The following is a 72089-nucleotide window of genomic DNA, read 5'->3' on the forward strand; positions in this document are numbered from 1 at the left end:
ATACTATGGAAATAAAAACAAAAGCAGTAGATGGTATCAGAATCTCAAAATAAAAGACATGACAGTATATTTATCATTTTCCACGAGATAACTTTTTCATTCTTTTCTTTATCATTTCTTGTAACTTTAACACGGTTTAGGACATTCTCAAAACATTCTGCCTATCTCTTTTAACTCTTTTCTTATCACTAATTATAGCACTATTTCTATCTTTAACTGAGACAAGTCCAGATTAACTATTCCCTCTCAGTTTTAACATGCCAATACAATATTTTCCTGTTTTGCGGTCTGGCTGAATATTCTAGATCTTCAGTAATTTTATCCATGGACTCCGCTTCCCACCTCCTTAATTCATATTTCACACTTTCTTCACTTTCTTTACATCCCTCTTATTTTCATGTGACCTATCACTCAGATAATTCTTACACAAGCCCCTCCTCCTCTCTGTTAAACATAAAGAATTTTCACTCATTCCGAGCTGCATCCCCAACTTTTTTTTCCTAAGACACCATCAGCAACTTCATAAATTTTTTCCCTAAAATTATTCTATTCATCATCTAGATTGTCAAATTTTAAACTCTCCAATTTAGTATTCAACTGTTCCTGGAAAGTTTATCTCAAATTCTCATCCTGGAGTCAACAATGTCTTGGCTTCCTGGAAGGAATCTTCCTTAATTTTAGCTTTAGGTTAACCCCAGCAACTACTAGACGGTGATCTTTACTTTTAAAATCAACAACAGGAATCCTATATACCCTGGTATCGTACCTATATACCTATTAGTATATATAGTTGTATCGATCCTGGTAGTCTTCTGTTTCCGATAAGACAATCAGTAAGGTCAGCCGTCTTACCATCATGTGAGTACCTGATGTCTATTTGTTCTAGCTAAAAAAAACATTGAGGAAGAAAGTAGATAATATTCTCATTTATTCAGAATATACACGTGCATTAAACTCATAAATATATATTAAAAGAAAGATAATATTACAAGTATATATATATATATATATATATATATATATATATATATATATATATATATATATATATATATATATATATATATATATATATATATATATATATATATATATATATATATATATATATATATATATATATATATATATATATGGAAGAGAAAGTATTTAAAATTCATGAGAAGACAAAAGTCTGCAAATAAATATTGCACACAAACAAGAACTAACAGAAACGCCATAAATTAAGTCATCCTACCTCACAACCTTTGCAATGTGAAATCAAAGAAACATAACAAACAATAATGCATATATTTTTCTTTGTAGAAACCAACCTTTTCCCTATCCTACTCTTACAAAATGTAGGCTATTATAAAGAGTATTTTGTTAGATGCAACATCCATTTGACTGGACAGCAGTGGTGTCAATTCATGGAAATTAGAATGGGGAACAACAATATATTTTTCATAAGTCTAAGGGGGAGTGAACTTTTTTAAATGAGGTTACGCCACTAAGCCCTTTTTCAATTGTAATACCACTTCTTTTTTTCCAAATTAGGGGGGGGGGGGACAAAATTCCTGAGGTGCAAAGGACAGATCCCCCCGAACGACGAAACTGCAGGACAGTGCAAAAAAAGAAATAATATATTATAGTTATCAATAGCTAAGATCAATACCAATAGAGTTTATTTGATATGAATATGGAAATTATTATATTTCAGTACAGTTCTGTTACGCAAATTAATTCCGGTAAGTCCCCCTTTCCCTTGCAATCCTTATCTTTAATACAACTCAAGAAATTTGATTTATGCGACCGAAATTACGTCCAAAACCTTAAGGATCGATCTTTCTTTAGCAAAACCTTATTTTATTTTCTATTATTTGTTGTAAAACATAAGATTTTAGTGATAACATTTTGTGAAAAAGCGTGGGACTAGGCCAAATTAATTCACTGGTGGTACTGAGTCCGTTAAGAGCAAATTCAACTGGCATTATGCTACGAAACACAAATTATGCAGGAGAGAAACAACCATTGACAAAGAGCTTCTTGTTGTTGTATTTTTCTTGGGACAAAACCAGTAGCGTCAATTAAAACAAATTTACAAGAATGGGGAAATTTGTATCTAAATCTATGGGGGAGGGCAAACTTGTTAAATTTTTATCAATGAAGGTACCCAAAAAAATTTCGCACCCGAAAAGGAGTTTTCAAGTCTAGAGGGAGGGGACAAAAATCCCCCCCCCCATCTTGCATACGTAATTTTAGCACAAGAAGCATCTCAAAAAGCATTTAAATCTCGGGGGGGGGGGAATTTGTCAATTTTTCAACCAAAGAAGAAATTTTACACCCGAAAAGGTATTTTCAAAATCTAGGGGGAGGGGGCCAAAAATGCTCCTAATCTTGCCTATATAATTTGAGCACAAAAAGCATAACAAAAAGTAAAACTTAATGCAAATCATTCTGCTATTAAGTAGTAACATAAAAGCGGAAACATATAAATTTGTGAATTTTATCACACTTCTATTTGAATTTCTTTTGACTGAAAAAAAAAAAAAATCTCTTCTACTTCCTAAGCAAAACTGGGAACTAAGGTCAAAAATTTTTGCAGCCGAATATCGACCAGTAGCAAACCTATATACATTAATATCCACCAAAAAATACTTGGATCACTTATTCCAAACCAAAGGAATGGAAGAACTTGGAAGTCTTTGACGATTTAACAAGGAAATATAGGGAGATAGGAAACACAGGGAATAAGGAAATATAGGGAATTAGGGAACATAAAGAATATAAAGTCTAAGAGCTGCTAGCATTATTGACAGTGCAAGGCGTAGTGACTTTACTAAAATAGTGGATGATTTCAAAGAAACTGCATAATCGATATAAACTAATCAGGACTGTTATAAGGTTAAAGCAGGGATTTCTAAGCAAGTAATAATTAATCAGTGTCTTTTAAGGTTTTTTTTAGTCAGAATCTGGTTTGAATATATTTGGTATATTAAAAATCCAAATTATATTAGCTTAGGAAAAGTTTTGGCGTGAAAAGTAGGCTAGCTGATTTTTCCCTGGTAGACCTACTCGTGACATAATTTTGCTCTCTTGGTTTCCCCCCAGTGACGTATATTCACAAAAATGTACAGGGAAGGGGAAGAGGATAAAATTCATCATTCAAAATTTTGTGAAGGGCAATTTTGCTGCATTTTTTAATGAAAATAACAAAAAAGCCATTTTTCAATGAAAATACCAAAGAAAGGTATTTTTCAAAGCCAGAGGGGGAAAAGCCAGAAAAACATACCCTCTGCCTTCCCAATTGACGCATCTTTCCCCTCGTGCAAATTAAAATATATGGAGAGACAAGTAAGCAGCCGTCTTATATAGGGTAAATAAAGGAATGAAATGGGAAATTTTAGTTTTTTGAAACTCGCCTTTTTTTACTTTTCTTTTGAATTTCCTTTTCGACACTAGCATAACTTCTGACTTGTTTACCCTTCCTGTATTCTCTATTCTAAACCAAAAAGAAACATTTAAGGCGAGGTTATGAAAAAACTTGAATTTGGCTTCAATCGCCAGATTTGCAGTTACTGGAGCGGCTGATGTTGATACAATGAACATGAACTTAATTATTTATGTGGGAGGACGAACATTTGGTTAATTTCTGTTCTGGACCGGAGTTGAAAGATTAGCTTATGTAGCCAGTAAAATTATGCTTGAAAAAAATATAAAAGTTTACTGTTTATTCGCTCTAATTCGTCTGATTGACATTCCTATTACTGGAGATGGCAATACGCAATCAATCTTAATTGACTCAAGACCAGTGAAAGGGGAATCAAGATCCTACTTATCAATATCAATATATCAATTTTCAATAAACGTCTTTAAATAAATGGGTGAATTTCTATCTTCAACCAAAGCTGAAAAGCTAATGTATATGGCTGGTAAAATGATTTGTAAATCAATAAATACTTCATATTTATGCAAGTCAAAATGGTATCATTGCCATTCTTATTACAGGAGATGGCAACACACAATCGATCTTAATTGACTCAAATTCATTCAAACGGGTATCAAGACCGTGTTTCATGGTGGATTTTCCAGAAACTAAATCGCCTTTTGGGGGATCCAAGTTAGGTTCTCGTCCTAAAATGAAAATACAAAGATAATTTAATCAATGGAACAAAAATATGAAATAAAGAGGAATCAGAAGATAAAAGTAATGTAGCTCAAAGGGCTTACCCATACTTTTTTGGGGAAAGGGGGTAAGTTTTAGGGGGTAGAGGTACAACAAAACATAAGAAAACACATACAAAACTTGCTTATACACATTTTCATTACTTTTTTACGAGATGAACAACAATTTCGATGGGGAATCGAACCCAGTAGCATCCCCCTGAATACAGCTTTTGGTGGCTCCCCTCGACGTTGGTCAAAATTTTAGAAAAGCCATTCTCATTAAAAATATTCAAGAAGTTTAAAAAGTATGCCACCGGGTATTCCATTCCTCTCATAGCCTTGGGGTAAGGATTGTAAATAATAAAAAAAAAAATATTGTTTACATGAAGGACATTTCATTTTGAAAAGGCAGAATGTTTGATCCTGGATGTGTCCAAGAAAACCAACGCTGTTAAGGTTAAACTAGATTAAAAACACTATAAACTTCCAAGTTCGTTTTCAACCTTCCCCTTATTTCGTTTTCTTTCATATGTAATATTTTGGACATTCTCCAAGAAGAGTTCTTTCAAGTATATTTTCTAGATAATATTTTCTATTATTTAGTTCTTTCGAGCATATTATTTAAATTACTTGTACAATAAAAATCCTAGTTCAAGAAACATTCTAAAACTTGATTTCAAATCGAACTAAATTCATACAATAGTTACACTAAATAAAATGAGAGACGACGCTCAGAAAACCTTAGAAAATTTAAATTAGAACTGATAATTCAATTCTCAAAAAAAAGAAGAAATATTTTGCGGCAGTAAAGCGGCCATATTCGCCAAACTCCTGTTTATTGCAATTTTGTTCGTTTATTTATTCAGCTATATCAATATTTGTGATCTTAATGTTTAGTTTGACTATTCTTTATTTTTTGATGGTGATTCTTGGTCATTTTAAGTTGAATTATTATAGGACTTTACATCTAATCGTTTAGAGTTTATTGTGGCTTTTTAGTTTTCTTTATGGTAATTCTTGGTCATTTTAAGTTGAATCATTATAGGACTTTACTTCTACTAGCTTTGAGTTTATTGTGGCTTTTGCTTTTCTTTATGGTAATTCTTGTTGATTTTAAATTGAATTATTATTATTTATTTTATTTTTAACCCACTGTACAATAAATGTAAAATAGTGGAGTAATACAAATAAAAAAAAAAAAAAAAAAAAAAAAATAAAAAAAAAAAGAACAACGACAATCTAACCACAAATATAATCACTAATAAAAAAAAACGGATAAGACAGTGATGTGGGCCCAACCGAAAACTAGCATCCTGACTGATCTTTACTTGCACCGTTTCAAGCAAGGATAGAATTGCTGTTGCACCATAATAACCAACAAGGCGCCTAGTGCGCACAGCAAGTGGCAAATACAATAGGAACTTACAGTATCTAAAATAATTAACCTTCATTTGTTTCAGATCATGATTAGTAAAAAGCGGATACAGCCAAGAAGCGGATAAAATTGCATGGTCACAGAAACTACAGTAAAGTTTAGCAAGACCATGCCTATTAAAACGTTCACGGTTTGCAACTATTTTCGCATAACCAGCTTTAAGCTTATCCTTCGAATCACAAATAAATTTACGTAAGATGCTTCCTACGGATTCACATATGGAAATACCCAACCATTTGATAACAGGGAAACTAGGTACCATAAAGGTGTTACAAGCAAGGGGAGTTGCAGGGGGATTAACAGCGTTGAAGAGTAGATATTCACATTTCGAAGTATTTAATAATAGGCCTATTTCACTAAGCATAGATCCAACCATGCTAACATTGCGTTCAAGCCTCCTTTTGGAACAACTAATCAGGAGGAGGTCATCAGCATATGCTAAATAAGACACTTCCAAAAAACCAAAAAAACAACTGGAGGGAATCTTATTAATCACACTCGAAATACAAGCATTAAAATATGAGGCGAAAGAACTCCTCCTTGCCTAACCCCGCATTTAACAGGAATATTTCCAAAAGCACATCCATTCAATTTCAATCTCACATATGAATTTGAATACCAAAAACGTAGCAGAGAAATAATCGATGGGTTTATACCAAGCTGATGTAAAGAATAAAAAGCCTGAGGGTGCACAACACTGTCGAAAGCTTTAGATATATCTAAAGCACATATATATAATGATTGACCTTTCGTTTGTGCATCCTTAAAAAGGAGAGCAAGCACCCGATGTGCATGTTGACAAGAAATCCCCTTTCTAAATCCAAACTGATTAGCATCATAATTCACAAAATCAATAATATAAGGAAGAAGCACATATTCAAAAAGTTCGCTAATATTGCAGGCGACAGTAATAGGCCTATAAGAATCACATTTATTTACATCTTTTCCTCTCTTTACAATTGAGGTAACAGTACGACATAGGAAACTATCAGGCACTAAAGAACAGCAAAGACGCATTTGAAAAAGTAGCTGTAAATGTTTTACTAGTTCCCGAGAATCTTTCCGTAAATGAAAAACACTTATACCATCAATATCAATAAACTGAGACTTCAGCCGCCTGATCGAATCAGTAATTATATCAGCTGACACAGGAGGGACGTGCTTTTGTTGCTTTTTGTCGGGAAGGCACTTAGCAAGGAGTTGGTAATATCAGCTATGTACAGCGAAACTAACACGGGAAAAAATATTAGAATAATGTTGGATCCAAGCTGATTGCGGAATATTATCACTCTTATAATCAGTAAACTTAGAAGAATTCGTCACAAACTTCCACTCTTTCGAACTGTTTGGAAAATTAACTCCAGCTTCTCGGACGGACCGCAGTTGTCTTTTATAAGCCGTTTTCGTTTTACGTTTAATATCAAAAACAGTACCGCGAGAGGGACGCCCACAAGCAATCCAAATACGTAACCATAGCTTGGCCTGATTTTTCACTTTTTTCAAAAGAGGGTCATAATTCCAAACAAACTTTCGCGTGTTGGACCGAATACGTTCAATTGGGACAGCTACTTGTTCGGTTTTTTTCAAACATAAAATGATATGATGATAATACGTATTCAATTGCAAACGAGCACTGGGTGAGGTAACTCCGCAACACAGGAGGACTTACTTCTACTCTTTTGGAGTTTATTGCGGCTTTTTACTCTTCTTTATGTTAATTCTTGGTCATTTTAAGTTGAAGTATTATAGGACTTACTTCTGCTCTTTTGGAGTTTATTGTGGCTTTTTACTTTTCTTTATGTTAATTCTTGGTCATTTTAAGTTGAATTATTATAGGAATTTACTTCTACTCGTTTGGAGTTTATTGTGGCTTTTTACTTTTCTTTATGGTAATTCTTGCTCGTTTTAATTTGAATAACGTAATACTGATTGGGCTTGATGTACGGGCTTGGGCTTGATGAAGATACACGAACTTCTCCCCTTCAAATGGAATAGCCTACATAAATTACGGCTTGCATCGTTGTGTCCTAATAGCCTACCGAACCGTTCTTGGAAGGAGAAAACTTCTCGTTGGGAGCCTCCTTCAGACGTTATTATTTACACGCCACTTCAAACCACCACACTCCGTGCTAGACAGAACTGAGGGAGAAAACCCCCCAGTGTGACTGAACCGGTAGTTCTCTAGATACAAAAACTGGCTTAACCTTTAAAGCCAATTATTCAAATATTTGTTGTTGAAGAAGATAGTTCAGTCATAATATAGGATAAGTAGCCCTTCTGTAACAAAGTCGAAAATAAATTCCCAAATCCATAACCTAGACGAGAACATAAATGTAGGCACCGTAAAAGGCAAGTACACTAACTGTTGCTCTTTCTTTGATTACAAAATCTGAATTAACTATTAACTAATGGACTTTTAAAAAAGAACACATAAAATAGCCTCTGCGTATGTACATTTCTTTCGAGGTGCTGACCAATCGCAGCTGACCAGAATCATAGAGAGAGAGTGTGAGATAGTGAGAGGGATAGTGAGAGAGAGAGAGAGAGAGAGAGAGAGAGAGAGTGAGAGAGAGAGAGAGAGAGAGAGAGAGAGAGAGAGAGAGAGAGAGAAAGGTAGTAGTAAAATAGTGAAACATTTTAAACGAAAATATGCCTTACTTCATACAATTCAAAGATGTAACGTTCCATTGCGTTCATGATGCCGAGCTCCTGCTTATTTAGCACCATATTAACAAAATCGATATAGCGCCAAATGTCATGTTGGGTAGAAATATGCCGCTTAAACTCGGTTTTCCCACAGCTATATTTTTTCAAGCCTAAATAAAAAAAAAAAATAGAAGGTTCACTAATTAAGCTTGACTTGTGCATTTCTTACTTTCAGCTTTTTGCTAAATAGATTCAGCTTTCTGTACATTTTTCTATGGCTGTTGTGTTGGTCAAATTACACTTTGCGCGGGTTTAGGCAAGAGGACAAGAGGGGTGGGGAGGGGGCAGGGAAACAAAATATGTGCAAAGAGCAAGTCAATTTCTTAGAAATGAGCTCATAAAATATTACTAGCTCAACGAATAATAGAATTTTCAAAATTCTTAAACTTCGGAGATTGAAAAAAAGACTGCGATGCCAGAATAGGAATAAAAGTAATTCGAAGCATCGAAACCTATACTACTGAAAGTCCATGAAATTCCCCCTCCCAAGGAAAGTGCAGTCATTTGTTGGCTAAAAAGATAACCTATGAAGTTTCCTAGCCAAGATCAAGCCCTCCACTTTATTTTACGTAAACCATTTGTGAATAAAGGGCACTTGGCATAATTCAGGGACTGGGGCTGCACTGGCCATGTCATACGTGGAATGTATATTTCTTTGACCGTTAAACAATTGGAGAAAAATGGTTGTCTACTAATTTTGAACCCAGAGCTATGGAGCCTCTTGGGAGATGTGGGAAAGAGAGCAGGTAAACCTCAAATCCCTTTACATTCTTACAATTTTCCGATATATTTTGGGAAACATTATTTAAAATTTTCGTTCTTTATAAACTTTAGCAGCCTTATTTACAGTTTTTTCACTCTCAGAAATAGTTAGAAATTTAAACTTTTGATGTCACAAAAGATTTTTGCCGTAAGTGTATCGGAATTTATCCGATACATTCTTTGGGGTATCTTATGGTTCTCTTCTTGCCCAATCTTAGCAAGCAGTAAAAGCTGGGAGCTGAGTAGGGTGGTTAAAGATAGATTACTATGCTTAAACTAGACTGTGACATCCAAGCACTGGCAACTTAAAAATTTTTTTAGGTTTCTTTTAGAATTTGTGAGAAGTTGGGTAGTGCACCTGAACAAAAGTTAAATATAATATGTAAAATTGCACAAGGAATACTATAATATTTATCTGATAAATAATTAGGGTATCTACCCTCAACATATACTATCGAAATAAAAACAAAAGCAGTAGATGGTTTCAGAATCTCAAAATAAAGGATATGACAGTCTATTTATCATTTTCCACGAAGAAAACTTGGAGCAAAAAGAATCTTGTTTTATTGTGACTAGCAAATCAATTGATTCTGAGGTTTAGCCTACATACAGAGTTTAATAGAGAGTTTGGTGTGCTAATACTTCCCAAGCTAAGTAAAAAAAGAACATGTATCCTAGGCAACTCATATTTTGTACAACTATAACTATAAGACTTAAAATGGTCAAATAAAATGAAATGTAAAAAAAAAACTTACTGCATATAAAACATTCCGAGATTTTTCGTGTTGCGCAAGGTGATTTTTCGTGTTGCGCTGGGCTTAGCCATTTGGCTAGCCCAGCATAGACGACAGATCCAATCACGCTGAAACTTAGCATTGTAGTGCAAAACCTCAGACTAACATCGTATACTAAACGCCAGATGTAGTTTGGATCCTAAAAACCAAAGAGCAAGAAACTATGTAATTTTAATCGAATCAAGGGTATGGAACAACATCACAAATAAAAACCTCAAAACACAGAAACACAAATAAAGAAAGGCAAGACACCCATTGTCTTAACAATAACCTTACAACCCTTCAGCACTCGTTGACGCAGCAGATTATGACCTCTACAATGAGAAATATTACACTAGAAAGAAAAATCTACGAACTTCAACGCATCAAGGAGAGCTAATAAATTTTGGCTTAATGTCCTGCTGGATGTACAAGTAAGTAAGCTCCTCCTATTGTTAGCTGTCTAGTAAGAATTTACGTCGGTGCATATTATTTTTTTTAGTCGGGTTTTGAGTTCTAAGACTCATAAAAATCATCGACAGAAGCTGTCAACTCACAGAAAAAAATAGACATTAATACCCCCCCCCCCATTGGAATTAATAAGAACCTTAGTACTCGTATATACTGAATCTATATTGAATCTTTCAATGATAAAAAAGGTGTTTTGAACGATAATTTTCTTTTCCGAGTCAGCAACTGACCCAGCTTTCATAACCAACCCGGGTCCATCACTCAAGAGCCTCAAATTATTTCTAGAATAGAAATCTCTTAGTTTTTTAAAAACTAGATTTTTTTGTTACACAAATCATCGCCCTCTGCGCGTCCCATGTAATGTTTTTCAGCTTGGTTTACCTAGCTTCAGCTCTTCTAAACATTATTAAGTTTGAATCTCTTTTATCCTAACTATAAATGTTTTTTCGTCACATGTCATTATATGCCTTCAGGATTCTTGATGTCTGCAAAAAATGCTTCACCACAACGAGACACTATTTTCTCTTCCTGTGCTGTTCATTTGATTAAACTTTACTAAAATAGCAAAATTACCAATAGCAAAATATTCTGTTCACTGTATCTATAGTATCCCTTACTGCAGATCCTTCTCAAGTGCATTGCTCAAAAGTGGTGACACTCGTAATCTATTTAATAGTTAAACTTTCTACATTATTCAAGAGAAGAGGCTGTTTTTTTTCTTGTCGTGGAGGGAACATAAACTTATTTCTTTTTGAGTCAAAAGTCAAATAGTGGAAATGACCTGAAGCTTATGATCACACTTATACATATGCTACCCTAGGGTACACCTCACATTACTGGATATTAGAGGGGCGTGAAACCATCAATAACAACTTCCCATGAAAGATCAAACATTCGTCAAACATTTGGTTCAAGTTTCTAGTGATCACAAAAAAAAACAGTTGATATTAACACCACATAATATTTTTTCTTCTATATACCGACACAGTCCACAAGACGCCTATCCGAAATGAGCAATCACCTTGAAGACGTATTGAATTATATCCTAATCAGCTGCTACTAATAAAGGAATCTCTAACAAAATTAAAGTTAAATAATAACCATCTTAAAAACAGGAGGGTCAAGCAGCGCCTAACAAACTTGAGTACATAAAACCTGATATGGCTTCAAGGCTTTCCTATGAAGACACTATAAAGACAATTGCTTCGAGGAAAGCCCGTAAAGGTAAATTTTAGTGTACACAATAAGATTGGTTTTATATAACTTAAACTTACGTTCATGCTAACGGGCCGAAGAATGCTCAGAGGGCCATCCCCGTTCCCAATAATTCGATGCACGAGGGTTCCCATACAAATCAAAATTGACGTGCATGAATTTTCCATTTTTTCCTCTTCGCCATTATCTATAAGAAAAATGCAAACCTATGAGAAAAGAATGTAGACCACTGAAAACTAAGAGAGTAGCTGAAACACACTAAAAAAAAGTTAGTTGAAGTTATTTTTGATGACCTAGCTATATTGATGTCATTATGAATTTAAGAGGTCCCTTAGTGCTCTAGTTTTTTCTTCCTTTTTTATTAACCAAAAGAGATACAAAGATCAGAGGAAGTATCACAGTTGATGTGTGATTATGGTCAAAATCCCCCCACAAGAGTAAAAACGACTAATTTGGCTAAATCATCATAATCATAGGCAGCGCCCTAGCGCTGCCTAAATAAAGAACGATGTGGGCGCAATTTGTTTTTTTTTTCTTCTTCTTCTTAGTCGGGCACTTCTTATCGAAGGAGTTGTCGTAGAAACTTCGAAAAGGGCTCAATCGATTGGAAATTGGAGTGGCTAGTGCCCTTTTTAATAGTCGAAATTAATTGGAGGGCAATTAGCCCCCCCCCCACCCCCATCATTCCCCCAAACACAACCAAACAAAATTTTGAGATAGCCATTTTGTTCAGCGTAGTTGATTTCCAGATAGAAAATATGTTTTTAAGGAGGACAATCCCCCACAACCCTCGGAGCAAGGGTTTTAAGTTATGCCCTGAGGGCATATAAGAACGATGTTGGCACAATGTACTTTTTTTTCCTTTAGAGCATGGCACTTCATATGGAAGGGGTCGTCGCAGAAACATCAAAGGCGGCTCTTTCAATTTGATATAGAGAGTTCTAGTTTCGTTTTTGATAGTCGAAAGTGATTCGAGGGCAACTAGCCCCCCACAACACTCAGTCCCCCAAAAACCTCAAATCACAATTTTGAGATAGCCATTTTGTTCAGCGTAGTTGATTTTCAGATAGAAATTATGTTTTTGAGGAGGAAAATCCCCCACAGGCTTCGGGGCAAGGGTTATAAGTTATGCTCAGACGGCATATAAGGTTTTTATAGAAGGCGTTGTCGTAGAAACATAAAAAAAGTCTAATTCGACTTGAAATACACAGGCATAGTGCCCTTTTTAAGCGTCGAAAGTGATTAGAGGGCAACTAGCCCCCCGACGTCCATCATTTCCCCAAACACATCCAATCAAAATTTTGAGATAGCCATTTTGTTCAGCGTTTTTGATTTCCAGATGGAAAATATATTTTTGAGAAGGACAATCGCCACAACTTTCGGGGCAAGTGTTTCAAGCTATGCACTGAGGGCATATAAAAACGAAGCTGGCACAATGTACTATTTATTACTTTTTCCTTGAGAGTTTGGTCCTTTATATGGTAGAGGTTGTCATAGAAACTTCACAAGGGGCTCATTCGATTCGAAATTGAGAGTTCTAGTGCCCTTTTTAATAGTCGAAAGTGATTGGAGGGCAACTAGCCCCCCTTCCGCGTCCATAATTCCTCCACACACGGCCACTACAAATTTTGAGATAGCCAGTTTGTTCAGCGTAGTTGATTTTAAGATAGAAAATATGTTTTTGAGGAGGAAACTCCCGCACAAGCTTCAGGGCAAGGGTTATAAGTTATGCCCTGGGGACATATAAGGTTTTTATAGAAGGCGTTGTTGTAAAAACTTCAAAAACGGCTCATTCGATTGGACATTCAAAGGCCTAGTGCCCTTTTTAATAGTTGAAAGTGATTGGAGGGCAACTAGCCCCCCGACATGCCCATCATTTCCCCAAACACATCCAATCAAAATTTTTAGATAGCCATTTTGTTCAGCATAGTCGATTTCCAAATAGAAAATATGTTTTTGAGGAGGACACTCCCCCACAACCCTCAGGGCAAGGGTTTTAAGTAACAGAAATTACAATAATTAACCGAGTCAAACTCAAATCGAGACCAACATAAGTTGGGCGCAAAACCCCTATGCCTTCCCAAGGCCAGAATAAAATTTGCACTTTACTGAAAAAAAAAAATGTTTTTACTTTTATAACTTTAATAAATCAAATAATATTAACATTTTGATTACTAAATATTAGTATATGTATACTAAACTGACAATGGACATTCATTTGTATTGTTTTAGTAAAGCGCAAATTTTGATCTGGCCTTGGGAAGGCATAGGGGTTTTGCGCCCAACTCATGTTGGTCTCGTTTTGAGTTTGACTCGGTTAATTATTGTAATCAGGAAAAACAACACTCAAAATCAAAATTTTGAGATAGCCATTTTGTTCAGCGTAGTTGATTTCTAGGTAGAAAACATCTTTTTGAGGAGGACACTCCCCCACAGCCCTCAGGGCAAGGGTTTTAAGTTGTACTCTTGGGGCATATAAGGTTTTTATAGAAAGCGTTGTCGTATAAGCTTCAAAGAGGGCTCATTCAATTAGAAATTCAAAGGGCTAGTGCCCTTTTTAATAGTCGAAAGTGATTGGAGGGCAACTAGACCAAACCCCCACACCCATCATTACCCCAATCACATCCAATCAAAATTTTGATATAGCCATTTTGTTCAGCGTAGTTGATTTCCAGATAGAAAACATCTTTTTGAGGAGGACACTCCCCCACAACCCTCGGGGCAAGGATTTTAAGTTATGCCCTGGGGGCAAATAAGGTTTTTATAGAAGACATTGTCGTAGAAACTTCAAAAAAGGCTCATTCGATTGGAAATTCAAGGGCTAGTGCCCTTTTTAATAGTCGAAAGTGATTGAAAGACAACTAGCGCCCCCACGCCCATCATTCCCCAAAACACATCCAATCAAAATTTTTAGATAGCCATTTCGTTCAGCGTAGTTGATTTCCAGATAGAAAATATGTTTTTGAGGAGGACAATCCCCCACAACCCTCAGGGCAAGGGTTTTAAGTTATGCCCTGGGGGCATATGAGGTTTTTATAGAAGGTGTTGTCGTGGAAACTTCAAAACAGGCTCATTCGATTGGAAATTCAAAGCGCTAGTACCCTTCCAATAGTCTAAAGTGATTGGAGGGCAACTAGCCCCCTCCCCCACGCCCATCAGTCCCCCCAACACATCCAATCAAAATTTTGAGATAGCTATTTTGTTCAGCGTAGTTGATTTCCACATAGAAAATATGTTTTTGAGGTGGACACTCCCCCACAGCCCTCAGGGCAAGGGTTTTAAGTTATGCCCTGGGGGCATATAAGGTTTTTATAGAAGGCGTTGCCGTAGAAACTTCAAAACAGGCTCATTCGATTGGAAATTCAAAGGGCTATAACCACTATTAAATAGGCGAAAGTGATTTTAGTGCAACTAGCCCCCCCCCCCTCACGCCCTTCACTCCCCCAAACACATCCAATCAAAATTTTGAGATAGCCATTTTGTTCAGCGTAGTTGATTTTCAGATAGAAAATATGTTATTGAGGAGGACACTCCCCCACATCCCTCAGGGCAAGGGTTTTAAGTTATGCCCTGGGGGTATATAAGGTTTTTATTGAAATCTTTATCGTAGAAACTTGAAAAAGGGCTCATTCGATTGAAATTCAAAGAGCTAGTACCATTTTTAATAGTCAGAAGTGATTTGAGGGCAACTAACCCCCCATTTCTCGCCCACCTTTTCCCAAAAGACAGCCAATCAAATTTTTAAATATCCATTTTGTTCAACGTAGTTGAAAGTTCTGGAAATTAGGTCTTTTAGGATAGTAGCTCCCTCAGAGTCCTCAGTGTAAGGGTTGTAAGTTATGCCCTGGGGGCATATAAGGTTTATATAGAAAGTTGTTGCATATGATTTATAGAGTAAATTTTAGTCTTCATCAAATCCAATTTTTATTTGTTTAAAAACTAACTGTTGACTAAAGATTAAATCAAAATGCACTGTGATAATGCTAATTCCCAATAAGGCATCTCAGCAGTATCCCAAGAACGACTGAGGGTATTATGTTCAAACGTTCGGGGCTACTTCTGCCCTTAAAATTTAACCACATCCAAATACCGAAAGTGTATAAAACCTATCAAAGAAAGTAAACAGATTTTTTTGCGAATGGTATCAAGTTTTCCATTACAGGTCAACTAGAGGAGTTATGAAACTAAATTAAACAGTGCTATTTGTGTCCAGATTTTTAAAGGGTGTATGCAGTTAAAAATTGCTGAAAATCTTTCTTCGGCATACAAATAGCAGGCCAAACTATAAAGTGTTAAAAAACGAAAAGATTTAAAGTATTATTATCTTTTTCCCTGAAGAGACTATGTCAATATAAAACGAACAGAAATTAATTAAAAAAACTTTTTCCACAAAATAAGTTTTTCAAAGAAAAGTAAAGAACCCCATTAAAGAGAAAATGACCAAACGAAAATCAAATGATCTACCAAGCGTGAAACTACCACAAATCAGCATTGATAAATAAATGAAACCCAAAACGAACAGAAATTACAATAATTAACCAAGTCAAAATCAAAACGAGCAGAAATTAACATAAGCTGGGCGAAAAACCCCTATGCCTTCCCAGGGCCTGAACAAAATTTGCACTTTACTGAAAAAATATAAATGTTTTTACTTTTATAACTTTAAAAAATCAAATAATATTAACATTTTGATTACTAAATATCAGTATATGTATATTAAACTGACAATGCACATTCATTTGTATTCGTTATCCAGAAGATGGAGCCAGATTTCCTCAGGTAATTTTGCTTATCCAGCACTTAGTGGCGGTTCGCAATGTTCGAAATGCAATGGTAAGTTCAAGAACGTACAACTTCTACAAAAACAACTTAAAAGAATACAATGAACCATACATTTCTAATTAATAAATGCTCCCTTGCGTGGCTGAACGATCCAAGATTTATCGATTAAAACCATGCTGTTCAGTCAGGAGCACAGCTAAGGGAATAGGGGGTGTTGTAAGGGGGATGAAAAAATTGACCTATTTAGCTTTTTGGTATTTGTCAGCAAACTCGACGATTTTGTCAACACATTCCTTAAATCCCTCCTTCAAACTTACAACCCTAGCTGCACTTCTGTATACATTTTGCCTAGCATGGTTTCGTTAGTAAGAGACCACATCATATGAATATGAGGTTTTCACATTAATATGTGAATAATTTAAATAAAACTTTCCGTTATTGAAATTTGGGTTCCAAATAATCAATTTCAATAAATATGTTACACTTCTTTCAATCACAAATTCCTGTTTGTGTTTATGTAACTAAACCGGTTTAAAATAGTCACCTACGAAAATATTCGTCATTTCGCATTTCGCTTGCATCAAGACATGGCTAATTATAGACAGAGAAAAGCCAAGAAAGATTGTCCAAGTAATTGAGAGGCAAATGTTTAAATGGCTGGGGCACGGGTAAATGGCAGGAGTATGCATGACTCTCTTATTGGACACATACTTGTCAGGTTAGTTTTTGAAAATGCTTGCCTGCCTAGAGTCTCAGGCATGCTGACCAAGAATTCAAAATTGACATAGGACCATTAATTTGCTTGAAATAACAGGCAAACAAACGTTTAAAGCCATCTTTATCTTTCAAATAGTACCCATTCGTTGTCTAAGCTCAGTCCCACATTCTGAGAAAATTACAATTTTTCACAAATTTTTCAAATTGTTGGGTCACTTGCCCGAGACTCTGGGCGGGTGGGCGCCCTCAAATATTGTCCCAAATTCCTCTCTCAATTTGGCACTTGTTTTGGGTATATATATATATATATATATATATATATATATATATATATATATATATATATATATATATATATATATATATATATATATATATATATATATATATATATATATAGATATCAAAGACAAACTAATAGGGAACCCAGTTGCGCGGTACTCAGATTAGCACCAGCATTGGCCCAATGCCACAACATCTACGTTATGATTATTAAAACATGTTGGTAAAGAGAGACAGAAATAGAGAAATTGGTGGAAAGAGACGGGTGGGGAGAGAGATAGAAAGAGAGAGAGAAGACAAATAAGAAACTCACAGTATTTTTGAACAAAGTGATCTTGAAAAAAGAAATATCCGGACACAGAAAAAAAATTGATCGACGCTAAACCAAAGCATACTATTCCGAATAGGCCTGCTCCAACCGAACATCCATAAATAATCAGCCCTCTGATAATTTCTAGATGGATCTGAAAAAGAAGAAATATTCATAAGCGAAAGAACAAAATAGAATGTAAATAAACCATTTGCCAGGGTCTTAAAATTAGCGATATAACGCGAAAATGCCGTATAGAAGAGTAAAACAACAAGAAAGATAGACAGACAGAGAAAGTTTTCGAGGAAAAGAAAGAGATATGAAGAGGCAAGAGAGAAATTCAGTAGTTTACGATTCTTATCTACACAAAAAGAGAACAAGAAATATTTGTTTCCCCACGCTATACTGAGGTTAGTGTAGGAAATGGATAGCTGCCAATCCAAGGAACACTAATCCACATAACCCAGTTCCAACAGAACATCCATGGATACCTTTTTTTTTTATAAGGAAAAACTACTAATTTAGAAATTTTTGGTTCAACAATCAAAATAAAGGTATATATTTTGAAGAACTTGAAGAAACCAAAAACAAGAAATCGTAGACACTATTCCGGTCAAAAAAGCACATGATCAAAATCTCTCAATCAAGCTTGGTACATATTTGATGTTACTCTTTATCCTTGGAGTCACAGGTTCCAGATTTCCATAAGGGATCTTTAGCCAAATTTGAAATATATGGAGCTATTAACGCCAACAGTAACCGTCATTACCAGAAAATAACTTTTAATTGTGTATGACAGATGAATGCAACTTCAATTCCAATGAGCGTTGTAGGAGCTGAGCTCTCTTACAGAATAGTAAGTCAATCTCTTGTTCTAAATCTCCTGTCGACTGAGGTGCGTTATGCTTTAGTCATATTTTTCAAGGAAATGCATATTTTTGAAAATGATCAAGAGTATAAACTTTTTTTTTCCAAAAATGCAAACATTTTTCTGTTCTCGAATTGCAGTACTTCTTCATACAAGTGTCTTGATTTTCTAAGGGCTACTGTAAAAAAATGTAAATGTCAAAACTCTTCTAAGAAAGGAAATGTTATATGAATGATGTATGAAAAATAAATGATGATATTTACCAGAAATCCATTCCAGAAAAAAGGGTGTCCTAGTCCTAGTCCAGCAAAGACTAGGCCTGGGGTACTCAGCAGAATCATCACCCAATTTTGCCTCAGCAAAGATGTTTCGAACGCCCCAGGAAAGAGTAACACTAAAAAGTGAATAGTCCGAAGAATCACCTAGACAAAATATATTCATCGATAAGAAAATAACAACAAATATATACGAATGTATATTAACAGATTTACAGATAAAAGTACACTCATGTATTATAAATTCCCTAATTCCACTAATTCACGTTTACGTATATAGTTACGAGTTTACGTAGTGTTAAAGTTACGTTACAAACAAATTTCCAACAGCACAACAATCCTCATTTGACAGAAATTACTTCAGCGTTCATCCCATCGCCATAAAACCTTAGAAAATTGTTGAGTACTTTCTTATGTAAGTTTCAGGAATAAATCCCCTCCGACATCCCAAATGGTCGTCTTAAAAACATTTGCACTGAATAGAAATCAACATATTAACAAACACAAGAGCTTTTTGACGTGTCACGTAAGATAATAGAAACTGCAACAATAAAAAGAGTAATACATGCAAAATATGTTTGCGTTTCAGCTAAATGTTCAGGTTTTTTTTTGATTTAATGAGCTGAAAAAAAAGTGTGTAATGACAACGAAGGTCTTATTCAGGGGAGGGGATAGTGGGTTTGAACCACAGTTTATATAATTATCCAGTATGATTTTTCCCTATCTCACCCATTATAAAAACCCGGACCAAGGTGCGAGTGCTCCAGAGAACGTTTTTGCAGATAGAAACATAAGCGGCATCAGATCTTTTCACGGGTAGACAAGTCAGACGCGAAACAATCAGAAACAAGTCGAAACCCGCTATTACGAATAATGCGCTTAGTTGGTAACAATCGGAAACAGATTAACCCGATAATGCAGAAAGAAGTGGGAGGAGTTTTTTGTTCGTACCGAGAATGAAGACCAGAAATGATCTGCGATAAACTTACTGGATAATTCTATAAAATGTGGTTTGAACAGAGAACAAGGTGGGTTTGAAATGTTTGTCTGACTCATAAAAATGTCTGATAAATATATGAAAACATATTTTGGAGGAACAAAATATATTCCCCTCCCCCCAACGAAAATCCTAGATACAGCTCTGGTGGCAACCTTGATTTTATTGGTCTTTGGGAAAATTTCCTCAATCCACAAACTGAGTCTCTATTGCATCTCCTCGGGGTATAAGATGGAATATTTGAATTGAAGCAGGATGGCTAAAGATGGCCCTGCTGTTTATATTTGGGAGTAACTTCCGAACTCTGTAAGAGATGACCTTTCAAAAGTGAAGAAGGGATTTTTGAATCCATCTTTAGCATGATTAAAACCCAATTAAAACATTGGTAATATAAACTGATCTCCTAGTGCATCTGTTCCATCTATCCTGAAGATTCTTGATGAGACTTTGGAAGAAACCCACAGTATTAATGTGAACTTGTCATTATGAGTGACGTTCAACAGTAATTTACGTGAACGGAGATTATCATGGTCCCAGAATTTTCTTTCAGCAATACTTGCTCGTGGCACATTACCTTCTGAATGAATTCCAACTCGCACAACAAACACAATTTGCTATTTTGTCCATGAAAGATTTTTCTGATTCCATACCTACGAGGCACCAGGGAATTACCTTGTCTTCTTTAAAATTTGATGATCAGGAGTTGGTTATTCATAAGTCACAAATAATGAGTCATTCATGGAGTATTTTTGAAAATGAATCTTATGTAGATTCTCTTTTCAAGATGTTTATGATTGTTTAAAAGAAATTATTTTGGATATATGTGACGCACCCCAATTGAATCGAGGACCGTAGAAAACAACCCGTTTGAATTTTTTGATGACTTCTGGACTCCTAAAAAGAGGGAGGAAAAATAATTTTTGGACGGTTTAAAGTTCCTTTAAGCCATCTTTGCATGATTCTCAACTTCAACGTATCAAAGCTAATAGAATAGTTTACAATACACTTTGCCTGAGAGTCGAATCATCATTTTATCATAAGGAATTCTCTGCAGGCGGTAAACACCTTAAGAAAGATGGCAATTAATCAATTCTGATGTCCATTCAAATGTGATTAACCTTTTTGAAAGAGTTACTCAGGGGTTTGATGTTAAGGTACTGTTCTATTATCTGTAACCCACGCGAGAAGTGAAGTTGGGTTAATGCTAATGAAATAAAACAAAATAGGATGAAAAAATAATAGTTTAGAAACAAATTTCAGCTATATATTTGCACATCAAGAATGGGGGTAAAACATAGCATATATTAAATACTTAACTTAACCTAACCTAGTTACCTTTTTCCCCCTAAACCCCAAAAAACAAAAGTTTAAATATTGTAACCACACTGATCAAACACTATTTTCAATCCTGAACACAGGAAATCTCCCTTAAAAAAACCTGTTTGACTAGTTTCTTTAGTATCTTCACTGTACATTATCGCGCATGGGTTACAGATAATAGAACAGCACCGATGATAATTACCTTACCTTAAGTGTTGGAAAGTCATGTTTAGTAGGTTTTTTTAAGATTTTTAAAGGCTCCTTCGTCTTTAAATGAAATACACACGTTGCCCTTAGTAGACTCAAGAATTGATACGTTCGATTCCTAGATATTTTGTATGATGAAGATCTTCCTTTTAAGTTTCATATTGACGCGAGTAAAATGAAAGTCTCCAGAAGCATCGGGATCCTTAAAAACGCACATATTTCCATGGCAAATTCTTGGTATCCTATTCTACAGCCTAGTTCAGTCTTATATCTCATACTATTCTGTTTATTTAAGCAAACTTTTCTTCGTCAAGGAAGCTACTTTCAAAAATTTACTACGAGCAAACCCAGCAAACCCTTGCTGGCCTTGAAGTCACTTTGTTTTCTGTGTTGCGCTTCTTTAAATTTTTAAAGTATCATGACCAGCTTCCTGAATCCCTGTGTAGTAATATGTCTTTTATTTCTGAGAAATCAACTTACAATTTCCCTAATTCCATTAGCTTCCAGATATCTTATGGTTCATGAATATTGTCTTAGCTTGTAACATTACGTGGAACACACTCCCAGAGTCTGCACGAAGCTGCTTTTGCCACTCGCTCGGTATTTTCAAAAGTATGTTCGAGAATATCTAGTTAATAGTTAAGTTTGCCTCGGTTTCTCTCAAAGTTAATGTCTCCGGATGGGAGGGATGTTTAATTGAGATTGTTGAAATCCTATAGTAATCATCTGTCTAACTTGTGATTTTTGGGATTGTTGACGTGGGTGACTGGATTATGGATTTTGTTTTTGTTGTGTTTGCGTTGAATCTCTTGAAGGTGTGAATGCATTACACTGGATTTTTTTCCTTTCTGTTTATTTCCTATTTTTTTTTTCTGACAAAAGAGCTTTGCGGGGGAGACTATGATAAAGTGTTTTCTCTGTTTCAAATTGATTAATGAATAAATAAACTCTTAACTCAACTCCCTTCCACTTAAGTTAGGTTACAAGTCAATCATTACAGATGGCTAGGTAAGCAAGGTTAGAAAAGGTTGAATGAAGGTAAAAATGAATGAAAATTTAGTTGAATAGGAGCTGACTTGCATGCGGTTGAATTAAATGGAGGTTAGCTTAGACAGGGCTGAATGTAGGAAAGGTTGAGATGAACGAGGGTTGCGTAACAAAATACAGCTTAGATGAATGGGTAAGACATAATAGCATAGACAAATGAAGATAAAAATTACAATGCAGCTGCATCTCTCACTACCATTTCCTTTACTAATGAAAAGAATATAATCTGAATTATTAGAGGTCCTATTAAATGTCCTTCAATAAAAACAGAAGTTGATTATTAATTCTATTACACTTACATTTGTGAGGCAAAGGCCATGAATCCAAACACAAATCTCGGCATCCGGCCCTAAAAATAATAAAAAACAAATATATTTATATATTATAAAAGTCATAATCCTAGTAGCAATGCTACTACTACTACTACTTTTATTGCTAAGATGGAATGTTAATAGTTTTGATAAGGTGGAACTTTAAAATATTGTAGTGAGAGACTTTGGATTAAATAAGACAATACTATGTTCATGCGTGTTATCAAAATCGCGCCACAGCAATTAAAACAAAACCGCTTAAAGTATTAAGCTTAACCTATCAGGCCATGTTGAGGTGATGTTGAACTAATAAATAGACGTATAAGAGTACTACAACTCCTACTACTAGTACTAGTATTACTAAGGCTAATGTTATCGAAATTAAACTTTCAGTGATTGTTGGGGGAGATGTTGGAACAAATCGAAATGTGCAGGATCAATTAACATCGAACCACTTGCTACTATAGAGTCGTTGTCTTAAAATAAAAACACAAGTGGCCCAAGAACAGAGCCTCGGGGAATACCAAGCACAACTTTAGAACAAGGACAGAAAAGAGAAATTAAAGATATAATTCTACCTTGTAAATAAGTTTCAAACAAAGAATTGACCCTTCCCTCTTATTCGGTTATGTGATAGCTTACAAACCAAAATTCCATGGGTTAAGGAACAAAAATCTTTACAAAAACCTGGAAAACAGCACCTGAATTCAAAACAGAGTCAAGCCTAGCATAGAGACAATTCAAATGACACGTCCATGTTCCGTTGAAAGCATGGCTTAACTTTTGAAAATTCCAATTTTCAAAAGATAGATTTAAAAGAGTTCTCAATGTATAAATAACTGAAGGAAGAATGAACTTGACTATCTTAGCAGGAATACAATCAGGGCCAGATGAGGAAGAGCTTTTCAAAGTATTGACAATCCTGCTGATTCAACATTATTGAATAAAGACAAGGCTGACCATGATGAGATTTTTAATCCAGTTGCAAAGGTGAATACTGGACTGAAGAAGCAGTAGGCTATTTTTTTTTCAGTAAAAAAAAAATTCAATGTCTACAATATTTCATTAGTAATCAGCTGTCTGAAATCTGAAGCAGATCAGTTCATTAAGACCAAACCTAAGCGAAGGCGAAGGAGAAGCTGGGGTATTCCTATTCATCATTGTTTCAAAACTAGAAAGTACAGAAAATGGTTTGAAATGACACTCCAGACTACAGAATTCTGAACCAGATCAGGAGACGAAAAATTGTATTGGGAAAAGATTGTGAAGACTATTATTACTACTGTAACTAGCAAACTTTATTCTACTACTCCTACTACTGCTAGACTCCAACTACCAGTGAAAGAGACAGTCAATACTTATGACTGCGATTTCTATTACACACGGACTAGAAATCTCGAAAGAAAACATCTTGAAAAATGTATTGAAGAAAAAACGTGTTAAAGGGGTGCTACGATCAATTTTTTTTACATGCAGGGGTTTTTCACTTGACTAGCGGATTGGAGAATACCCTTGAGAGTTTTTCTGACCGGGCTTGTAGGTTTTTACACATCTAAATTTGCAAAAGCAAACAATAATGTACGTATTCGTAAACTAAGATGTAACAACCGTATATGTGTAAAATGTACGCAATAATATCTGTGTATTATTTTGTATTATTAAGGGCGTCTTAATTGCTAAAAGGATATCAGTACAAAATCGCAGAAATTAAACAAATTACAATATAAAGACTGTTTTCATAAAATCATTGATTGACCCACGTATATAAGCAAGGGCTTTTTCTGTGCATTTTCCTTATATGTTTGTTTTCTGTAATTCATCTTTGTTTGTTTTTCCTTTGATAAAGACTTCTAGATATGAAACAGAAATATTTGAGCTTTTATATCATTAAAAAAACTAAAACATTTCTGATTTTTGACTGTCTTATTTGAAATAATATCCACGTTTGCTTTATTTTTAATTTAATCTTTAATTTACCTTTAAAAACTTGCCTAGTGGAAAAAGTCATTTAAGTTAATTTCTTTTTGGTTTTTATTAACATAGTCTTTTTCATGGAAAAAAAACAACAATTTTTTATATCTTTTCGTTGTTTTTCTGTAAGATGAAACACCGAAAAGATATAAAAAAATTTCTTTCCATGAAAAAGACTATGGTAATAAAAACCCAAGAGAAATCAATTGAACTTACTGTTTCTACAATGTAAGTTTTTTAAGGTAAATTAAAGAGCTCCATCAAGCCAAAAATAAGCAGAAATAAATCTAAAAAATATTCCAAGCGTAAAACTACCACAAATCACCATCAATAAATAAATGAAACCCAAAATGAACAGAAGTTACAATAATTAACCGAATCAAACTCAATACCAGCAAAAATTAGCATGAGTAGGGCTGATAACCCCATACCCTTTCAAGACTAAAACGTAATTTGCGCTTTACTGAAAACAAAACTACATTTAAAATGTTTAATTTTTTTTACTTTAGTAAATAAATAGTTATTAAAGCTTTAAGAAAAAAAAATCAGAATATATATATTAAACTGACAATCCATGGTCATTGGTTTTTTTTTCAGTGAAGTACAAATTATGTTCTGATCTTGAGAAAGCATGGGAGTTGTCAGCCCTAATCATATTAATATCTGCTGGTTTTGAGTTTGATTCGGTTAATTATTGTAACTTCTGTTTATTTTAGGTTTCATTTATTTATTGATGATGACTTGTGGTAATTTTACATTTGGAAAAAGAAATATACCTATTTAAATATAGGAAAACATAGGAAAAAATAACCATGCAGCCCAAAGGTAAGGGTACCAAATTATTAGCCCCATATTTTTGGGATACATGGTATATATAAAACCACCCAAAACAAGTAGAATGTGCATAAACTGGCCCCCGCCTGCTCTCTTTTCACCAAACCTTTTGTTCAAAGTAGTCAAAAGATCAGATAAGCCTAACCCCTACCCTTACTAAAAAAGAAGTCTTATTAACAATATTTTATTCCAAAGCTAAAGGCCTCTTCTGCAATAGACCCCCCCCCCCCAAAAAAAAATTAATGACGATATGCTATTGAAAAACTATGGAAACTCACCCGTGGCCCTCTATGGCACGATCCTCCTTCTCCCCCCAAAAAAGAATCTTATTAACAAAATTTTATTCCAAAAGTTATGGGAACTGACCTTTGCATGTCCATAGCCCAGCCCCCTTCCCCCAGAAAAATATTAGCGATATTTTATCCAGAAACATATGGAAGCTAACTCCTCGCCCTCCCTCTATGGCCCGACATCCCCTCAAATAAAATAATTATCAACAATATTTTATTCTCTAGATATGGGAACTGACCTCAGGCCCTCCCTTCCTGCCCCCCCCCCCCAAGAAAAAGAATACACAACTTATTAATGATATTTTATTTCTATATCGTGGAAGCTAACCGTTGGCCCTCCCTTCATATCCCCCCTCCACCCTCCCCCCCCAAAAAAAAAAATAAAAAAATAAACAATATTTTATTCCAAAATTCCTGGCAATTTAGTTTAATTTTATTCGGTCTTTCAAAGATTGTTCAAGACTCCTATAGTATTCACTACAATTAAGTTTGGCTACTGCCGGTCTCCCTCATGGTAAAAGCATATAGTCTACTACATATTTGGTGCTTTACTAAAGCAAATTACATTACAAATGTTTACTTTTGCACTTGTTAAAGCATTAAAAATAATATAAAAATTGCAGTGAAACAAAATCTTGAGCTGATGAGCTTTCAGCAATTAATATCATTATATATAAAATATTCATTTCAATTTTACTAGTTCTGGCCAAGACTGTTTAAAACACTAGCTTTATTTTGAAATTTATTTGGGAATAAAAATTCATTTTGCAATAGGGAATTTTGGAAAATTTGAAACTTTGGCAATCAAAACGAACCGAAACAAACAAAAAAAAACTTTCAAAAAAAAATTTTCTAAAGGAAACTAAAGACCATATTAAACTTGAGATCAGAAGAAATAAAAACCTATACTAACTCAAACTCAAAACGACCAGAAATTATAATAAAGAATGAATGAAACCCAAAACGAACAAAAATTAAATAAATAATCACTCTAAAAAAACAGATACTAATAAAGACACAGATACTAAACAGACACTCTTAAGAGTGTCTGTTTGGCCTTTACGAGTATCTGAAACAACCCCACTCCGGTACAAGCATCGCCACTCTGAATGTGGTTGAAATTTGATTTACTGCGGCATTGCTATAGTAAAAATCACGAACATTTTTAAAGATCTTATAAGGAGAGAAACACTTACCAGAGGGGATGAGCCCGGGGCTGTTACATTGTATGGGGCTGTTGTAGGAGATGAAACCATTAACTAATATTGATATAACAACAATAAAAACCATCAATATAACTTCAACCTTTTTGGAATAGTGTAGCCAAGCTGCAAATATAAATATACTGAAACATGAAAGTCGAAAAGAAATTTTATCTTTTTGAAAAGAAATCAAAAAGAGATTTCAAATTTTATTGCTTAGAAATTTCACTGGGACAATATTAGGACAAAATAATTGAAAATAAAGTATTTTGCAGTAGGCATCAAGACATGGTTAATTGTAGATAGAAAAAACCAAGACAGATAGTCCAAGTAATTGAGAGGCAACTGTTTAAATGGCTGCACAGGTAAATGGTGGGAGTAAGTATAGCTCTCTTATTGGACAAATACTAGTTTGTTACTTGTTGGAAAGGCCCGCCAGCCGGCCTGCCTAGAGTCTCAGGCAGGTTGACCAAATTTAGAATTGACATAGGGCCGTTAGATTGCATGGAATGTCAGGCAAACAAGGCACGCCCGCCTATGGTCTTAAGAAGGTTGGTCAAATATTTATAAATGACATAGGACCATTAATTTGCTTGAAATAAGAGGCAAACAAACGTTTAAAGCCATTTTCCAAATAGTACCTATTCATTGCCTAAGCTCAGCCCCGCATTCTGAGAAAATTTCAATTTTTCACAAATTTTTCAAATTTTTGGGTCACTTGCCCGAGACTCTGTGCGAGTGGGTGCCCCCTAATATTGTCCCAATATCGGACAAAAGCAGAGATTTATAAGTTTGGAATTTTTCCATCGTGACGGCGTACTTTAAAAGAAATCAGTAATATTGTCAATACTACATGGAAATTTAGTAAAGAATTAAAATTAAATATTTCTCCCTCTAAAAGAAAAAAAAACAAGCAAAACTATCTTTTTATATTTATATTAGCTAAAACACGTGCCAAACAAATCAAATTAGAATCAAATTCCAACATCCTTAAACACAGTGCTTTTTTACTGTAACAGGCTTCTAAACCACTAAATCCTAAAGATACAGGGAAACATTATCAATGGCTTTATTTGACTTAGGTTTATAATTGTTTCAATTATGAACCTAATTGTTATAGGTAAGAAATTGACAAGGTAAGAAATTGACAAGAACAACGGAGTTTTATATCGATTTTTGCGGCAAAACTATTGTAACAATATACTGCGATTTTTGTGAAATATTTACGACACACATTTAATAACTCTCTCTAAAAGAGTAAGAAAAATCCAGATGAAAGACAGAATAAATTGCAATAAAAAAAAAATACTAAATTAGACTAAGCTCTCACGAGGATAAGGTGAAAAAGTAACTACATAAAATATCAAAGATTGAATTGCTATTCCAACTTAGGAAGTAATTTTTTGTATAAATGGGAATAATCATGGTTAAGTTTAACAGACATACATTACAATAAATTAGCGTAAGACCCCCCCCCCTCTTCTCCCCAAGGAGATATACTAACCTAGCATAGGTTAGATTGTTATTTGCGCTTTACTTTTAAAAGAGAGCGAGAGGAAGATATAGAAAGAAAGAAGGGAAGGAAAGAAAGATAGAAAATGCGAAGAAAAAGTGAAAGAGTAAAAAAGGCAAGGAGTGATATAAAGAGAGAAAATGATATACAATAAGAAAAATGGATAAAAAGAGAGAGATACAATTTGAACTTTGTTAGTATTAACTAATGTATAAGTATAAAACTTTGGTACGGCTCATTTAGAAGAACTTACGCTGACACTTTTTTTCTATCCTTGATTCCCTCTGGAGGTCGGGGGCACATTCAATAAAACTTTCGAGTTTTTTTTTCCTTGGGTAATTGGAATCAAAATTCATCTTCATGATTTCCTCTTTCCTTATTTTCTTTAAATGTTTAGTTCCCTCTCTCGGCGATAAGAACAAGTATTTCGCGTGTTGCCCATCCTTCAATTCAATCTATAAAAACACAAGAAATCAAACTCAAAACAACAGGAATTTTGCTATTAATAACTCAAATCTGAAATTACTTCATTGAGGTCATTGAGGGATTCAAGTTTATTGGGCTGTTTTATATTAAACGACGATTGGACTCCCTTGTCACTTAAATTGTCACTTCAAAATAGCATTTTCTACTCTTCTACATATTTGTTACAATAAATAACTGAGGCAAACTCAGAACAAGCAAAAATCAATATGAGTAGGGGTAATAACTCCCATGCCTTCTCAGGACTGGAATACAACTTGCACTTAAAAAAAAAAATTACCGTAGATTGTCAGCTTAATTTACATATGCTGATATTTATACCTTGAAGGTGTAATAATTTTATTTATTGAAGAAAAAAAGTGAAACATTTAAATTGTATTTTGGTTTCAGTAAAGTGCAAATTATCCTCGTATAAATTTTAGAGAGGCCTCATTTGATTTGAAATTAAAAGTTCTTGTTATTACTTTTTCCGAATAAAAAAGAACGGTGGACAACAAGCCCCCCCCCCCTCCCTCACAACCTTTTTAGCTAATTGCATCAGATGAAAATTTTGAGATAGCAATTTTGTTAAAAATAGTTTAAAGGTAAGATAACGAAACTCCGATGTCAACACAATCCCCCAGTACCCGGGGGCAGGCGTTGCAAGTTGTGCCCTGGGGGCAAATATGGTTCTCATAGAAGGGATGCGCGTATAAACTTTAAAAAGGCCTCATTTGATTGGAAATTAAAAGCTCTAGTTCACTTTTTCAGAAGCAGAAGAAATCGGAGGGCAACAAGCTCCTCACCCCCCACGCCACTTCACCCCAAACCCATTCGAGTAATGGTTAAATTGGATATGCAAATCAAGCTTAGAACGAAAAAAAAAATATTTTGCTAGTGAATTATAAATGAAACCCAAAACAAACAGAAATTAAATAAACAATCAATGCAAACAAACATACAATATATACTACTGTAAATGAATAAGTCAATCTTAAAACAAGTGAAACTTAAAATGAATATGCAAATTAAGCTTGAAACCAACAAAAATTACTATAAATAAGGGTTTAGGTATCGCCTTCTTCTCTCACTGTAAAAGTCCATAACCTAATGCGTCATTGGTGTCGACACAACCCCTAGGGCCCTCGGGCAGGCGTTGTAAGTTATACCCTTGGTGCATGTATAGTTTTATGAAATGGATGCTCGTATAAACTTCAGAGAGGGCTCATTTGATTGGAAACTGAAAGTTCTAGCTCAGTTTTAGAGTCAAAAGTGATCGAAGGGCAGTTAGCCTTCTCCCCTACGGTCTTTCCCCCCAAATACATCAGATAAAAATTCTGAAACAGCCATTTTGTCAAAAATTGTTCAAAGGTCAGATAACAAAAAACTTGTTGTCGACACAGCCACACGGGGCTTGGGGGCAGGCGTCTTAAGTTATGCCTTGGGGGCCAATATGGTTCTTATAGAAGGATGCGTGCATAAACTTTAGAGAGGGCTCATTTAATTGGAAATTCAAAGTTCTAGTTAACTTTTTTAGATTCAAAAGAGATTGGAGAGCAACTATCCCCTCCCACTCAACGCCTTCTTCCTAAAACCCAAGCGAATAATCTTTAAACTGAATACGCAAATCAAGCTTAAAACAAAAAAAAGTATTTTGCTATTGAAACATAAATGAAACCCAAAACGAACGGAAATTAAATAAACAATCGGTGCAAACAAACATGCAATAAATACTAACATAAATCAATAAATAAATCTTAAAACGAGTGAAACTTAATTACAATATGCAAATTCACCTTCGAATGAACAGGAATCACTACAAACAAGAATTTGGGTATCGCCTCCTCTCACTGTAAATGTCTAAAACCTACTGCGTCATTGGCACTTTACTGAAACAAATTATATTTGAAATATTTTCTTTTGCACTTAATATTGAAAATAAACATTAAAATCACAGTAATTTTTGAACTGATAAGCTTTCAGTAATTAATATCATTATGCAGCAAATATTCACTTTAATTTATTAGTTCTTTCTAAGATTAATTTAAAAAACTTTTTCCATAAAATAAGTTTTTCAAAGAAAAGTAAAGAACTCCATTAAACAAAAAATTAGCAAAAATAAGATCAAATAATCTACCAAGCGTGAAACTACCACAAATCAGCATCGATAAGTAATTGAAACCTAAAAAGAACAGAAATTATAATAAATAACCGAGTCAAACTCAAAACGAGCAAAAATTAACATAAGATGGGCGCAAAACTCCTATGTCTTCCCAAGGCCAGAACAAAATTTGCACTTACTGAAATGAATATGCATTGTCAGTTTAGTATACATATACTGATATTTAGTACTCGAAATGTTAAAATTATTTGATTTATTAAAGTTATAAAACTTTGACTTGATGTCATTGGAAAAGGAATGGACATGGGAGAATGGCTGCTTGCCCTTCAGTCTCTTTTTACTCTTAAAAATGCATTTAAACTTCTAATTCTGATTCTAATCAGCTTCTTTAAAAGAATCAGTGATATTTCTTGCTATTAGGAAGTAGAGTAGAGTAGTTGAGCAAAATATTTTTCTTTACAACATATACATAAATAAATGTCACAAAACAGCACACATGCCTGGTGGCATAGTTTATCGCTGAAAATATTGCCAACGAAAATAAAACCCCATCTTCTAACTAAATTTTACAATGACGAAAATAAAAACCATAATAAACAAAATGTTTAGCCTGTCGTAAGATATTTCTTCACTAGTCTTAGGAAATGTCGCTTGTTGCTGCATTCTCGAACTAATGCTGGAATTGAGTTCCATATTTTTGGCTCAGTGTGACGGATGCAGAATCCCGCTCTCAATGTCGGGTGAATATCGCACGAAAAGTCTGAACGATGCGCAGTAGGATAATTATGGAATTGGAAATTAGTTGGATACCTGAGAAATTTACAGGTAAATTACTATATTGATAATCGTGACATATACTAGAGATAGAAATTAAAAGAAGTTGATCCAAAGAATAAATTCCTGAGGTCCCATGTAGGTGTCTAACTGAAGATCTGCAACCAACATTAAACAGAATCCTCATTGCTTTATTCTGAAGTATTTGGAGAAATTTGAGAACAGAGGAAAAGGTAGATGCCCAAACCGAAAAGCAATAGAGAAAAAATGAGTCAACGAAAGAATAATAAATAGATTTTGGAATAGTTTTAGGAAAGAAATGACGGAGTTAGCATGCCAATATTTCAGCAAGTTTTTAACGATAGTGTTTTTATATATTCATGAAACGAGAAATTTTCATCTAAAATAATCCCAAGATATTTAGACTGATCTACCCGAGTGGCGCTACCTCTTATATTGCTTATATACTATTTTGAAAACCTGCATGAATATAGATTTTTTGTTTAACTGAAACTCTCCCTACGTATTCCCCCCTAAAAGTATCACCTTATTACCCCTAGTGTCATTAATTACAATAACTGTAGTGGTAGTATTAATAGCATACATATGATGTTTAGTTAATCAGTGCTATTGTGCTGTTTATTAAATCATATCAGCTTGGTTCTGGTCAAGAAAGAAAATCCCTCAATGATAATTTATTGTTTCTCCTGTTATTGCGCGCCCCTAGGCCCTTGCCTAGAGGGTCTATTGGTAAAATCTGGCCTGCCTGCTAGGAAAAACTTTCAAACTTGATGGAAACAGTGAGGCCTATCGACATTTAACAACTATAATCAGAGCATATTACAATGGTCATTAGAAATTTTCCCCAAGTCCCTTTTATTTTGACTACATTTCTGATACAATATTTATTGAACATGAAATAAAAAATCCCTTATCCTGATAGGGATTAATGCATACTAAAATCTTACCTCAATTTGAGATCTACGCGAAGCGAAATCGCTTAAGAGCGGAATCATGGAAGAGAAATCGTGATTGGATTTCCGTCCTGTCAGCAAACTTTTACAGAGAGATTTTGCATAATCATCAAATTCTTCAACTTTACAAATCAGCAAATATAGGTCGTCACATAACGCGGCTGTCAGTTTTTTGTAATTGCTAGATGCTGTTCTATAGGAGCGTATCCCCATTTCCCATACATCGTCCCACACATCGTCCATCGAAATACATTCAGCTTTACTTAATGCACTGCAGGCACTTTTTAGTGCTGCCATCTGAAATTCAAAAATATTTGTAAAACCCAATGAACTTGATGACAAGACATGGCCCTTCAATATGAACAGAAACCGTTCAATATGGCTGTTTGACTTCAAAATGCTGTTTTTTAGGGTTAAACATGAAGCTCATACATAATCATAAAAATCACTACACTTACGAAAAAATATGAAGTGATATCAGTACAACAGTGTTCTATTTTAATTATTTACTAGATTTAACATTAAAGCGAGTATTAATTTAATTTTAAAGATTTTACTGCTTAATTAACTCGTTAAATAACTCTTGCGCTTAATTAGTATTTTTTGCTTAAAGTATTATTTCGAAAAATAGGTATGCCAAGGATTAAAATGGCGTCACAAACAATAGATCATACGGATGAAGCCTGGCGTAGAAGAAAACTAATAAAAATATAAAAATCATACAAAACTAATTAAATTATAAAATAAACATTCTGATTATCCACATTATTCGAAAGAAAAACTACCCAACTACTATTCTGATTGTTTCATTTGTGGTTAAAAAACCGTGACCAGGTTCAAAATCCTACCTTAGAATTTTCTTTTTAAACATTTCACCAAGTGAAGAACATGAATTTCCTGTCTATCACTTGTTTTTTTTGTTTTTAAGTATGCTCCTCTTCTATTTTGTTTTTGTAATAAACCATTTTTATGTGAACCACAGGGCTTTTTCTTGTGTGTAACTTCAGCAAAGAGCCGATCTTCTACATATTTTATAGTAAAGAACGAACAAAAACTAACTCTTAAAATTATGATTCAGCTACCGCTACAACCTAGAAAAATACCAAACAAAAATACCAAATTGCCTAATGAAAAAAGTTACATTAGAAATCGGGTAGTTCATTAAAAATGGGGATTAATCAAGTTTCATTGGTATCTTGGTTGCATAAATTCATTAATAGAAAGGATTTTATGATATAAAAGAGGAAAGAGCATATGGTTTTTCCGTATTTGGAATAGTAAGAGGTATAATTCAGAGAATCAGGCAGCTAACTAAGTCCAAAATGTTCGATGGTTTGTTCTTTCCTAGGTTTTAGCTTTCTCTATAGTCATTATACCGATGAAACTTTTTAATCCTCATTTATAGTTAGCTATACTGATTCCTCATACAATATCCTACTATAGGCTATAGTTCGTTCTTTAATATAATTTTTGAAGGATAATTACAAACAGGGAGAAGTTAACGGCTTTTTCTTAGTTGGAATAATCAGAGACAAACCACAGAGAATCAGGCAGCTAGGTAGGTTAAATATGGCACCATACGACAGAAAAACAACTTTTCAAAAGATTCTTGTATTACGGACTATACCCATAATACTATGGTCATAATATATTATGACCTTTATGCATCAATAATCAAAAGTACCTTCCAAAAATCAGATATTTTGTTTTATAATTCTAAGATAGTTACTGCATTTTATATAACTATATCTACGTGTTTTTTATAATGTTAAGAATAATTCATTTTATATAAATATATCTATTTGTCATCTATAATGTTAAAATTAAGATCATTTTCATAGTAACTATATCTAAGTGCCTTTTCTAATACTATTGAAAATGAAATCCCACTTTGATCTTCGTATGCAAGATGATGTTGCTAAAATTTGTTACTTCAGTGTTTACAATATGGTAGCCAGCCCTAGAAAAGTTTACCGATAATAATACTACCAGTAAAACAAAGGCTATTATTATTAATTAAGATTTCAGTTACTGTTAGCTAGCGTTAGTTCCTTATTAAAAAACCTTTAAAAGATGATTTTAGTATACCAACGTTTAGTTACTAATGGATTCCACAGTTACCTATGTTTGTCCTTTATTAGGTTTCACAAATCTTTTTTAACCATGATATTGATGTCTACATTTACATTAATTTCAGGTACTATATGTCTTGGTGTTTTGTTTACTGGGTTTGAGCTATTTCAACAACCATGATACCCAGGAAACTTACGTAAGCACCATTTATAAGGAACTATCCCAAACCTTTATGTAGCTGCAAATAAAATCACATTTTGAAATTCGTATGTAAGATGATGTTATTAACATTTGTTACTCGAAGGTTATACGAAAATACAGATTTTTATAAAGATTGATTTTCTTTAAAAATCATTTTTTGTTAATTACAAAAGGCACTAGATGTAGCAATTACCTTTAAAATGAGCCATTAAACAGCTTTCAATGATGTTACAGTGCCCTGCAAGCAGGGCTACCACAGGTTCAAGTGGTAACAAATAGGGACTTTGGGACCACTTTTTAGTCGAAACAGGGACCTCTCTAAAGACCATTCTGGATGCAGAATGGACCCCAAAACTAAATTGCCAGGAAACTTTTTTCCAGTGCCCACTAGCTGTGGAGGGAAAAAACAAAAAAAGCTGTCTTCGATGCAGAATATCGTACTTCAAGCCACTTTTTTTTGAGCCAATAGATTTTAATTGTTATTCACGTCAAGAACATGTGAGCCTCCTACACAGGGGTTTCGGATGAGGCAATTCTATTAGTATATTTTGTGTTTCAATTTTACTCTATTTTTAGGAGTTATGGGCTATTGTATTTCTTAGCATGGGATGTGATCGTCTCTTGCTAGGTTGCTAGCTACCTGTAAAAAAAAAAAACGGAAAAAAAGATACGTCGATGCATAATATCGTAGTTCAAGCAACTTCTCTGGGTTTCAAGTCAATCGATTTTTTTCGTTATTCAAGCAACGGAGCTGTAAATTCCCTAAAAGGTGTTTTCAGAGAAGGTGATTCTAATAGCTTTGTGTTTCGATCTGGCACTATTTTTAGGAATTATGGGCTACTGTATTTCTTATTATGGGATGTGATGGTCTCTTATTAGGTTGGGTGGTATCTGCAAAAAACTACCAGCTGAGAAAAATTTGCCATATAACGCTGACTTAGGAATTATAAATAATATTTTGAATTGTTGAAAAAACAAAAATTCATACGTGGTTGTACCGGTAGCTACAACCTATTGAGAGGTATAGCAAAGAGCAAACCCTAGCGTCAGCATGTTATGAGCCATACTGATTAAATTTTTGACACAGATCAGAAATTGAAATAAAGTGGTTAAAAAAAACTTTCAAGCCGGATTCAAACCAGCAATTTTTGGATCTATAATCCATAGCTCTGCCAGTTGAGCTATCGAAGGCTTATACATTTATTAATTAAAAAAAACTTTTTCAAAAACAAATAAGTTTTTTCAAAGAAAAGTAAAGAACTCCATTAAACCAAAAATGAGCAAAACTAAAATCAAATAATCTACCAAGCTTGAAACTACCACAAATCAGCATCAATAAATAAATAAAACTCAAAACGAACAGAAATTGTAATAAATAACCGAGTCAAACTCAAAATGAGAAGAATTTAACATGAGTAGGGCTCAAAACTCCTATGCCTTCCCAAGGCCAGAACATAATTTGCACTTTACTGAAAAAATATAAATATTTTTACTTCTACAGCTTTAATATATAAAATAATATTAACATTTTGATTACTAAATATCAAAATGTTAAACTGAAACTAAATATGTATATTAAACTGACAATGCACATTCATTTGTATTTTAAAAGATGGTTTTATTATATCAACGTTTAGTTACTATTGGATTCCATAGTTGCCTAGGTTTGTTCGTTATTAGGTGTCACAAATCTTTATAACCATGATATTGATGTGTACATTTAAATTGTATTCACGACTATACTGATCGGTTACATAATTATAGGTATTATATGTTTCGGTGTCTTATTTACTAGGTTTGAGCTATTTCAACAACCATGATTCCCAAAAAACTTACATAAGCACCATTTATAAGGAACTATGCCATACCTTTATGTAGCTGCAAATAAAACCAAATTTAAGCTTCGTATGTAAGATGATGTTAATAATATTTGTTGCTCGAGGGTTATACGAAAAAACAGTATTTCATAAAGATTGATTTTATTTAAAAACTATTTTTTCTTAATTACAAAAGGCACTAGATGTAGCAATTACCTTTAAATTTAGCCAGTAAATAGCTCTGTATGATGTTCCAGTGCCCTGCAAGCAGGTCTGCCACTGGTTCAAGTGGTGAAAAATAGGGACTTTAGGAACGCTTTTTAGTCGAAAAAGGAACCTCTCTAGACCCTTCTGGATGCAAAATGGACCCCAAAACTAAATTATCAGAAAGCTTTTTTCCAGTACCCCACTAGCTGTGGAAGGAAAAAACGGAAAAAAACATGTCTTCGATTCAGAATATCGTAGTTCAAGCCACTTTTTTTTTCAAGCCAATGAATTTTAATCGTTATTCACGTCAAGGAAATGTATGCTTCCTACATAGAGGTTTCGGATGAGGCAATTCTAATAGTATACTTTGTGTTTCAATTTTACTCCATCCTTAGGAGTTATGGGCTATTGTATTTCTTAGTATGGGATGTGTTCGTTTCTTTTATAGGTTGCTAGCTGCAACTATGACTGCTACCTACCGGTGCAGCCCGGATTAATATGGTTGCTAGCTACCTAAGTTGCTAGCTACCTGTAAAAAAACAGGAAAAAAATACGTCAAATATTAACATTTTGATTACTAAATATCAGTATATGTATATTAAACTGACAATGCATATTCTTTTGTATTTTTTTTCAGTAAAGTGCAGATTATGTTCTGGCCTTGGGAAGGCATAGGGGTTTTGAACCCTACTCATGTTAATTTCTGCTCCTTTAGAGTTTGACTTGGTTATTTATTGCAATTTCTGTTCGTTTTGATATTCATTTATTTATCAATGCTGATTTGTCGTAGTTTCACGCTTGGCAGATTATTTGTTTTTATTTTTGCTCATTTTTGGTTTGATGGAGTTCTTTATTTTTCTTTGAAACACTTGTTTTGTAAAAAAGGTTTTTTAATTAATTTCTGTTCGTTTTATATTGACATAGTCTTTTCAGGGAAAAAGAAAATAATACTTGAAATCTTTTCGTTTTTGTAAGACTTTATAGTTTGACCTGCTATTTGTATGCTGGAGAACAATTTTCAGCAATATCTAACAACATACACCCTTTTAAAAATCTGGACACGAATAGTAGTGCTGAATTTAGTTTCATACCTCCTGTAGTTGACCTGAAATAGAAAACTTGATAACATTCAAAAAAAAAAAATCTGTTTACTTTCTTTGATAGCTTGGATACACTTACGCTATTTTGATTTGGTTAAATTTTAAGAGCAGAAGTAGCCCCGAAAGGTTGAACATATTGCCCTCGGTCGTTCTTAGGATACTGCTGAGATGCTTTATTCGAAATTAGCATTAACACAGTGCATGTTGATTTAATCTTAAGGCAACATTTAGTTTTAAACATAATGGGCAAAAGGGAGAGTCGGCGTGGGAGGGGGATTAATTGCCCTCCAATCACTTTCGACTATTAAAACGGGCATTAGCCGTTTCTATTTTCAATCGAATGAGCCCTTTTCGAAGTTCCTACAACTCCTTCGATACGAAATGCCAGGGTCTAAACAAAAAAAAATAAAATAAAAAATAGTAATAAATTGCACCCACATTGATCTTTACTATAATTAAATAAAAACACAATTTTTTTTAACTGAAAGTAAGGAGTGGCATTAAAACCCAAAACGAACATAATTTATTCCATATATGAAACTGGCTGTCCCCTCCTCAACGCCTTGCTCTTTACGCCAAAGTTTTTTATTGTTTTAAAAAATAGAGTTTGGAGAAAGAGTCTAACTTTAATGTAAAGAGTGAGGCGTTGAGGAGGAGACAGCCCCTTTCATATACGGAATAATTTCTGTTCGTTTTAAGTTTTAATGTCGCTCCTTACTTTCAGTTAAGGAAAACCTGTTTTTTATTTAATTTTTGATCGTTTTTTAATTAATGCAGGTTTCAATTTTGGCTCACCGTACATGAAGAATAATACAAAAAAAAATTGCTTATCAATTTTACTTTTATTTGGTTAAGTGGCTTTCTCAAAAGTTGTTTAATTTTATTTACGAACGTTTTTATTAGCAATAAATATACAAAACTTACGATTTAACTTACGTAACGAACTTCTATATTCATATATTTTAACAAGTATATTAGGGGGCTCACCCCCTACCCAATACCTCGTTCTTTACGCTAAAGTTCAAATTTTGTTCTAATTCTTTAACAATGACCCCTTAATCACAACAAAGGTTGTTAATTAGAATAAATAGCTCTTACGAAAGTACTAAGAAATCTTTGGCTTAAAGAGGGAGGTATTAACTATGTGGCGAACCCGACCATATACTTAAATAATTTCCGTACGTTTTAAAATTTTATGTTGCTCCTTACTTTCAGTTGAAAAACTTGTTTTTTTTTTATATTTAATTTCTGATCTTTTTTTAAACAATGCTGGGAAATCCGGCACCCCCTTCATAGCAATTTCCCTTCCCCCATGAAAACTTCCTCCATGGAAAGATCACACATAACCCCCACCCCACCCCCCACTAACAGAAAAATTCCCCCTGAAAACGTCTGTATACTTCCCAATAACCATACTATATGTAAACACTGGGTAAAGTTCATAACTTTCAGCACTACCCTCGGGAACTTTGGTGGATTAACTCATCCTAAAAGACATAGCTATTATATTTTCGACCATGCTGAACAAAATGGCTATCTCGAAATTTTAATCGGGTGACTTTGGTTGAAAAATGAGCGTGGGAGGGGACCTAGTTGACCTTCATTTTTTTGGTCACTTAAAAAGGGCACTAAAACTTTTTTGAAAATGCCAAGCCTTCCAATCACTGTCGGCAATTAAAAAGGGCACTAGCCCTTTCAATTTCCAATCGGATGAGCCCTTTTTGAGTTTATACGAAAACACTTTCTGCAAACACATTATATGCCCCCAGGACATAAATTAAAACCCTTGCCCTGAGGGCTGTGAGAGCGTTGTCATCCTCAAAGACCTAATTTCCAGAACTTTCAAATACGTTAAACAAAATGGCTATCTCAAAATTTTAATCACTTTCAAATATTAAATAGGCACTAGCCCTTTCAAATTCCAATCGAATGAGCCGTTTTGAAGTTTCTACGACAACGCTTTTAATAAAAAACTTATATGCCCCAGGGTAGAACTTATTACCCTTGCCATGAGAGCTGGGGGGGGTTAACATCCTGAAAGACCTAATTTCCAGAACTTTCAACTACGTTGAAGAAAATTGCTATCTCAAAATTTTTATTGGATGTGTTTGGGAAAATTGTGGGCGTGAGAGGGGGGTTAGTTGCTCTCCAATCCCTTTCGACTACTAAAAAGGACACTAGCCCTTTCAATTTCCAATCGAAGAAGCCCTTTTTTGAAGTTTCTACGACAACGGTTTATAAAAAAAACTTATATGCCCCAGGGGATAATTTACAGCCCTTGCCCTGAGGGCTGTGGGGGGAATGTCATCCTCAAAAACATAACCGGAAAACAGCTATCTTAAAAATTTGATTGGATGTGTTTGGGGAAATGGTGGCCGTGAGAGGCGGGGGGAGGGTTACTAGCCCTCCAATCACTTTCGACTATTAAAAATGAACTAATCGTTTCAATTTCGAATCGAATGATTCCTTTTTGAAGTTTTTACGACAACGCTTTCTAAAAAAAACCTCATATGCCCTCAGGGAATAACTACTAACCTTGCGCTGAGGGCTGTGGGGGGAGTGTCATCCTCAAAAACGTAATTTCCGGACTTTTCAACTACGTCGTAAAAAATCTCAAACTTTTGATTGGATATGTTTGGGGAAATGGTGGGTGTGAGAGGAGTTTTAGTTATCCTCCAATCACTATCGACAATCGAAAAGGGCACAAGCCCTTCTAATTTAGAATCGAATGAGCCCGTTTTGAATTTTCTACAACAACACAATCTATAAGAACCTTATATGCCCCAAGGACATAAGAAAACCCTTGCCCCAAGGGCTATTATATACATTATCTTGATTTTTCAAAGTTCATTTTGGATTTCTTTCGCTGAAATGCAAGAGTTGGAATATTTCAGTAGTGTTTTGTTGTGCTTTACCTTGTCACAGTTACATTTTCTTGATTTTTCAAAGTTCATTTTGAATTTTTTTCGTGAAATGCAAGAGTTGGAATATTTCAGTAGTGTTTTGTCGTGGCTTACCATGTCACAGTTACATTCTCTTGATTTTTCAAAGTTCATTTTTGGATTTTTATCTTTGAAATGCAAGATTTGGAATATTTCAGTAGTGTTTTGTTATGGTTTACCTTGTCACAGTTACATTCTCTTGATTTTTCAAAGTTCATTTTGAATTTTTTTCGTTGAAATGCAAGAGTTGGAATATTTCAGTAGTGTTTTGTCATGGTTTACCTTGCCACAGTTACATTCTCTTGATTTTTCAAAGTTAATTTTGAATTTTTTTCATTGAAATGCAAGAGTTGGAATATTTCAGTAGTGTTTTGTCGTAGTTTACCTTGTCACAGTTACATTCTCTTGATTTTACAAACTTCATTTTGGATTTCTTTCATTGAAATGCAAGAGTTGGATTATTTCAGTAGTGTTTTGTCGTGGTTTACCTTGTCACAGTTACATTCTCTTGATTTTTCAAAGTTCATTTTGGATTTTTACATTCTCTTGATTTTTCAAAGTTTATTTTGGATTTCTTTCCTTGAAATGCATGAGTTGGAATATTTCAGTAGTGTTTTGTCAAGGTTTACATTGTCACAGTTACATTCTCTTGATTTTTCAAAGTTCATTTTGGATTTATTTCATTGAAATGCAAGAGTTGGAATATTTCAGTAGTGTTTTGTCGTAGTTTACCTTGTCACAGTTACATTCTCTTGATTTTACAAACTTCATTTTGGATTTCTTTCATTGAAATGCAAGAGTTGGATTATTTCAGTAGTGTTTTGTCGTGGTTTACCTTGTCACAGTTACATTTTCTTAATTTTTCAAAGTTCATTTTGAATTTCTTTTGTTGAAATGCAAGAGATGGAATACTTCAGTTGTGTTTTGTTGTGCTTTACCTTGTCACAGTTACATTCTCTTGATTTTTCAAAGTTCATTTTTGGATTTCTTTCATTGAAAGGCAAGAGTTGGAATATTTCAGTAGTGTTTTGTCATGGTTTACCTTGTCACTGTTACATTCTCTTGATTTTTCAAAGTTCATTTTGGATTTCTTTCGTGAACAGCAAGAGTTGGAATATTTCAGTAGTGTTTTGTCGTGGTTTACCATATCACAGTTACATTCTCTTGATTTTTCAAACTCCATTTTGAATTTCTTTCGTGAATTGCAAGAGTTGGAATATTTCAATAGTGTTTTATCGTGGTTTACCTTGTCACAGTTACATTCTCTTGATTTTTCATAGTTCATTTTGGATTTCTTTCGTTGAAATGCAAGAGTTGGAATATTTCAGTAGTGTTTTTCGTGGTTTACCTTGTAACAGTTACATTCTCTTGTTTTTTCAAAGTTCATTTTGGATTTCTTTACTTGAAATGTAAGAGTTGGAATATTTCACTAGTGTTTTGTTGTGGTTTACCTTGTCACAGTTACATTCTCTTGATTTTTCAAAGTTCATTTTTGTATTTCTATCGTTGAAATTAAATAGTTGTAATATTTAAGTAGTGTTTTGTTATTGTTTACATTGTAAAAGTTACATTATCTTGATTTTTCAAAGTTCATTTTGGATTTATTTCCTTGAAATGCAAGAGTTGGAATATTTCAGTAGTGTTTTGTCGTGGTTTACCTTGTCACAGTTACATGATCTTGATTTTTCAAAGTTCATTTTGGATTTTTACATTCTCTTAATTTTTCAAAGTTCATTTTGAATTTATTTCGTTGAAATGCAAGAGTTGGAATATTTCAGTAGTGTCTTGTTGTGCTTTACCTTGTCACTGTTACATTCTCTTCATTTTCAAAGTTCATTTTGGATTTCTTTCGTTGAAATGCAAGAGTTGCAATATTTCAGGAGTGTTTTGTTGTGCTTTACCTTGTCACAGTTACATTCTCCTGATTTTTCAAAGTTCATTTTGAATTTCTTTCATGAAATACAAGAGTTGGAATATTTCAGTAGTGTTTTGTTGTGCTTTACCTTGTCACTGTTACATTCTCTTGATTTTTCAAAGTTCATTTTGAATTTCATTCGTTGAAATGCAAGAGTTGGAATATTTCAGTAGTGTTTTGTCGTGGCTTACCTTGTCACAGTTACATTCTCTTGATTTTTCAAAGCTGATTTTTGGATTTCTATCGTTGAAATGCAAGAGTTGGAATATTTCAGTAGTGTTTTGTAATGGTTTACATTGTCACAGTTACATTCTCTTGATTTTTCAAAGTTCATTTTGTATTTCTTTCTTTGGAATGTAAGAGTTGGAATATTTCAGTAGTGTTTTGTCATTGTTTACCTTGTTATAGTTACATTCTATTTATTTTTAAAATTTCATTTTGAATTTCTTTCTTTGAAATGCAAGAGTTGGAATATTTCAGTAGTGTTTTGTCACGTTTTACCTTGTCACAGTTACATTCTCTTGATTTTTCAAAGTTAATTTTGAATTTCTTTCATTGAAATGCAAGAGTTGGAATATTTCAGTAGTGTTTTGTCGTGGTTTACCATGTCACAGTTACATTCTCGTGATTTTTCAAAGTTCATTTTGGATTTCTTTCCTTGAAATGCAAGAAATGGAAAATTTCAGTAGTGTTTTGTCGTGGTTTACCTTGTCATAGTTACATTCTCTTGATTTTTCAAAGTTCATTTTGGATTTTTACATTCTCTTGATTTTTCAAAGTTTATTTTGGATTTATTTCCTTGAAATGCATGAGTTGGAATATTTCAGTAGTGTTTTGTCAAGGTTTACCTTGTCACAGTTACATTCTCTTGATTTTTCAAAGTTCATTTTGGATTTCTTTCCTTGAAATGCAAGAGTTGGAATATTTGAGTAGTGTTTTGTCATGGTTTACCTTGACACAGTTACATTCTCTTGATTTTTCAAAGTTCATTTTTGGATTTCTTTCGTGAACTGCAAGAGTTGGAATATTTCAGTAGTGTTTTGTTGTGGTTTACCATATCACAGTTACATTCTCTTGATTTTTCAAACTCCATTTTGAATTTCTTTCGTGAATTGCAAGAGTTGGAATATTTCAATAGTGTTTTATCGTGGTTTACCTTGTCACAGTTACATTCACTTGATTTTTCAAAGTTCATTTTGGATTTCTTTCCTTGAAATGCAAGAGTTGGAATATTTCAGTAGTGTTTTTCGTGGTTTACCTTGTCACAGTTACATTCTCTTGATTTTTCAAAGTTCATTTTTGGTTTTCTTTCGTTGAAATGCAAGTTGGAATATTTCAGTAGTGTTTTGTTATGGTTTACCTTGTCACAGTTACATTCTCTTGATTTTTCAAAGTTCATTTTGGATTTATTTCCTTGAAATGCAAGAGTTGGAATATTTCAGTAGTGTTTCGTCGTGGTTTACCTTGTCACAGTTACATGATCTTGATTTTTCAAAGTTCATTTTGGATTTTTACATTCTCTTGATTTTTCAAAGTTCATTTTGGATTTCTTTCGTTGAAATGCAAGAGTTGGAATATTTCAGTAGTCTTGTTGTGCTTTACCTTGTCACTGTTACATTCTCTTGATTTTCAAAGTTCATTTTGGATTTCTTTCGTTGAAATGCAAGAGCTGCAATATTTCAGTAGTGTTTTGTCGTGCTTTACCTTGTCACAGTCACATTCTCTTGATTTTTCAAAGTTCATTTTGAATTTCTTTCGTGAAATGCAAGAGTTGGAATATTTCAGTAGTATTTTGTTGTGCTTTACCTTGTCACTGTTACATTCTCTTGATTTTTCAAAGTTCATTTTGAATTTCATTCGTTGAAATGCAAGAGTTGGAATATTTCAGTGGTGTTTTGTCGTGGTTTACCTTGTCACAGTTACATTCTCTTGATTATTCAAAGCTGATTTTTGGATTTCTATCGTTGAAATGCAAGAGTTGGAATATTTCAGTAGTGTTTTGTTATGGTTTACCTTGTCACAGTTACATTCTCTCGATTTTTCAAACTTCATTTTGAATTTCTGTCGTTGGAATTAAAGAGTTTTAATATTTCATTAGTGTTTTGTCATGGTTCACCTTGTCAAAATTACATTCTATTGATTTTTCAAAGTTCATTTTTAATTTAAATCGTTGAAAAGCAAGAGTTTTAATATGTCAGTTCTGTTTTTTCGTAGTTTAAATTGCTAAACTTAGATTCTCATGATTTTTTCAAAGTTCATTTTGATATTCTTCCATTGATAAGAAACAGTCTGAATTTTTAACAAACGTTTCGTCGTTGACTACAGGGTCACACTTACATTTTCGTGATTTTTCAAAATCCATTTTGGATTTCTTTACTTGAAATGCAAGAGTTGGAATATTTTAGTAGTGTTTTGTCGTGGTTTACCTTGTCACAGTTACATTCTCTTGATTTTTCAAAGTTCATTTTGGATTTTTACATTCTCTTGATTTTTCAAAGTTTATTTTGGATTTCTTTCCTTGAAATGCATGAGTTGGAATATTTCAGTAGTGTTTTGTCAAGGTTTACCTTGTCACAGTTACATTCTCTTGATTTTTCAAAGTTCATTTTGGATTTCTTTCATTGAAATGCAAGAGTTGGAATATTTCAGTAGTGTTTTGTCATGGTTTACCTTGACACAGTTACATTCTCTTGATTTTTCAAAGTTCATTTTTGGATTTCTTTCGTTGAAATGCAAGAGTTGGAATATTTCAGTAGTGTTTCGTTATCGTTTACCTTGTCACAGTTAAATTCTCTTGATTTTTCAAAGTTCATGTTGGATTTCTTTCCTTGAAATGCAAGAGTTGGAATTTTTCAGTTGTGTTTTTTCTTGGTTTACCTTGTCACAGTTACATTCTCTTGATTTTTCGAAGTTCATTTTGGATTTTTACATTCTCTTGATTTTATAAATTTCAGTTTGAATTTCTTTCGTGAAATGCAAGAGTTGGAATATTTCAGTAGTGTTTTGTTGTGCTTTACCTTGTCACTGTTACATTCTCTTGATTTTTCAAAGTTCATTTTGTATTTCATTCATTGAAGTGCAAGAGTTGGAATATTTCAGTGGTGTTTTGTCATGGTTTACCTTGTCACAGTTACATTCCCTTGATTATTCAAAGTTCATTTTGAATTTCTTTCGTTGAAATGCAAGAGTTGGAATATTTCAGTAGTGTTTTGTCGTGGTTTACCATGTCACAGTTACATTCTATTGATTTTTCAAAGTTCATTTTGAATTTCTTTCGGTGAAATGCAAGAGTTTGAATATTTCAGTAGTTTTTTTTCATGGCTTACCTTGTCACAGTTATATTCTCTTGATTTTTCAAAGTTAATTTTGTATTTCTTTCATTGAAATGCAAGAGTTGGAATATTTCAGTAGTGTTTTGTCATGGTTTAGCTTGTCACAGTTACATTCTCTTGATTTTTCAAAGTTCATTTTGGATTTTTACATTCTCTTGATTTTTCAAAGTTCATTTTGGATTTCTTTCGTTGAAATGCAAGAGTTGGAATATTTCAGCAGTGTTTTATTGTGCTTTACCTTGTCACAGTTACATTCTCTTGATTTTTCAAAGTTCATTTTGAATTTCTTTCGTGAAATGCAAGAGTTGGAATATTTCATTAGTTTCTTTTTGTGCTTTACCTTGTCACTGTTACATTATCTTGATTTTTAAAAGTTCATTTTGGATTTCTTTCGCTGAAATGCAAGAGTTGGAATATTTCAGTAGTGTTTTGTTGTGCTTTACCTTGTCACAGTTACATTTTCTTGATTTTTCAAAGTTCATTTTGAATTTTTTTCGTGAAATGCAAGAGTTGGAATATTTCAGTAGTGTTTTGTCGTGGTTTACCATGTCACAGTTACATTCTCTTGATTTTTCAAAGCTGATTTTTCTATTTCTGTCTTTGAAATAAAAGATTTGGAATATTTCAGTAGTGTTTGGTTGTGGTTTACCTTAGCATATTTAAATTCTTTTGATTTTTCAAAGTTCAATTTGGATTTTTTTAGTTGAAATGCAAGAGTTGGAATATTTCAGTAGTGTTTTGTCATGGTTTACCTTGCCACAGTTACATTCTCTTGATTTTTCAAAGTTAATTTTGAATTTCTTTCATTGAAATGCAAGACTGGGAATATTTCAGTAGTGTTTTGTCGTGGTTTACCATGTCACAGTTACATTCTATTGGTTTTTCAAAGATCATTTTGAATTTCTTTCGTTGAAAAGCAAGAGTTTGAATATTTAAGCAGTGTTTTGTCGTTGTTTACCTTGTCACAGTTACATTCTCTTAATTTTTCAAAGCTCACTTTTAGATTTCTATCGTTGAAATGCAAGAGTTGGAATATTTCAGTAGTGTTTTGTTATGGTTTACCTTGTCACAGTTACATACTCTTGATTTTTCAAAGTTCATTTTGAATTTCTTTCGTTGAAATGCAAGAGTTGGAATATTTCAATAGTGTTTTGTCTTGGTTTACCTTGTCACAGTTAGATTTTCTTGATTTTTCAAAGTTAATTTTGAATTTCTTTCGTTTAAATCCAAGAGTTTGAATATTTCAGTAGTGTTTTGTCATGGTTTACCTTCTCACAGTTACATTCTCTTGATTTTTCAAAGTTCAGTTTGGATTTTTACAGTCTCTTGATGTTTCAAATTTCATTTTGTATTTCTTTCGTTGAAATGCAAGAGTTGGAATATTTCAGTAGTTTCTTGTTGTGCTTTACCTTGTCACTGCTACATTCTCTTGATTTTTCAAAGTTCATTTTGAATTTCTTTCGTGAAATGCAAGAGTTGGAATATTTCAGTAATGTCTTGTTGTGCTTTACCTTGTCACTGTTACATTATCTTGTATTTTTAAAGTTCATTTTGGATTTCTTTCGTTGAAATGCAAGAGTTGGAATATTTCAGTAGTGTTTTGTTGTGCTTTACCTTGTCACAGTTACATTCTCTTGATTTTTCAAAGTTCATTTTGAATTTCTTTAGTGAAATTCAAGAGTTGGAATATTTGAGTAATGTTGTGTCGTGGTTTACCTTGTCACATTTACATTCTCTTGATTTTTCAAAGCTCAATTTTGGATTTCTATCGTTGAAATGCAAGAGTTGGAATATTTCAGTAGTGTTTTGTTATGGTTTACCTTGTCACAGTTACATTCTCTGGATTTTTCAAAGTTCATTTTGAATTTCTTTCGTTGAAATGCAAGAGTTGGAATGTTTTAGTAGTGTTTTGTTATGGTTTACCTTGTAAGAGTTAGATTCTCTTGATTTTTCAAAGTTCATTTTGAATTTCTTTCATTGAAATGCAAGAGTTGGAATATTTCAGTAGTGTTTTGTCGTGGTTTACCATGTCACAGTTACATTCTCTTGATTTTTCAATGTTCATTTTGGATTTCTTTCGTTGAAATGCAAGAGCTGCAATATTTCAGTAGTGTTTCGTCATGGTTTACCATGTCAGAGTTACATTCTCTTGATTTTTCAAAGTTCATTTTGAATTTCTTTCATTGAAATGCAAGAGTTGGATTATTTCAGTAGTGTTATGTCGTGGTTTACCTTGTCACAGTTACATTCTTTTAATTATTTAAAGTTCATTTTGATTTTCTTTCGTTGAAATATATGAATTTGAATATTTCAGTAGTGTTTTGTTGTGGTTTACCTTGTCACAGTTACGTTCTCATGATTTTTCAAAGTTAATTTTGAATTTCTTTCATTGAAATGCAAGAGTTGGATTATTTCAGTAGTGTTTTGTTGTGGTTTACCTAGTCACACTTGCATTCTCTTGATTTTTCAACGTTCATTTTGGATTTATTTCGTTGAAATGCAAGAGTTGGAATATTTCAGTAGTGCTTTGTTGTGCTTTGCCTTGTCAAAGTTACATTCTCTTAATTTTTCAAAGTTCATTTTGAATTTCTTTCGTTGAAATGCAAGAGTTGGAATATTTCAGTAGTGTTTTGTTGTGCTTTGCCTTGTCAAAGTTACATTCTCTTGATTTTTCAAAGTTCAATTTGAATTTCTTTCGTTCAAATGCAAGAGTTGGAATATTTCAATAGTGTCTTGTCGTGGATTTTCTTGTCACAGATACATTCTCTTAATTTTTCAAAGTTCATTTTGAATTTCTTTCGTGGAAATGCAAGAGTAGGAATATTTCAGTAGTGTTTTGTTGTGCTTTACCTTGTCACAGTTACATTCTCTTGATTTTTCAAAGTTCATTTTGATTTCTTTTATTGAAATGCAAGAGTTGGAATATTTTAGTAGTGTCTTGTCGTGGTTAATATTTGTACGAAAATATTCCAACTCTTGCATTTCAATGAAAGAAATTCAAAATGAACTTTGAAAAATCAAGAGAATGTAACTGTGACAAGGTAAAGCAAAAAAAAACGCTACTGAAATATTCCAACTCTTGCATTTCAACGAAAGAAATTCAAAATAAACTTTGTAAACTCAAGATAATGTAACTGTGACAATGTAAACCACAACATAACACTACTGAAATATTCCAACTCTTGCATTTTAACGAAAGAAATTCAAAATGAACTTTGAAAAATTAAGAGAATGTAACTGTGACAAGGTAAACCATGACAAAAACAGTACTGAAATATTTCAACTCTTGCATTTCAACGAAATAAATCCAAAATGAACGTTGAAAAATCAAGAGAATGTAAGTGTGACAAGGTAAACCACAACAAAACACTACTTAAATAATCCAACTCTTGCATTTCAATGAAAGAAATTCAAAATGAACTTTGAAAAATCATGAGAATGTAACTGTGACAAGGTAAACCACGACAAAACACTACTGCAATATTCCAACTCTTATATTTCAACGAAAGAAAATCAAAATGAACTTTAAAAAATTAAGAGAATGTAATTGTGACAAGGTAAACCAAGACATAACACTACTGAAATAATCCAACTTCTGCATTTTAATGAAAGAAATTCAAAATGAACTTTGAAAAATCAAGAGAATGTAACTCTGACATGGTAAACCATGACGAAACACTACTGAAATATTGCAGCTCTTGCATTTCAACGAAAGAAATCCAAAATGAACATTGAAAAATCAAGAGAATGTAAATGTGACATGGTAAACCACGACAAAACACTACTGAAATATTCCAACTCTTGCACTTCAATGAAACAAATTCAAAATTAACTTTGAAAAATCAAGAGAATGTAACTTTGACAAGGTAAACCATAACAAAACACTACTAAAACATTCCAACTCTTGCATTTCAACGAAAGAAATTCAAAATGAACTTTGAAAAATCAAGATAATGTAACTTTGACAAGGTAAACCAAAACAAAACATTACTGAAATATTCCAACTCTTGCATTTCAAAAAAAGAAATACAAAAATGAGCTTTGAAAATTCAGGATAATGTAAATGTTATGAGTAAAAACCAGATGAAACAATAGTTAAATAATACCACTCTTGCATTTCACGAAATAAAATCTAATAGAAATTTGGGAATTCAAGAAAATGTAGTTATGGTATGGTCGACCCCGGCAACACGCAACATAATTTTTCCGACTCATGATTTTAAATGAAAGAAATTAGAAATTAAATTTGAAAAAATCAATAGAATTTATATTTTGCAAGTTAAACTATAAGAAAGATCAATCGACATATTCCAACTCTTGCATTTCAACGAAAGAAATTAAAAATGAACTTTGAAAAATCAAGAGAATGTAACTGTGACAAGGTAAAGCACAACAAAACACTAATGAAGTATTCCAACTCTTGCATTTAAATGATAGAAATCCAAACATCAGCTTTGAAAAATCAAGAGAATATAACTGTGACAAGGTAAACCACGACAAAACACTACTGAAATATTCCAACTCTTGCATTTAACGAAAGAAATTCCAAATGAACTTTGAAAAATCAAGAGAATGTAACTGTGACAAGGTAAAGCACAACAAAACACTACTGAAATATTCCAACTCTTGCATTTCAACGAAAGAAATCCAAAATGAACTTTGAAAAATAAAGAGAACGTAACTGTGACAAGGTAAAGCACAACAAGACACTACTGAAATATTCCAACTCTTGCATTTCAACGAAAGAAATTCAAAATGAACTTTGAAAAATCAAGAGAATGTAAAAATCCAAAATGAACTTTGAGAAATCAAGAGAATGTAACTGTGACAAGGTAAACCACTACAAAACACTACTGAAATATTCCAACTCTTGCATTTCAAGGAAAGAAATCCAAAATGAACTTTGAAAAATCACGAGAATGTAACTGTGACATGGTAAACCACGACAAAACACTTCTGAAATATTCCAACTCTTGCATTTCAGTGGAAGAAATTCAAAATTAACTTTGAAAAATCAAGAGAATGTAACTGTGACAAGGTAAACCATGACAAAACCCTACTGAAATATTCCAACTCTTGCATTTCAACGAAAGAAATCCAAAATGAACTTTGAAAAATCGAGAGAATGTAACTGTGACAAGGTGAACCATAACAAAACACTACTGAAATATTCCAACTCTTGCATTTCAACGAAATAAATTCCAAATGAAGTTTGAAAAATCAAGAGAATGTAACTGTGACAATGTAAACCATAACAAAACACTACTGAAATATTCCAACTCTTGCATTTCAACGATAGAAATCCAAAAATCAGCTTTGAAAAATCAAGAGCATGTAACTGTGACAAAGTAAACCACGACAAAACACTACTGAAATATTCCAACTCTTGCATTTCAACGAAAGAAATTCAAAATGAACTTTGAAAAAATCATAAGAATGTAACAGTGACAAGGTAAAGCACAAAAAAACACTACTGAAATATTCCAACTCTTGCATTTTACGAAAAAAATTCAAAATGAACTTTGAAAAATAAAGAAATGTAACAGTGAGAAGGTAAAGCACAACAAAACACTACTGAAATATTGCAACTCTTGCATTTCAACGAAAGAAATCCAAAATGAACTTTGAAAAATCAAGAGAATGTAACAGTGACAAGGTAAAGCACAACTAGACACTACTGAAATATTCCAACTCTTGCATTTCAATGAAAGAAATTCAAAATGAACTTTTAAAAATCAAGAGAATGTAAAAATCCAAAATGAACTTTGAAAAATCAAGAGAATGTAACTGTGACAAGGTAAACCACGACAAAACACTACTGAAATATTCCACCTCTTGCATTTCAAGGAAAGAAATCCAAAATGAACTTTGAAAAATCGAGAGAATGTAACTGGGACAAGGTAAACCGTAACAAAACACTACTGAAATATCCCACCTCTCGCATTTCAACGATAGAAATCCAAAAATGAGCTTTGAAAAATCAAGAGAATGTAACTTGACAAGGTAAACCATGACAAAACACTACTGAAATATTCCAACTCTTGCATTTCAAGGAAAGAAATCCAAAATAAACTTTGAAAAATCAACAGAATTTAACTGTGACAAGGTGAACAACGACAAAACACTACTGAAATATTCCAACTCTTGCATTTCAAGGAAAGAAATCCAAAATGAACTTTGAAAAATCAAGAAAATGTAACTGTGACAAGGTAAACCACGATAAAATACTATTGAAATATTCCAACTCTTGCATTTCACGAAAGAAATTCAAAATGAAGTTTGAAAAATCAAGAGAATGTAACTGTGATATGGTAAACCACAACAAAAACACTACTGAAATATTCCAACTCTTGCATTTCACGAAAGATATTCAAAATAAACTTTGAAAAATCAAGAGAATGTAAAAATCCAAAATGAACTTTGAAAAATCAAGAGAATGTAACTGTGACAAGGTAAACCATGACAAAACTCTACTGAAATATTCCAACTCTTGCCTTTCAAGGAAAAAAATCCAAAATGAAGTTTGAAAAATCAAGAGAATGTAACTGTGACAAGGTAAACCACAACAAAACATTACTGAAATATTCCAACTCTTGCATTTCAACGAAAGAAATCCAAAAATGAACTTTGAAAAATCAAGAGAATGTAACCGTGACAAGGTAAACCACGACAAAACACTACTGAAATATTCCAACTCTTGCATTTCAACGAAAGAAATCCAAAATGAACTTTGAAAAATCATGAGAATGTAACAGTGATAAGGTAAACCCCGACAAAACACTACTGAAATATTCTAACTCTTGCATTTCAAGGAAAGAAATTCAAAATGAACTTTGAAAAATCAAGAGAATTTAACTGTGACAATTTAAACCATAACAAAACACTACTGAAATATTCCAACTCTTGCATTTCAAAGAAAGAAATCCAAAAATTAACTTTGAAAAATCATGATAATGTAACTGTGACAAGCTAAACCACGACAAAACACTACTGAAATATACCAACTCTTGCATTTCAAGGAAATAAATCCAAAATGAGCTTTGAAAAATCATGAGAATGTAACAGTGACTATGTAAACCACGACAAAACACGATTGAAATATTCCAACTCTTGCATTTCACGAAATAAATTCAAAATGAACTTTGAAAAATCAAGAGAATGTAACTGTAACAAGGTAAACCAAGACAAAACACTATTGAAATATTCCAACTCTTGCATTTCAAGGAAAGAAATTATTAAACCATTAAAAAACACTACTGAAATATTACGACTCTATCATTTCACGAAACAAAATCAAAATAAACTTTGACAAATCAAGAGAATGTAACTGTGACAAGGTAAAGTACAACAATAGTAAACCCGTACAAGACACTACTGGAATATTCCAAATCTTGCATTTCAAGAAAAAAAATCAAAATGAACTTAGAAAAATCAAGAGAATGTAACTTTGACAAGGTAAACCACAACAGAACACTATTGAAATATTCCAACTCTTGCATTTCCACGAAAGAAATCCAAAATGAACTTTGAAAAATTAAAAGAATATGACTGTGACAAGGTAAACCATGACAAAACACTACTGAAATAATTCAACTCTTGCATTTCAACGAAAGAAATCCAAATAAACTTTGAAAAATCAAGAGAATGTAACTGTGACAAGGTAAACCACGACAAAACACTACTGAAATATTCCAACTCTTGCATTTCAATGAAAGAAATCCAAAATGAACTTTGAAAAATCAAGAGAATGTAACTGTGACAAGGTAAACCACGACAAAACACTACTGAATTCAAGTATGTTTCATCTCATTCAAAAAAATGTAAAAAAAAGTTGAAAAAAATATATCATGTTAAAAAAAATCAAAAAAAAAATGGGGGGGGGGGGCCAAAAAGTTGGAGGGGAGGGGGCGCCCTTCGAGTTTGAGGGTAGGGGACCTTTGGGGGGTTGATGTGTCTGCTGGTTGGGGTCGTTGCTGCTTATGATCCTTGATGGTTCGTACTCACATACACCTTACTACTTGATTTGCAATGATTTCTAAGTTTTGTTCTGAGTTTCATTATTAAAATTCTTTTCTTGCCATCTACATCTCTCTTAGTATCAACTTTTAGTATACTATAACGTTAGACTCTATTTTAAACTGACAACACTGTTCAAACACCAATTGTGTATTATACAGAACATATCGGAGAGGTATAGCTAGGTTAATTCGCAATGTCATTCTATCATCATTAACCATTTTCATAGATTTATTTTGTCTCAAATTTATAATAAATAAGGTATGAATTAACATGCTTTTCAGGGTTACCTAAACTGCTAATCACTTTAACCCTTTTTCTCCACCTTCGTACAATCCAATTCGCAAATACCATCTAGCTCTGTTTTTTTTCTCTATTATTCAATTAATATCGTTTGTATAGTCCAATTCGCGAATTCCTTACCCCTTTTTTGTAAATTTCAATCAAACAATTCTAGACATGCTACATTCTTAATCAAACTACTCTCGAGTTACTCTCCAATCCGCAAATCCCTTACCCCTTTTTGCAAATGTCAATCAAACAATTCTCAACGGATGTTGGGTCAAAAAACAGTCTGGTTGAAAAACTTGGAGTTGAAACAAACTTGTGTGGGGAATCCCCCCTCATACTGCTCATTTTTTTGCAATGTGTTGGAGCTGGAGGGGAATCTCCACTTGTTGGGAAGGGTACCAAGAAAAGGCAAGCAAAATATGTTTAATCTCATTTTGAGGTCCCATAGAATAAAATAGGAAGGAACAAAACACAAAAGAATAGCATGGGAGGGAACATAAGCCCTTATAATAGCATAGGAAAGAACATGGTGCTATAGAATAGCATAGGAACGAACATAAACCCTTAGAATAGCATAGGAAGGAACATAATCCACCCAAATCCATAGGTACATGCTCTGGAAATGTTTTTCCTATGGCCGTAAGCAAATAGCATGGGAATTCCTATGGCCGTAAGCAAAGTATAACCTAAGACTCTACTGCCATCAACGGATACTAAGATAAAACAACTGAAAAATAAAAGAAAAATTTCATTCGCTCAAAATAAAACAAATAATTAAAACAAAATTTTTATATTAATTTAATTTTATTTGGTTAAATGGCTTTCTCGAGACTTGTTTCATTTTATTTACGAACGTTTTTATTAGTAATAAATATACGTAACTTACGAATTAACTTACGTAACGAACTTCTATATTCATATATTTTTAATACGTATATTAGGGGGCTCGCCCCCTAGTCAATACCTTACTCTTTAAGCAAAAGTTCGAATTTTGTTCCAATTCTTTAAAAATGACCCTTAATCACAAAGGCCGTTAATTAGAATAAATAGCTCTTATGAAAGTACTAAAAAATCTTTGGCTTAAGGAGTGAGATATTGACTAGGGGATGAACCCAATCATATATGTAATATTTTTTGTTCGTTTTAAGTTTTGATGTTGCTGCTGTTGCAGTTGAAAATCTCGTTTTTTTATATTTAATTTCTGATCTTTTTTTAAATAATGCTGGGAAATCCGGCGTCCCCTTCATAGCAATGTCCCTTTCCCCATGAAAACTTCCTTCATGGAAAGATCCTCCTACATAACCCCTGACCCCAGGTACGTACGCAGGAATTTGTTTCGGGGGGGGCCAATTTGTTTCGGGGGCCAAATCCTTCAAACCCATTATTCTGTGAGAAAAATCAGAAAATTATGGGAAAATGAAAAAAATCGTGAGATTTCGGGGGGCCGGACCCGGAGGCCCCCCCCTGCGTACGTCCCTGCCCGATCCCCCCCCCACTACCAGGAAAAATCTCCCCTGAAAAAGTCTGTACTGTATACTTCCCAAAAACCAATACTATATGTTAACATGGGGTAAAGTTCATAACTTTCAGCCCTCCTCCCGGGAACTTCGGGGGATTAAGTCATCCTAAACGACATACTTATAATATTTTCGAACATGCTGAACACAATGGCTATCTAAAAATTTTGATCAGGTGACTTTGGGAAAAAAATGAGCGTGGGAGGGGGCTTAGTTGTCCTCTATTTTTTTGGTCATTGGTTCCTTAAAAATGGCACTAGAACTTTTAATTTCCATTCCAATGAGCCCTCCCACGATATTCTAGGACCACTGGGTCGATACGATCACCCCTGGGAAAAAATAAAAAATAAAAAACAATAAACACGCACCCCTGATCTTTCTTCTGGCAAAAAATGCAAAATTCCATATTTATGTAGATAGGATCTTGAAACCTCTACAGTAGGGCTCTCTGATACGCTGAATATGATGGTGTGATTTTCATTAAGTTTCTACAATTTTTAGGGGGTCTTTCACCCTTTTTTCGAAAATGAGCCAAATATTCTCAGGCGCGTAACTTTTGATGGGTAGGTTTAAACTTGATGAAACTTATATATTTGACATCCGCATTAAAATTCGATTCTTTTGATTTATCTATTGGTATCAAAATACCGTTTTCTAGAGTTTCGGTTACCATTGAGTCGGGTCCCAATAACCAATACTATATGTTAACATTGGGTAAAGTTCATAAATTTCAGCCCTCCTCCTGGGGGCTTCGAGGGATTAAGTTATCCTAAAAGACATATTTACAATATTTTTGACCATGCTGAACAACATGACTATCTCAAAATTTTGATCGGGTGACTTTGGGAAACAATGAGCGTGGGAGGGGGCCTAGTTGCCCTCCATTTTTTTGGTCCCTTCAAAATGGCACTAGAACTTTTAATTTCAGTTCCAATGAGCCCTCCCACGATATTCTAGGACCACTGGGTCGATACGATCACCCCTGGGAAAAAAAAAACAAAAAAACAAATAAACACGCATTCGTGATCTTTCTTCTGGCAAAAAATGGAAAATTCCACATTTTTGTAGATAGGAGCTTGAAACATCTACAGTAGGGTTCTCTGATACGCTGAATATGATGGTGTGATTTTCATTAAGGTTCCATAAATTTTAGGGGGTCCTTCCCCCTTTTTTCGAAAATCAGCCAAATTTTCTCAGGCGCGTAACTTTTGATAGGTAAAATTAAACTTGATGAAACTCATATATTTGAAATCAAAATTATAGTCTGATTCTTTTGATGTATCTATTGGCATCAAAATTCCGTTTTTTAGAGTTTCGGCTACCATTGAGCCGGGTTGCTCCTTACTTACAGTTCGTTACCACGAACTGTTTGACAAAACCGAAATATGACTCATCTATTCTTAAATCACCCAAATCTCTGTTCAAAGCTAGACCTAAATGTTGGTATTAAAAATTTCAACAGCTTCCCTGTAGTGCTGGACAATACCTTTGTCATGTGTGTTGGGGTTCCGCCCCTCGTTTTTTTCCTTTTCAGATAAATGACCTATTTTCTGTTCTGTAATTACATTTGCCTACAAGATAATTTTCAATCGTAATTTAAATTCATCATCAAGGCAATCATTTTGCAAGAGGAAATGACTGGATTATAATTCAGTATGAGTCATCAAATGGGCTTGCTAAAATTTAAGTCATTGATTCTGAAAATGTGTGTATGGCAAATTCAATTGATGGAGTCGATACATTTGATTGAACCGCGCCACACTGAGCCTTTCCCTAAGTGCCAAGATTCTTTTAGTGTTAAAATATTATTGTTTAGTCTGCGTTGAGAGTTGACTTTGGGAAACTGTATGGTGATCTATATATGTGTTTTTGTGCGAATGCACTTTTTTGGAAGATTACAATTAAGCTATTTTCTATGGTTGTGTAGACTATTTTGTCAATAACCCAAGTAGGGTAGGAAGAGTTGCGAGAAGTACTATCATTATTATATCGACAGGGGGGGTCCATTTACCCTCCAAGGAGACAGCTAGAGATTTTAGTGGTAACCCAGGTTGGGTGAACCCTTTACCTAGAATTGGTCGTTTGACCGTTTGATCACTTTATCATGCCCTGGAGCAGGGTATACCGTGAACTGGGTACTACCATACACTATATTTACGGATTAGTAGTGGTAAGCGCGAGTATCCTATTACAATATTTGGTGCCCGCGAGGCTTTCCCTCCAGTAAGGGGTGTAGCACCATTTTTGCGCCAATATCTGGTGGAACCCGTAGCTTACCACTATCATAATGTGACATTAAGCTGGCTTGGATAAATAAAATAGCACGTTATGGGTGATCAAAGATGGATTCTGCAAGGGTAGAGTAAAAATTTTCTATTTTTTCCGCATTTTAACGATATTATTGACTAGAGTAGAGTTCTGAGTTAATCTATCCGTAAGCCGTTGATCAATTTTTCCGATGCTTAAGAAATTATCTTCGAAGATACCAATGTGGCATGAACTATTGTTATCTGGGTTGCAGCAGTAGACCGGGTTGTGACGGTAGCAAGCAATCTAGTAAGAGACGATCACATCTAATACTAAGAAAAACAGTAAACCCTGACTCCTAGAAAAGGTGTCTGATCGAAACACAAAGTACACTATTAGAACATGTTTTTCAAATTTTTGTTTTATCTATCTAATCGTACAATATTAAGTAAGACAATATTACATAATAACTTTAGCGATTCCGAAAACTAATATAAATTCATCTTGATTTTTTTTTTGTCTATGGAAATATAGCACAATGTTATAAAGATGCTCACTTTAGGAGTTAAGCCGAAAAAAGTTTGGTTCCAGGCGACAATTATAACTTTGAACCGACAGATGAAATAAAATTATTTTATCTAAAATTTACAGGAACCATTCTAGTTTCAAATGAAGAATCTGATTTTTTGTTAAAACCCTTAAAAAATTAATGCATTTTATACAACTAAATTTACATGGTTTTTATAATGTTAAAAATCATATTTTGATCTTCGTATGCAAGATGATGTTTATAACATTTGCTACTACAGTGTTGAACAAAATGCAAACAAAACTTCGCAAAAACTGGCTTTATTTTAAAAACTTTTTCTATTACAAAAGGCACTAAATGTATTGATTTCCTTTAAAATGAGCCATTAAATAATTTTCTATGATGTTCCAGAGCTCTGCTAGCTGCAGAGAAAAAAAGGAAAAAAATATGCCGTCGACGCAGAATATTGCAGTTCAAGCAACTTATCTTGTTTTTCAAGCCAATGGATTTTTCCTCGTTATTCAAGCCAAGGAGCTGTAACTTTCCCACATAGGGGTTTTAGACAAGGAAATTCTAATAGCATACTTTGTGTTTTGATCTGACTATATTTTTAGGAGTTATGGGCTATTGTATTTCTTGGTATGGGACGTCATCGTCTCTTACTAGGTTACTAGCTACCGCTACAACCCGGATTATAATCATGTAATAGCCTTAGAGATTTTGAACAGAGAACTGAAATAAAATCAATTAAAAAATTTTCAAGTATTTTTCTAGTTTCAATTCAAAAGGTAGAATTGTTTTTAAAACCCTAAAAATAATTTTGCATTTTACATGTGTTTTGTGTTTCGATCTGACACCATTTGAAGGAGTTTTGGGCTATATTGTTGGGTTATACTAATGGCCATATTCGTCCTTTACTAGAATGTAGCTATCAGTGCAGCCCCGATTTTGAGTGTGGAAAACCTTAAAATAGATTTGATTTCAAATACTATTTTTTGTAATTACAAAAGACGCTAGGCGCATCAATTTCCGTTGAAATGAGCCATTAAATGGCTCTCTATAATTTTCCAGCGCCCTGATAGCTGCACAGGAAAAAACGGAAAAATATATGTTTTAGATGCAGAATATCGCGGTTACAGTCACTCTCCTTTGTTTTTCAAGCGAATGGATTTTCCTTGCTGTTCAAGTCAAGAGACTGTAACTTTGTATTACAGGATTTTTGGAAAAGACCAGTTCGTTCTGACACCATTTCTAAGAGTTATTTAATATTTCTTAGCAACAATTGGGTACTGTTTCTGACTAGATTCCAGCTGTCCCTACAACCCTAAAAATCTTACCGGATTTTGTGTTCTTCCGTTTCAATTAGCAATTAAAAAGCTATCCTGTCAAAGAAATCATTAGTCAAACTGAAGATATAACATAAACAAACAAAGAGTAGAATAAATGAACAGAACCAAAAAAATGGACTAAAAAGAAAAGAATGCAATACAATAGTGCAAACAGCCCAAAGGGTGCCATGAAAAGAACGACAATTTCTTTAGGGAACTCATATCCAAAATATGAAGTCCTTTAATTCAGTCCTTTATTTTCCTTTTTTTATAAATTAGCAGGCCAAAACAGTCCTTTTTATGAGAAAGTAGGTTTTATATTTTAAAGAAAGCAAAAAAAAGGTTAGTTCAATATATATCAATAGGATAGGTAAAAATCAGCTCAGCTGCCAATCATTGAAATTAGGAGATATTTTAATCTCTACACTATTCTCTTCAAAAGGTTACGGAACATATGAATCAGCTGCTGTGAAACGAAGCCTACTACTTACCATATCTTTGGGTTTCATGACTATATAAAGCCAATCATTGGTCTGTGGGTTCTCCTGACCATCATAAATTTTCAAAAATAGCCTTGTGACTCTGGAAATTAGTTCTACTTCTATTTCACGAAGATTCCATGTTTTACTTCGAAGATTCCGCTTCAAAACTTCCTTTCCAATTTTTACCTTGTGCTCGAAATTTTCTAAGTTTTTGAATCCCTCAATAATAAATGTTCTAATTAGGATATCATCCTGTTCATTTCGGTCTGTTGGTAAATTTGGTCCCTGAAATAAATGAACATTGAAAAAAAGAGAGTACCTGAAAATGCAAGATGGCAACCGAACAAAAGAACAAAAGGAAAACCACCTAAAAAAAAATTAAACCAGAAATAATTATGAATTTAATTGAGGTAATTCAATTTAATTTACGTTTTAAATTCAAGTTTGTTGGATTTCTTTCTTGAAGTGGTTTCACAGGCAACTTTTTGACTTCCCAATTGGTTAATTAATAATAGGGACCCAAACTTCAAAGAAAAAGTAGAAACCAGCCAGAAAACAAAAACGTGCAGAAAACTGTTAAGAAGAAAATTAAGCTAAACCTAATGACGTTCGTGACAGGCAATATGTTTTGTTGCATGTGAACGCGCCAAATTTCCAAAGAATGAAAGTCTTTTTGCATCTTTATTTAAACGAAAAAGTTTTCTTTAGATGTCTGAAGTTTTATTCTATTCTCTGTCTGTTGACGATTTGAATCTAAGATAAGATTAATTGATTACAACAAAAAGTAACCAATATCAAACAGCTCGTGGTAACGAAATATAAGTAAGGAGCGACCCGGCTCAATAGTAACCGAAACTATAAAAAACAGACTTTGGTACCAAAAGATACATCAGAAGAATTATGTTTTTATGCTGATTTCTAATATATATAAGTTTAATCAAGTTTAGTCTAACCCATCAAAAGTTACGCGCCTGATAAAATTTGCCTTGTTTTCGAAAAAAGGAAAAAAAACCTAAAAGTCATAGGACCCTAATGACGTTCCCACAATCAGATTGTACCCTGAGTAATATGTGATATATTTAAAATATAAAAAATAAAATTGTATCCTTCTAAGGATAATCCCGATATAAATTAAAATCCCCCTAATTAAGCTAAAATTCCGTTTCAATATTGAGTTTAAATTCTTAATCAACAAAAGAAAAATTTGTTGATTAATCAAGAAAGACGGTTTTGAATTTTACGAAAACACTAGGCAAAAAAAATCATGAGACGATGTTTTATACAGAGTTTCACAGGAGTTTCCAAGTAATCATAGGAGCGTGAATGTCTAATCATCTAAATATTGATAGTAACTTATTGGACGGTCAGTTAGCATAATGATTTTAGTTTGTAAACATAATGACACAGAAGCGGGCCCTCCACAAGAGTTGGGCCAATCGTGAAATAGCTCTTAGGGCGCAGAATCAAGACTCGCATTATATAGTGATGAAAAAGTGTTTTTCGGGACATGATTATTATGTTCCTACAATTCTGCGATCCGCTCTGTAATTATCATTCTGACAGTATGTACGCTTGACCTGAAGCATTACTTATATATGTAAGTTGTTTTATACCTGAAAATGTAAGTCACAATAAACCCATTACGTTTCTATTTGTGGTTTTTAACTTATATGCCTGTATCTTACCGCAAAGTAGATAACAAGCTCAATCGTCTCCACTGGAAGCAATCCTAAGGAATCTGATACCCCTCCGAGGTTTATTTACGCTCCTGGATTGATGGTTCCCCAGCCCAACTAATTACCCCACAAGACAACTCCAAATTATCATTAATCTATTTTATTTTTTCCCATAGGAAGTGGCGCGGTCATTTTCTATCCCTGTTATATACGCATTTACCATTTTCCCCCCTATTATAAATAGTGCAGTCATAAGCGGAGCAAGGTAGCCATAAGCGGCACAACCCTCAAGTCCCCCAAACCAAAACTATAAATTCCCTCAGCACCATAAATTCCCCCAGCACAAGTGGCACGGTCAGAAAACTTGGAGGAAAACATGCGAACTAGTTATGTCACAAATTTCTTAATGTAAATTTAAATCAGTGGATAGATACAGACTTATAAGAAAAAGTGTTTAGGCCTATTACCACTAGGCTATAATAGGGACATTCTTTTAGAATATCTCATAGGAGATAAGTAGTTCTCCCCGAATAGGTTAAGAGAAAAGAGCCAATTATAGTGTCTGTGTAATTTTATCCTGTTAACTTGATCGTTTCAAAAAAAACACAAATATGTCGGGAAAATTAAGTGAACTTTTAATCGCGCAAAAATTGTTCGCAAAAAATGTAGAAATAACGAAATCCATCCCCCAATATGATGGACAGTCAGATGTCGACGAATTTAATATTCAATTGGCCCAATTTGTAGAATTAACAAAAAAGAACTAAAAACATTAATAAGTATGCTCCTATTAAGATTAAAAGGGCAGGATTTGACCTTCCTATAGCAAATTGAAAATACTGTAGGAGACGATGATAATTTGCTAATAAATACAATAGAAAAATTGTTGACGGCATTCAAAGATAGATTTATCGAAACTAGTTCGACAAATAGATTAAAATACGGGACGGTATGCTTTGACCAAACACAGAATGTGAGAGAATATGTTCATAATGTAAGAACTTCAGTCGAAGCAAAATTTGGGAAAGGTTCAGGAGAATTGTCTGAAAAAATAATACTACATGCCTTTTTGCAAGGGCTTCCCCAAAAATTATATAGAATAGTAATATCCAAGAATGTTCAGAGCTTAGATCTTGCAGTTCAGGAGGTGGGACGAATGATCGAAATCAACACGATTGTGGCAAACCACAGCAAAACAAAAATAAATAGCATAAGTGAATCGACTGCAAGGCCAGCCTCCCTTGAAGGTCAGGCGTCTCCCAATTTCTTTTCAAGGGATAAATCCCCAGTAACACAAAGGAACAAAATACAAGAACCTACTAGACAGAAAACAGTACGTTTTCAGCCCATTAAACCAATCAATTATGGAAATAGTATTGCAATAGTAGGATGCTATAATTATAATCGACCTGGGCACATCGCGAGAGAGTGCCGTTCCAGGATCAGAGACATAACGGTACAAGAGAATGCCGACGGGTATACACATAATTATGGTAAATATTTGTTCGGGAGAACAAATTTTAGCGCCATTGGTGCACAAGGTTATAGCCAGGGAAGATTGCGCCCACCAGTACCTCACAATGCGTAACAACATTATCGATTTGAAAACCCAAATACTCTTCAAAGCCAATATAGTGCAATAATGGTATATAGAAATCCCGAAAACTTCCCGACGGGAAATGCAAATTTTTCAAGAACGCAAAGTGAACGCACATTGCGAATGCCGTCGGCACCAGCACCCGACACCGTCGCAAGAAATCCAGACTACTATAATAATACATGGCAATATCGGCAAACAAATGTAAATCAATTAGCTAGAGATTCCATGGGCATATCTGAATCTCTATTGCAGACACCGAAGCATGACCTAAATCCGCCTGGAAACGTGTCAGGCTCTTCAGAAGAATAAATTGAAGGGACCCAGAAGGGGCCTAGAATATTTTATAGGTCCAAACCAATAGTAGTACCGTCTTGTAGTAATAGTAATAACAAATTACCTATATTTACTGATTTTTGTGTGGCAAATGTTTACTTTAAGGCCCTTATTGACTCTGGTGCAACAGTTAATATCAAAAACTCGTGCGTATTTAATAATTTGCCTCCGCATATTAGGCGACGGAAGAATTTTAATAATCCTCATTTAACTAGCGTAACAGGGCATAAACTGGATGCAAAAGGTTCAATTCGCTTAGACGTGAAAAGGGGCAATAGAATTTTACCGACGAACTTTATAATATGCAACAATTTTCCGTATGAAGCCATTATCGGCCCAAACTTTTTAAGGTCGAATAAGATATTATTAGAAATAGCGAACGAGAGGCTTGTATACCCGGCAAATACCCCTTTCCCTACTCTAATAGATTGTAACAGAGGTTACGAAGAGAATGTAGAAGTAAACAAAATTTCTGGCGGTATAATGTCACAATCTTTTGAACCTCATGTCTTGCTACGAAGAGGATGTGGCATAACCAGAAATTCACTTTCTTATTCTGAGCAATATTGGAGAAGTGAATCAAATTTAATTAATAAAAGGTATGAATCTGCATAAACTAAAATAGGAGATATACGACAGCATAGGTCATACACAATCAAGAGAATGGTGGAACTGTTGAAAAAAATAGTAACATCCAATGTGACGCAGCAAGATGACGAAATGACACGGGTAAGCGCCAGTGTGTATCTAATAGACAATAATAATAAAGATAAATGTTACGGGTTTACGCCGGAAAAAACAAAAATCCCTCCGAAAACGATGCAAAGAATACAAATCTCAGAGATGATTGAACCAGTGGATAGCAAATCCGAAATATGGCTTGCGATCCCGTCGAATGAAATTCCTGAAAATCTGTTATGCGAAGAACAGATTATATTATACGACAAAGGAGAACTTTTATTTGGGTAACTAATAACCATGAGAATGATACAATTACGATAAAAAAGGGAACATGTCTAGTTCAAATCCAAGTTATCTCGGAGAATGATTTAAATAGATGGGAAAATTCCAAAAGAAACCTAGTTAACGGCATTGAAACTTCAAATAACAAATACCCTCTAACTAAATCACAATTTTTAAACAAATTTAACATAGATCATATTACAGACTTAGAACTTGAGAAAAAATTATACGAATTATTATGAAATTTCAAAGATGTGTTTTCCGCATCTAAAGATGACATAGAATTAATACCGTTTTGCGAACATTCAACTTTAACAACCGGTAATCCCGTCGCAAAACAGCCGTATTGTATGCCGTATAGACACAAAGAGTGGTTAAAAAATAAAATTCACGAATTAGAAAAAATAACATTATACGTCCCAGTATAAGCCCGTTTTCGGCACCCGTGATCTTAGTCCCGAAAAATAATGGTGATCAGAGACTTGTAGTAGATTATAGAGCCCTTAGCAAGCAAGTAGTAAGTGATAAATTTCTTCTGCCAAGAATAGACGAAATCCTTGACTCTATTTCAAGCAAAAACATAATTTTTACATCGCTAGACCTTAACCAGGGCTATCACCAAGTGAAAATAGCTGAAAAAGATGTCTATAAAACTGCATTATCTACAACTGAGTGCGATTCATACGAACACTTAAGAGTACCTTTTGGACTTAAGACAAGTTGAAGCGCTTTATGTAGACCTTTATTACACCTGTTAAGAGGATTAAGGAACATAATTCACTTTGTTGATGATATTATATGCGTAGGAGAAAATTCTGAACAACATTTAGCAACATTAGCTAAAGTGTTCGAGAAATTCAGAGAAGGCAATCTAAAATACCGGCCCGAAAACGTAAATTTATTTGACCTATAATTAAATTTTTAGGAGTAGTGGTGGCGCAAGGAGAGACATCCCCAGATCTAGACAAAACAAAATGTGTTGAAAACCTCAAACCCCCTAGAACTATGAAAGAATTAAGAGGAATTCTAGGTCTTACTGGCTACTCTAGAAAATTTGTGCGCAATTACGCCCAAATTGCGAAACCCCTCACGGAATTAACTAAAGGGAACTCCCAAAATGTTACCTGGTCCCAGGAAGCTCAAACTTCCCTAGACCGTCTCAAAAAGGCACTCACTTCGGAACCAATATTATCGCTGCCTGATTTTGAAAACGGACAATTCGTGGACCTAGTTTACGAATTTGAATATTTAAAGGGTAAACAGAATGCAGCTTGTGATTTCTTGAGTAGATTCCCAGAATATATGCCGTCGGAAGCCGAGCAAAACAAAATTAATGTTATCAATACCAAAAGTACTCACGAGTACAAGAAAGACAAAGTTAAAGAAAGAATAACAGAAAATAAGAATAACCATTGTCCTATATCCTTAGAAAATGTAAAAAGAAATCAAAACAAGGATGAAATATGTCTGGCACTAATTAATTATTTTGTGAATGATGATGTGTTACCAGATAAATTCTAAACTCTTAGAATAGAAATAGACAATTTTTACTATGATCTTGATGAAGAAATATTAAACAAAATTGTGACTGCTGAGGCAAATAGAAACTAAACTTCAATAATACTTGTATTACCCCAAAACTTAATAATACCTACCTTCGAATATTTTCATTCAGACATAAGTGGACATTTAAGGATAATCAAAACCTTCCATAAATTAAAAAATATTTTTATGTCCCGTCGACGTTAACAAAACTTAAAGACTTTGTAAGTACATGCGAAGCATGTAACTTGAGAAAAAACCCCAAGCTTATCCTAACCCCCCAATGGGAAGAGTCCTGGTAGCAAGGTTCCCCTTTGATATCGTTTCATTCAATTTATATGGAACCAGTGGAGGCTTACCTGTTTCCAATAGAGGCCATGCTTGTATTCTTTCAGTTATAGATCACTTTTCTGGATTTACTTGCGCTAAAGCATTGAAAAATCAAGGCGCGTACGCTACGAGCAAGGCGTTAGCGAAATTATTTTTAAAGTTTGGCATTCCTAACAAAGTGATAAGTGACAACGGAAGTAATTTTGTATCTAAAGTAACAAAAGATTTAATGAGATTCCTTTATATAGAGAAATTGGCAACATCTCCTTATCATCTACAAGCTAATGGTAAAATCGAAAACGGACATAAGATATTTTCAAATGTTCTAAGCATTTATACCAAAGACAACGGGAATGACTGGGATCAATTCCTACCTTATTTGACCAATATAATAAATACTGCTTATTCAGAGACAACTAAAGAAAGTCCTTTTTATTTATTATTTGTTAGCGACTTCCGAATACCTTATGGTGATATTGTTGAGTCCCAACAATATTATAATAACACAGAGGATTACAAACAAGAGTTCATAAATAGGATGAGAAAAATTTATAAGATAGTCAGGCAAGAGCTGGAAAAATGTAAAATAAGCCAAGAATTAAGAAACCTACCTAAAGTCAAGGGGAATATAGATTTTAAAATAGGAAACTGCGTCTACCTAAAAAATGAGGCGATGACGGAAGGCAAAAAACTTTCCAATAAATATTCTGGACCGTACAGAATAATCAAAAATGTGCGATAACGATTTTACTTTTAAAATGGCGAACACCGATAATGATAGAATTTATAAGGCACATGTTAGCCGAATAAAAAGAACCAATTTCCTGGAAAAATGGGTATCGAAAACCTCATCTACCGATTTTTCAGACGCGGAAGAAGAGCCCCCCAAGTCAAGGTTTGCCGAGTTAAAACCGTTTAATTTCAAACAAGATTATTTTGAAAACAATAGTGACGAGGAAAACTTCGAAGAATTTTTAGCCATGAAAAACCTAGTTATTCCTAAAAGAAAATCCCTAGTGCAAGCGAGCATAAAACCACCAAAAGTCCAAAAAGTTCATCGTCAGAAAGCGCATGTGAATTAGATTACACACTATCTCCAAAAACTCAATTTTTCCTGATAGGATTTCGACCCCTTGTCCCCCCAAAAGATTCACAGATGATATGGTTTCCCCAGTAACCCCAATAGAGAGACCCCTGTCGCTGCAGGAAGAATTGAACAGAGCCGTAGAAACTCTCGGTATTGTTGTAAAGAAAACTCCCCCTAAAGATTAAATTAAAACAAATTTGCGAGAAGCTATGGACTTAATAAATTTCCCCATAAAGAAGAGGCGAAGTACATTACCTCGGAATCAAACTCCCAAGGATGACCAGCAAGAAAAATATCACGACATAACCGTATCTAAGGCCAAGCGTAAAGGATGGTCTTCGAGGAGAGAAACACTAGTGCAAAAAATGCCCTATCCCCCCGAAGACATGGCATTCAAACAATGGAGGAACCCCGCAATAACTTTTGACTCTTCTCAGAGCTCTCAAGAGTCTTTCAAGTATCCCGGGTTGAGAACTCAAAACGAAGATTGGGAAAATAAACCCTCTACTTCCAAAGGAGTAGAAATTTTCAAAGGAAGGGCAGGTGATACCTCTAAAAAAGAAAGCGCCACCTCTGAGAACTCTAATTTAGAATCATCGGAAACCAGTTCCGAAGTGTCTGACGGCGAATCAGACCAGATGGTAGTTAAAGAAACAGGGAAATCAAAACCAACCTCAGCGGCCGCGCATGCGAAAGAAACAAAATTAAAAGGTAAAGAATTCTTGAAAAAACAATACAAAAAGTTTGATCTTATATCACTAGCGAAACCCAAAAAGAAAAAACCGCAAGAAACCGAGGAAAAAGTAACCACGCAGTGAGGTAGAACGGTTAAAAAAACTGAGAGATGGAAATACCCTTAGTAAATACAGAATTAAGAAATTTTAATGGCTTGGCATCATAAAGGAATAATAATTTAAAAATTCTTTGTCTAGGAACAAAAATAGCATAGCTATAAAAATACTAAAGGAAAATTTTTTCCAATATATTTCTGTACATGTGTGGTATATCAAAAATAAATTATCGTGCTGAAGGCACATGGCAAATAGTTTTACAAAAAATAATATTACTAAAAACACAAAACTATTAGTATAAATATACGTAATTATAAACTGATCATTTCAGATCATGACGACGGAATCAAGGCCTATCCGAAAGGCGATAATCGATACCGAAAAGGGCCAAATTGTAGTAATGGTGATAATCGCTTTTTACTATTTAGATTCCTTACACTATTAATAAATCGAGGGTATAACCTACTAAATGGAGGAAATTTTCTTAAAATGTTTTATAAAAACAGCTGGCCTTTAAGATACACCTGAAGCAGAGTATTTACTTGTTGATCAAGATAGACGAAAATATGCCTTAGCAAATCCACGAGACTTAAAAGAGTGCGTATCATTCAAAAACCTAGTATGCCAGCTTACGTTACCTATTTATAAAGTCAAATCTGGATCTTGTATGTTAGATATATTTTTGAAAGACACAAAACAAGAAGAAATACTTAGTTCGTGCGAAGCTTTGATAGGAAGTACTAAACGAGAAATATTCATACACCTTAGAAATGATCTTTGGTTAGTTTCTGTTCCAAAAGAAACTGTTAGAACTTTTTCTTGCTATAATAATACATAAAGAATCGATCCAAGTTACAGGACCGAATCGCTATTACAAGTTGTGGGTATGATAATCATAAGACAAGGATGTTGACTTGTATCTAAAGAGACGACTGTTCAAACGCCGTTAATAACAACGAGCACAAATATAATAAGTCCTAAAATAATCAATTTTAAGGCAATCAACCTGTCGTACACTATTCCCAATATAGAAAGTGAGGAAATGAAAACCTCAATATGGTCCAAAATAGAAAAGAATAAAGGAAAATTACCGCTTACAAAAATAAGAGAAGCATTAGACTCCCATATTCTTCTATTTACAAAAGAAGATTAACGTACGTGGATAATAGTTACGGATTATTCTCAACAAATTTCCGATGGAACATACTACTGACCGTATGTTTCGTATTCGCGATTTCCTTGACTATGAGAACCTTACTGACTTTTAATTATGGAAGAATTTTGAGACTAAGAAGGCAAAACCCAAATGAAGAACACGGTGAAACGGCTGAAATGCAGAAGTTAAACCCGGAACCCCATGAAAACGTCTAAGCCAAGAAAAAGGGGAGACATTAGAAAACGAGTGGGTATAGAGGTCTCCACTCGTCCTTGCTATGTCTAGTTCCCTCATTGTAAGTGTCGTTTACGTAAAACCGTGTAGCTACGACGCTGCAACATGCGTTTCTTAAACAGCACGGACGTGCGTGAACAATGAAAGCATGAAAAATGTTGTAAACTGAGACCTCAACCTCAAACAAGATGTAGTGTAACTTATATTTAAATAGTTATTTCAAATCTAATGTAGAATTAAATAAGTGTTGAAGGAAATTTAAATAAACTGTGTGTAAAAGCGTATACTAAGGAGCAGAATAAGAGACCTTACTTAAAGTTAAATGAATTAATCTCTTATATCGTCGTTATTCAATAGCAACTTAAAAGAAATTTCTATGTTTTAGGTTTCCCAATGGAAACTCTATATATTTGAACCCAACATGATAATAATGTCGTTTTGTTAAAATCAATATATGTGCAATAATATTAGTGTATTTGTTTAATATTGTCTTGTAGCGTAAAATTTACCATAAATGTACCCAATCATATTACCTATTAGGTATTAAGACTACTCGTTTTAAAGAACGTGTGATTCTGCCTGGTTTTTTTTTATTACAGGAATTGGAATGACCTATCGGAAATCATTTATTACAATACGTAGTCCAGTGCAGATACAACCTAGTAGCATCTATTTTCATCATCCCTCAACCAACAAAGAGTACTCACCATAAATTACAGGCAACGAAGCCAGGATGAAAATTAATGTTACCTTTTTGATCGTTGTTTCCTCGATCACAAACCACATCATGTATCAGGTAACACTATCTAATAAATCTCAGTATCCAGTGCATTATCGAACTATACAAACACATCAATTCTGAGAACCCCATCGACCAGCACAAGATATAAGTAAATAAATATCACCCTTGATAATCCTTATGGACCCATGTACCATATAACTGTATAGTTATGATATTTAATGAACCCAAATTATTTACGTGTCGCAGATTCACGCGTTGAATCCCTTTCGACCATTTCTCGGGACCCATCCCATCACCTCTATCAAATGCGAAAAGTTCCTATCTCTGTTATCCCATAAATGTTACGAGACAATTTCTGAAAAATGGACCTGGAAACCAGCCACTGAATTACAGAAACCAAAAGTAACCCCTGTGACTAGCCCCTGAGTGACAATATACTCGTCCTACAAGTTAAAGACAATATGTTGAAGGAGCCACTAAAGTTTTATGTCGACCCATTCCAAATACAAACATCAATTCCCCTGTGATTAATCAAGAAATAACCAAGAGGTCCATAGATCAAGCCATGCACGGACAATTTTATACGAGAAATATAATCTCTCAGTGCACGAACGAAGAATTTTATACGAGAAATACATTCTGTGTGTGCTTTAAAATATCTCAAGAATGAAATGCTATGATGAAAGTCAACCCATCTATTAACAACACCATCTCAGTGTTCAACCCCTTAACGATAGAGCACCTTATGGACAATCCAAAAACAGCAGGTGAAAATGAACTCTTATATCAAAAGTCCACACACCTATACCTGGATGTAACATTTTCCATTTGACAAATAAATTATTTATTGTAACCCGTTTGTAAATGAAAAC

At 33.9% G+C, this 72089-nt stretch overlaps 1 protein-coding gene across 1 annotated transcript; it reads right to left on the reverse strand.

The window, feature by feature from the left end:
- Window positions 1-3773: 3773 nt before the first annotated feature.
- LOC148949594 (uncharacterized) lies at window positions 3774-33063 on the reverse strand. Its single transcript, XM_089092736.1, has 9 exons — window positions 32761-33063; window positions 28688-28889; window positions 26916-27047; window positions 22613-22662; window positions 17603-17753; window positions 11568-11695; window positions 9805-9982; window positions 8240-8397; window positions 3774-4113 (listed from the first exon to the last, which is right to left on the reverse strand). Exons 1-9 carry the CDS (start codon window positions 33061-33063, stop codon window positions 4075-4077), a joined length of 1341 nt encoding a protein of 446 aa, XP_088948862.1. The 3' UTR covers window positions 3774-4074.
- Window positions 33064-72089: the final 39026 nt, after the last annotated feature.

Source organism: Artemia sp. Qi Xiang Cuo, chromosome 8, assembly GCF_049724085.1.
Source record: "Artemia sp. Qi Xiang Cuo chromosome 8, ASM4972408v1, whole genome shotgun sequence".
Taxonomy (NCBI): Eukaryota; Metazoa; Arthropoda; class Branchiopoda; order Anostraca; family Artemiidae; genus Artemia; species Artemia sp. Qi Xiang Cuo.

What these genes read in the sequence shown, in the direction of transcription:
- LOC148949594 (XM_089092736.1), bottom strand. Translation starts at nt 33,063, where the DNA reads ATGGCAGCACTAAAAAGTGCCTGCAGTGCATTAAGTAAAGCTGAATGT. An exon ending in TTCGGCCCGTTAGCATGAAC is followed by an intron (nt 9,983 to 11,567) that starts GTAAGTTTAAGT and finishes TTTGGTTTTTAG; the next exon opens with GATCCAAACTACATCTGGCG. An exon ending in CTCGGAATGTTTTATATGCA is followed by an intron (nt 8,398 to 9,804) that starts GTAAGTTTTTTT and finishes TTTTTTATTTAG; the next exon opens with GCTTGAAAAAATATAGCTGT.